The following is a 72,089-nucleotide window of genomic DNA, read 5'->3' on the forward strand; positions in this document are numbered from 1 at the left end:
ATAGTACAACACATTAAAGACAGAGATCTTACATGGGGAGTAAGTGCACATTGACTCCTGTTGTTGATTTAACAATTGACACTAGGCCGGCACTGCGGCTCAATAGGCTAATCCTCCACTTGCAGCGCCGGCACACCGGGTTCTAGTCCCGGTCGGGGCGCCGGATTCTGTCCCGGTTGCCCCTCTTCCAGGCCAGCTCTCTGCTGTGGCCAGGGAGTGCAGTGGAGGATGGCCCAAGTGCTTGGGCCCTGCACCCCATGGGAAACCAGGAGAAGCACCTGTCTCCTGCCATTGGATCAGTGAGGTGAGCCGGCCGCGGCACGCCAGCCGTGGCGGCCATTGGAGGGTGAACCAACGGCAAAGGAAGACCTTTCTCTCTGTCTCTCTCTCTCACTGTCCACTCTGCCTGTCAAAAAACAACAACAACAACAACAACAACAAGCAATTGACACTCATGCTTATGACGTCAGTAATCACCTGATTATAACCTTTTCTTAAAGGTCTTTAAAGTTCAATGTGTATTTTACAAATTTTATAGTATACCTTAATTCAGATTAGCCATATGTTATGGTTAGGATAATGGTCTGGGTGTCTCCTAAATGCCCGTGTGTTAAGGGCTCATTCCCCAGTCTTATGTTGATGAATTAAGGCTGCAACTAATTGAATTATGGTAGCTAAAGGTAAGGGCTTGGGAAGTGGTTAGATTGGATTGAATTCTTAGAGTGAAGCCTTCATGGTCAAATCATGGTGGCTTTATTGGGAGAGACCCATGGACACAGAAGAAGGATATGTTCTCTGTTTCTCTACTTCCTGGTCCATCATATGATTCTACTCCACCCTCATCTGATGCCAGAGCAATACAGCTGCCCAGTCTTGAACTGTGAACCTCTTGGACTGTGAAATTATGAGCAGAAATAAATCTTTTCCTTTATGACTTAGTTTCTCAGGTATTTTAGTTGTAGTAAAGAAAAGCTGAGAAATTCACCCTATTTTCAATGCTCAAACCAGTTGTAAGCCATGAGGCTTAAAGTCTCTGTGTATAGATAAGCATAATAAGGCTAAAGAAGTAAATTCCCATTGTTGAAAAGTTAATCAGATGCATAAAAGTCAAGTTGGTGGCCAGATTTGAATATAAAAACCAGTTACTAAGACTGAGCCACTGGTGATGTCTCAGCTGGCTTATTGTGTGAGAGATGGTTCTCAGGCACTCTTCTTGCATGGTTTTCCTCAGCAGCCTGTTTAATTTAGACTGAACTAACTAGAAGTCATTGTACTGTGTTTAGTTTCTCAAACTATGAAGACTAGGCCTACTACTTTCACTTTCTAGTGGAATACATGTTAAATGCTCTTTGCTTATTTATCTATTTTTTTGCAAAGTTGCATGAAGCATAAAGAAAAGGCCAAAAGGGTTCAAATCTCCATAGGATACATGATTGCAGAACTCTTACTCCTCATAGGTACTCTCTGTCTAAATGCAGATGGACTGAGGAAAGCACATCATCATAACGTGCTTCAGTTTGGGAAGAAGGATGAGATCCTATAGACTTCAGAAAGTGTTGTATTAGAGCCATTTCTTGATTTCCTTATAGATCCTCTGGCATTTTATAGATTTAAAACAGTCTTCCTGTTGAATACTGGAAAACCCAGAAAGATGCCTGCATTTTTACCCTAGATTCATTCAAACACTTAAAGTTGCCAGAGCCAGAAATGGTCTAACATGCACATAAAAAGCAGAAGTCTAGACTTGGAATTTATTTCTCTTAACGCTATGTTCATAATTATGCTGATATAATTTTTTTACAGGATTTGAATTGTTTTTTTCAGGACTTGAATTTTATAGCTAGGAAGGAGCATAAAGTTACCTAATGGTTCCTGAACTTTTTTTCTCCTTAAGGTAATGCTAAAGACTTTTGTTTTCAGAGGTGATCATACTTGAAACTCACATTTAAAACAGATTAACAATGGGGCTGCTGAGTCAAACGGGACTGAAGTTGAGGACTGAAGTCATAGTCTGTTGGTATTTTGTTGTTTGATTTGGCAACTGCCGAAGCCTTTTTGTAGAACCCATGTTTCTAATTAACACAGTTGAAAAACACCAACTTGGTCCACCTCTGCCCCCACATTTTTCCTTCTTGCCAGATAGATGAGAGTTAAAGGCTTTTATGATTCTAAAATGTTTGAGCCTATGAAAATGACCCAGGCATGAGAACCAGAGTTACAGAAGAGTCCATGAAAACCACAATGAGAAAGAATCAAGGTAGGTCAGGGTTATAGCCAGGGTATGAGTAGAACAAGTTCAAGCTTGGCAGGCTCGGAAATTGGTCACACACACACAAACATACACACACACACACACACACACACATACACACACATGGAAATCAGAAATGCAGTTTTGACAGGAAGATTAGAAGATTAATTTTAGCAAATGAACACAAGTTAAGAGGCAGTCATTTGCATAGCATCATATATAAGCACTAGTTGGTTTTAAACTTGGAGAGTCAAGGACAAGGACAGCCATATGGAAGTTGTCTGCTAATAATAGAAGCCTTAGGGTTGTATTATGAGAGACTAGTAGCGAGACAAATTTTTTAAGAAAAACAGTATGAGGGAGAAGAGATGGCCAAGGTAAAAGGCTTGAGGAGTGAATCAGAAGAGAAAGAGATGTCAGTTAAGAAGACGGCAGAGGAGCAGCAAAGTGCTAGAAGGAAAACAATCCACTCCTCCTTTGACCTTCCTCTTCAGTTCCTTTGACAAAGACAGCATCTTCTTTTCCTAAAACCATTGCATGAGTCTGATTTGGTCTCTAGTATCCTTGCCTCTCCAGAGCAGGATGGTGGCTTTAATTGCTACACCACAACGTTGGCTGTGATAATTATGCTTCTAAAACATTCAGCACAATATTTGCACATAATAAATGCTTGGTAAGTGTTAGGTACCATTATTATTATCACATACCCAGAAACAAAGCGTGTATATGTGTGTGTATGTGTGTCTGTTGGGGTAGTGAGGTCAAGGAGAACTGGCTGGGACAAAGTCCTGATTTATATGACACAGAAAGTTGTCTTAATCAATTTGGGCTGCTGGAACAGAATACTAAAGACTGAGTGGCTTAAACAATAGAAATTTATTTCTCACAGTTCTCTAGAGAGAAGTCCAAAACTGAAGCACCACCAGATTTGCTGTATGGTAAGGACCTTCTTCCTGGTTTGCAGAGGTATTCTTCTCCATGTGTCCTTGTATGGTGGAGAAGAGAGAGGGGTTCGCTTTTGAAAAGGGCATTAATCTCATTCATGAGGATTCATGACCTAATCCCAAAGGCCCCACCTCATAATTCCATCACATTAGGGGTTATAACATTATGAATTCTGAGGAGAAAACAAATAATCACTCCATTGCAAGGGCCAAAGATATGAGAAGGGCATAGAGCTCTGGGTAGGGCTTCCCAGAGCCCTGGGTGGAAGTGTAGAGGAGGAGAGCAGCCAAGCTCAGGCAGCACCTCTGTCTTGTATAGTAAGGGGAAGATGTAGTCATTTTTACTTGCACACCTTTTCTCTCTCCAGTCCACTTTTCTTCCTCCCAGGGCCTTCTAGATGGTAAATTAACTTGGGTAAACCATATCTTACTCAATAAATACTTAAATAAACTGATTTACTGGGTATGGGAGTTGAGGTATTGGAGAGAGGGAGAAAGTTTTAGACTTAGAGACTATGTGCAAGATAAATAAAGGATTATGCAACAGTTGGGATGATTTTCAACTGAAGTCAGCATAAATTTCAACTGGACAAAATGTTTCTTTTTTTTAAAATTCCTTTGATCACAAATAAAAGCAGAAGTGAAAATTCATTTTCTTTGTACAATTTTTCTGTCTACTAAAAGATCTTTAAAATGACTTTGGATTCTTTTTATTTGTTTTAAGGATTTATTTATTCATTTGCAAGTCAGAGTTACACAGAAAGGAGAGACAGCGAGAGATCTTCCATCCACTGGTTCCCTCCCTAGATGACTGCAGCTGCAGGGGCTAGGTCAGGCCGAAGCCAGGACCAAGAGCATCTTCTGGGTCTCCCATGTGGTTGGCAGGTGCTCAAGCACTTGGGCCATCTTCTGCTGCTTTTCCCAGGCCATTAGCAGGGAGCTGGATGGGAGTGGAGCAGCCAGGACAAGAAACTGTGCCCATATGGGATGCCCAGGTTGCATGCGCTGGCTTTACCTGCTATGCTATAGCACCAGCCCTGACTTTGGGTTCCTTCAAATAGAATAATTTCCTTTCTTCTGCTATCCTATTCTTTCTTCATTCATCCCTTGATTGGAATTTTGAGTCTTGTCATTTGAGTTCATGGAGATCCAAAGGGAGAGAGGAGCTTCTTCTCTAGAGTAGAAGTGCTGCTATTTACTTTAAAAAGCCATTGTAGCAACCATTGTATGCCAGCATTATGTAGAAAAATCAAGCACAAAAATGAGCTGGAGACAGCCATCTTAGTACAGAATCATGAAATGCTCTTTCCTTTTTTTTTTTTTTTTTTTGCTTTTATATGACAATGCTACTAATTTGAATTTTATTTTTATTCTTGGTTTTTTCAAGCTGCCAAAGCAGATTATATTTTCCCCTATTTTGTCACTTAGGTCATTTGGCATTTTTCTGTGGTCATAGTCTTTGAATCAGCATAGAAATGTTTAGTGAGTGCCTATAGTGTTAAAAGATTATCCTGGGGCCGGCGCCGCGGCTCACTAGGCTAATCCTCCACTTGCGGCGCCGGCACACCAGGTTCTAGTCCCAGTCGGGGCGCCGGATTCTGTCCCGGTTGCCCCTCTTCCAGGCCAGCTCTCTGCTGTGGCTAAGGGAGTGCAGTGGAGGATGGCCCAAGTGCTTGGGCCCTGCACCCCATGGGAGACCAGGATAAGCACCTGGCTCCTGCCATCAGATCGGCGCAGTACGCCGGCCGTGGCGGCCATTGGAGGGTGAACCAACAGCAAAAGAAGACCTTTCTCTCTGTCTCTCTCTCTCACTGTCCACTCTGCCTGTCAAAAAAAAAAAAAAAGACTTTAAAAAAAAAGTTTATCCTGGGTATCTAAGAATATTGCAAAAATATAAGTATTCTGCTATAGAGAATATTGCTATGGGACTGATACCATTAGTTTAATGAACTATAACCTTCTTTTAATCAGGGTATAATTGTCTATATATTTTAGGTGTATTGACTGCCCCTGCCTCTCCATCCCTACTTCTTATTCCCTTCCTGGTCCCAATCTCAGAAATCTAATTTGGGTGTTCCTTTTGGATGTCATTCCTTTTGGTTTAAGGTATAGGCTCCAAAGTCACAGTAGTATTTAGCAGAGGGAGCTGGAAAGACCTCTAGGCCTTCAAGAGCCAGAAAAGGCCAAATTAGTGATGGAACTGCAAGTACCATAAATGTACTGAGAAGTATATAGAACATAGGCATTTGGATTTTGGGTGGTTTCTGCTGGTTTTCCTTAAATCATGTCACCTATCAAGGAATGGTTTCTGTATTTTTTCAAGGCTGTGGCCCACTTCTGGGCAATCTGTTTGCCAAACCTTTCCTTCACTTTTTCTTTTAAATAAGATTTATTATTTATGTGAAAGTCAGAGTTACAGAGAGACAGAGGCAGAGAGATAGGTCTTCCTTCCTCTGGTTCACTCCCAGATGGCCACAATGGCTGGAGCTGTGCCAATCTGAAGCCAGGAGCCAGGTGATTCCTCTGGGTCTCCCACATGGATGCAGGGGCCCAAGGACTTGGGCCATCTTCCACTGCTTTCCCAGGCCACAGTAGAGAGCCAGATCAGAAGTGCAATAGCTGGGACTTAAACAGGTGCCCACATGGGATGCTGGCACTGCAGGTGGCAGCTCTACTTGCTACGCCACAGCACCTCCATCAAAGTGTAGTTCTTAAGTACACGACAGTGGAATAGGTATTTTGGGTGAACAATTTGTACTCCTTTATGTTTTCCTTGCAGGAAATGAGACCCACAGTAACTTGTGATTTTCCCAGTGCCCTAAAGCCCAAACATAGTATAGTCAGACTGAGACCCTTATCTCTGTGACTTCTAGTCAGTGCTCTCTTCATTACATCACATAGCTACAAACCTCTGCCATAGCAGCACTGAAGAGGCACTTCACTGTGGGTTTGGAGTTTATTATAGTGACAATGATAAGGTTAATAATATTTCTTGATAGCTCTCATTACTATTGATCAATAATAATAAAATGTGTAGGGATCACTGGGCTCATAATTCTTCATTTCAATTATGAAAATAAGAATAATTCTGAAAATGGGTATTCAAGAACATATGATGATACTTCTTGTACTTCATATGCAGACCTCTGTTGAAGGCTGCCTATTCCAAGGTGGCTCTTGTGCCATTTCTCTGACAAGGGATTTGTTATCTTCTCTTTCTAGATACAGACTTTTCTTCCCATATCTAGAATTCAGACTATCTTTTACAAATTGAGACTTGTAGCATTTCTGTAGAGTAGTATAAACTCACCTCAATTATATGCTGTGTTAGTGTGTTGGAAATCATAGTTATTTTTATATTGAGACAACAGACACTTTAGCAATGTATTTATGTGTGGATGTGTACCTGCTGAATTGAAAATTAATATCTAAACATCAGTTTCCAGGCTGCAATCACAGGCTCAATGGATAGGAATAAATTACACAATTGAGGAGATCTGCCTTTTTTGCTTATTATTTTTATTACATTATAGTGCTATCAGTAATGACAAGAGGTTAGAAACCACTGACATATCCAGCATTACTAAAGGAATGCTTTTTGAATAGTTAATAAATATATGGGATGGAATATTACTTGGTTAGAATATCCACAAAGCACATGCTAAGCAAAATCACTAGAAAACTAAGTGATATGGATAATCTAATGCAGTTTCTTTACATCTCTGCATGTGCAACTTTGAAAATACGTTTGCTGGCTGGCACCGCAGCTCAATAGGCTAATCCTCCACCTAGCGGCACCGGCACACTGGGTTCTAGTCCCGGTCGGGACGCCAGATTCTGTCCCAGTTGCCCCTCTTCCAGGCCAGCTCTCTGCTGTGGCCCGGGAAGGTAGTGGTGGATGGCCCAAGTGCTTGGGCCCTGCACCCCATGGGAGACCAGGAGAAGCACCTGGCTCCTGCCATCGGATCAGCGTGTTGCGCCGGCCGCAGCGCGCCAGCCGCAGCGACCATTGGAGGATGAACCAATGGCAAAAGGAAGACCTTTCTTTCTCTCTCACTATCCACTCTGCCTGTCCAAAAAAAAAAAAAAAAAAAATCTGTTTGCTGAGGCAGGTAAGGAATGGATTGTTTTATTATACCATATCATTATCTAATGTGTTGGTATACATTTTAATTAAAAAGTAACTCATTAATGTGGTTTGTAAGTTACAGAAAACTTTTATTTTTGTTACTTTGAAGTCATCTTTCATTTTATCAAACTGTGCAACTTAAAATCTTTAAGTAACTTAACCTCTCCAAGCCTAAGTACCTTCATCAACAGATAAAGCATGGAGCTTTCTTTCAATTGGGAAATCAGCTCACAAAGAAGTTGATGTTTTTATTTCTGGTCAGTCACCTAATTCACACTCATGACTCAGCCCTGAATGACTTCTGATTCATTCTAAAAATTCAGTGTTCAGAGATAACCTCTCATCACTGAGGGGGTATTTGAAGGTAAAGGCCTAGCCCAAATATGAATATCAAATATGCATTGAATAATTGTGTCATCAATAAAGCCCACATTTCCCTAAGAATATTATTTTATAGAAGCCCAAACATTTGGATAATTTATTTCAAAAATGACTTTTACTGTATCTTGTGCCTTCATTCATGCCAATACACTGAATTGACTTCCTCTTCAAAATCATAGCAACAACACAAAAGCACAGATCCAGTACAACAGCAAGGTAGAATCGTGGAGTAGCTACTTGACAGTCCATTCACCATGACTAAGATTGAAAGGTAGAAAGAGTCATCTTTGGAAATGCAGAAGGACTTTGGGCTCTAGGTATTCTTTCTTCTTTTTTAAATTCCTTTTTTGTCTAATACAGCTTCTTACCTGAATAAAATGTGGACTTTGACATCACCTGTGGTCTTGTGATTACTTCAAAAGGGAATGGTTTTCAATGGATGACACTTAGAATATGAATGTCAACTGCTTTCAGAATGTCAGAGGTTGGGGCTTGCTCTGTGGTAGAGTGGATTAATGCCTGGGCCCAAAGTGCTGGCATCCCATATGGGACTGGTTAGAGACCTGGCTGCTCCACTTCCGATCCAGCTCTCTGCTATGGCCTTGGAGAACAGTAGAAGATGGCTCAAGTCCTTGGGCTCCTGCACCCAAGTGGGAGACCTGGAAGAAGCTCCTGGCTCCTGGCTCCTGGCTTTGGATGGAAGACCTCTCTCACTGCCTATCCTTTCTCTGTGTAACTCTGACTTTCGAATAAATAAATAAATCCTTAAAAAAAATAAAGAATATCAGAGGTCGCACATCTGTGTATAAAAGGAAAACACCCTACTTACAGTGCTATTAAAAAGCAATATTAGTTTTAATATTATACCTCTGTCAACATGTAGACTCGTTAACTTAATGCCAAATTAATTCTTTAGGATTTTAGGATTCAGGATTTTTTATGTATTACATTTAATACCTACATAAAAAGTTACTGAAGCTTCTTCAGACTAGGTATATTAGTACCCCTTATGATAAAAGACAATTTTTTTCAAGAATCTTAAGATATAGGCAACCCACATAAGGCTGTCTGATAAAGGGGGGCTGGGGATAAGGGCTGGTGATGAGAAATGGGTAAGAACACAAACATTCATAAAATAAGGTTGAATGAACAATCTGAGGGATGGATACCATTAACTCCTTTCTGGAAAGGCTTCATACAGATGACATTTGTAAATACACAAAAGATGAGTCTGGAGGCATCACAAGGTATTTGATTTTGTTAATTCAGCTTACCTGTTCTTGCTGCAGTCTAATATGAGTGAGAGAATGAGAAGAGGGCAAAGGAGTACATTGTCTTGTGGTTCATCATTCAAAATGGGGAATCATTTCCAAATGATATGGTATACAGTGCACGAAATAGTATAAACAAATATTATATAATGTAAACTTTTAAAAATATATTTATTTGAGAGCTGAGAGACAAAGAGAAACTCCTATATGCTGAATTGCTCCCCAAATGCACAGAACCACAAGAGCTGGGCCAGAGCTGAAGTCGGGAACCTGGAATGCAATCCAAATCTCCCATATAGGTGGCAGGAACCCAATTACTTGAGTTATCACCTCCACCTCCTAGGGCCTGCATTAGCAGGAAACTGGATCAGGAGCCAGAGCACAGAATCAAATTTGGGTATTGACCAGCATCTTAACTGCCAGGCCAAATGCTTGCTCCAGTGCAAGGTTTTATAAATAGTGAATATAACTATTCAAATAAACTAACTAGACTATATGTTAATACTTTTAAAACTACAGTGAGGGCACAGCTAAGCTGAGATGATGTCACAAGTCAGTGTATCCTGGGCTGGGGTGTCCATTTGCTACACATATTGATTTTTTTTTATCACATATTGCTTCTTGAGTGAGAAACTTCTATATGCCAGGCATTATAATAGAAACTGGAGACACAGTGAATTAGAGACTTAGGGGAATCCTTCCCAGAGCTTAGAATCTTGAGATGGGGTGAGGATATCTGAGATAAAAATAAGTAAATAGGGATTCCTAAACAGTGTGCTAGGTACCTAATAGGAGATGTCAGGAATGACACGTGAGCATATAGTGGGGTATTTACTCCAGAAATGAAAATCAGGGAAAACAGGCTCAGGAAGTACTGATCTGAGAAGTTAGAAATCAGCTAGCTCCTCACGGCTGCTGACTGAAAATGGATAATTATAATATTTTTAACATATCAGACATTATTATTTTTGAAATGAGGAAAACCTTTTTAGGAAGCCACAACATCCTATCCTTTTCAGAGATTGCTGACATAATTTTATCCATGAAAAAGTTGTGGAGGTTAAATTATTGAGTGAAGGCCAACTGATTGAGAGTTGATAAACTTTTTTCTTTCTAAGAGTACTGGTGATGTCCTGAAAAGTGTTGACTGAACAAGTGAAAGCACATATCATCATCACAGGACTCATGAAATTGTTTTATATTGGTACTGGAATGTTCTAGTAATTTGTTATGGCAAAATGAAAGGGTTGTTCTGACAAATCATCTAAAATTGAACATGATATAGTTTCTTTCTTGGTGTTCACGTCTGCTCCTCAATTCTTTTGCTAAGTGATTTATGCACATTTACCCAGAACATAATTATCTTGATTAATAATGAGAAATATGGTATTTATAATCCAATGGTTAACAAAGTGCTACATGATTAGCCCTTTAAAAATAATTAGCCTTCTTGCATATAAAATTCCATAATTTCATTTCAGATTATGAAGTACCAACCAGTATTCTCAAAATTTTAATCATCCATATATAATGGATTCATTGGAAGTACTTGTGAGAGGAGTATTCTAGCTGTGACACTATAAATCATGAGAAGTTAAACCACATTTTAGTTTTTTGCATCAGTCACATATTTTTCTGGTCTTCTGCTTTATGCATTTAGTTGTTAGCTGCATAGAATTTAATCACAGGAAATATTTAGAGAAACAAAGTTACTAAAATGAGAAAAAATTTAAATATGCTGTTCTGGCAGCATTTATTGATTTGGCTCTGTTTTCACCTAAGACTGAAAATCATATCTGGGATTAAGACAGGAGCTTCCTCTTCACTCCCACAGGAAACAAAAATTAAACATTTTATGTCATTGATACTTTTACAACTTTTAATGAGATATTTGTCAGAGGGTGTTTTTCCTTCCTGGTAGAATTTGGACCAGATCTGTTATTTTCCTGAAAAGGCAAAATCAAATTCCTGAATGTCTTTAAATGATATGAGTAGTAACTGATAAACTTTTTTTTAAATGTCACTTAGGAAGGACCTTGGGTTGAATACATTAAAGTGTCCAATACTGAGATGATACAGATGTTAGAGTTATCTGACAAGGCTTTAAAGCTGCCATCAGAAAGGTGGTACTTCAACAACCAACCCCAAACATGCTTGAAACAAACAGTGTCAGAAAAGAAATGAAAGATACAAAGAACACTGAAATGAAATTTCTAAACTAAAACATACAACAGCAGATTCAATGAACTTGATGATAGAACTCTAGAAATAATCTAATCCAAACAGAGAAAAAGGAATGAAAAACAAATAGAGCTTTAGGTATACATGGGACTGTAACCCAAAGATCTAACATTGGATCACTATAATCATAGAAAGAAAATAGAAAGAAAGTGGGGCTAAAAAAGTATTTGAGGAAATAATGGTTAAAAACTTCCCAGTTTGGGAAAACACATAAACCTATAGATTAGAGGAACTGAGCAAATCCCAAGCAGGATAAACCCAAATATATCCATGTGAGGATACGTAACAGTTTAAATTCATAAAACTAAGGACACAGTCATGAAAGCAGTTGGCGTGAAGAGATGAACCAAAGGCACTGATTTCTGGCATTAGGTAGGAATAGGCTGGTTATCACAAACTGGAAAACAGAAATAGAAGTATTGGCAAGAAATTTATATTTTTTGTTGATTTCAACTATTAGTCTTTTACCCTTTTAACTGAAGCCAACTTAATTAATATACATAGAGCATTTTCTGGGTATCTACAAGTTGTGCTGGATACCTAGGGCACACCTGTCAATCCTACTGAGTCACAGCAGGTGTTACCTTTCAAAACAATTCAAGGAATTCTAGATTTGGAAAGAATCTTCACACACACACACACACACACACACACACATACAAATACAAATTTTTAACCTGAGAATGAACTTCAGCTGTGAACTTCCTTAAATTAATCTAAAAATGTCAATATGCATAGGCATTTGTTTCTAGGTAAAAGTGCAATAGTTTTCATAGATTCTTAAAAGTAGTTGGTGGCTTAAAAAAGGTTAGAAGCCCCCATAAGCATTTCTGTTTTCTCAAGTTAAATCATATACTCCAAGTTGGATGAGAAGTCATTCTAATTTTAATCTAATTCTTCAAAATTGCTGCATGCAGCCTCAGGAGAATGTTCTGCTTTTAAGGGGTGAACAGGAAAATAGAAGTTTTCTAATCCTCCTAGGCACTTTTGGAAACACAGATTTTCTAAAGAAGGTTTTGCCTGAAGACTTATTTTATACATTTTTAAAAATAGTATCCAGTGGTGACTAAATGACTACTGCACTGTGACTTACAGTGAATGTTGGGTTAATTTTTCCTGTCCCAATGGGAATGTTCAGATTTGCAAGAAACAGCAGCCTTTCTAAATTAGTACCAATCCACTGGTTTGTAAGACATATGGTTTCCTTTTTTTTTTTTTTTTTTTAAAGAACGATCAAGCTTTATTTATTACACAATGTGTAACTAACAATTCACCCAAATACAGAATGTTAATACTTTCTCTGGTGAAAAAACAAAAGTTATGACAAAACAGATCCATTCGGTTTCCATCTTTCTAATATGGGTGTCCCTCACTCCTTGTGCTTTCTACACAATGTCTGATGCAAGCCGGATCAGCTTACATCTGGGGAAATGCACTGTCTACAAGACTTTAGGTTGCAGCTGCCCATTTTTCTGATGGAAATTGCAGCTCCTAATGTCACCTGGAGAGCTAAAGATTGGATAAGGCAGTTTAGGAAAAAGCTGAACACCTACTTCTAGTGAGACCTGAAAGTAGTTTGATTTACTGTTTTATGCTGGCTCCATCTTGCAAACCAAATTAATCCTGAAGCCCCTTGGTAAGTATGAGTTTCAGGCTGCATGCATAACTATTCAACCAGGAGGGGGATTTGACAGTCTCAAAGTGATCAGTGCGTGGATTGATTCTGTGCAAACTGAAGCAGTAATCTTAAACCTATAATAGCACACAAACTCTTAGGCTCCTGACACATATGCATATTGTAATACAATTGATGTAGGTGGCCCTACTTTCTGCACTTCTTAAAAAAATTTTAAGAATTTTCATATTTTGTGAAAGCCAGAAAGTGGGGGAGAGAGAGAGAAATCTTCTACTTGTTGGTTCAGGGCATGAGAAAGCCAGGAGCCTGGAACTTTATCTGGGTCTCCCATGTGCAAGACAGGGACCCAAGTCCCTAGCCATAATCTGTTGACTTCCAGGTAATATATAAGCAGGAAGCTGGAATGGGCATGGAAGAGCCAGGATCTGAACCAGGCACTGATGTGGAATGTGGGTAACACAAGTGGGGTCTTAACCTTATTGCCACAGGCCCGCCCAAAACTGAACTCTGCATTTCTGACAGGCTCCCAGATGCTGGTTTGAGGACACATTAAGTAGCTAGTTCAAGAGGGAATGACTCATTTGGCTGGTGTGCAAATCAGTTTATAAGCCATTACATTTTCCTTCTCTCTATGGATTTTCTATCAATGGTCTCTCATACCTAGACGCTGCCCATTCTCATTTTTCAGACTGTCCTTTTAGGTAGTGTGATCAGTTAAGGTAAGTTATTCTGATGGTCTTCACTTATGTAAAAGTATACAGAGATAAAAATAGGCCAAAATAAACAAAAATGAACACCACACATTAACTTATAATGGATTTATATTTAACACAGTATTTCTCACATAAAGATGTTACTCAGTTAACAATGTGTTTTTTACATTAAATCTCTTCTCCATTTTGATATTAACATGAAGTTTTTCTTAACATTAAATCTTTTCTCCATTTCAACATTAGACACATTGAGTAAATTTTTTTCTAAGCTTTTTTTCCCCAGGGTAAAAGTTAATTTTTGGCTATCTGATATCTCAGTACAATATTAACTTGGGAAATAAAACACAAATCTAATAAAGATATGGAGAAAAGACTCCTCAACTATTAGGAGGCAGTGATCATAACTAAACAATGGCAACTTTCTAGGATTCTGGTCAAGAGCTTCCTTCTTCCTGCTTCATGTGCTATGAAATACCATTTATGCAAATTTTTGCCATATTACTTCTTTGACTCCCTTTCCAACCAGCAAATACAAATTATAGGCTGGATTTTCTTTTTTTCAGTGCATTACTTGCTGTAAAGAAAAGTTTCTTCCACTCTTACATACATCAGTCTGGTTCCCATTTTAAGGGAAACAACTAAGAATGTGAAACTATTCTATTTACTGTTTCTTGGAACTTTCCGACACCAAAGCTCAGGCTTAACTGCAATAGCACAAAGATTTTCAGGGCGAGGTTTGATTCAGGAGGCCCTTCAAAGTCACATCTGTCCATTTCTCTTTCGTGCATACACCCCCAAGCAAGCACAAATGCCTGTTATGCTGAGAACCACTCCTAACAAGAGTGCGATTGCATCTCCAGCTTCTACTGCTTCAACAACAGGCAATACCAAAAGCAGTGAAATTAGGACTAAGAGCAACTGTGTTGAAACTGAGGTCATGATGTTGGGATCTTGAAGGCAGAAGGGTTCTAGAAATTAAATATGGAAACAAAAAAAAGGAACCATTAAAAATGTGTATCTTTTCAAATGACAATATGAACATATGACAAATAACAGTCTACCCAATCTTTTAAATTAGAGACTTTAGAAATCATTTCCTCCTATCCAGCTTCTCACTTCACAAAAACACTAAGGAAAGTGAAAAACACTTAAGACAATCATGTGAGACTACTCTCATAAAACCCTAACCCCAGCAGTTTTTCCCACACAAATGCCAACATCATGTGCATCAACCAGAAACTGAAGAGTAGTTCATAACTAAGAACAAGCAGGCAAACACAAAAGGCACAAAACGTTCACGTGGAAACTTAAGATATCTATTAGTTAGTAAAAATCAGATTTTCTTAAGGTCTCTCTCCTATCCAGGAAATGCAGAAAGACCTCACAAAAGTCACACAAAATACAACTCTGATGTCGAGGGAAACTAATCAGACTTACCAAAGAAACGGTATATATATTTATTTAACTTGAAGTATTCCCTTCCTGGGGCTCCGGAGGCTGGGGCTAAGAGGTTCCACGGGAGAACGCCTGCTGGGGAGGAGTGGGAAACAAGGATTTAAAAATTACTTATTATTTTAAAGAGGAAGCTAGACTCAGTGCTCTAGAACAGTCTGGAGTAGAAGGGCGAGGAACACGTAATGAGTACCGAAAAGAGTTTGTCGAAGGAGGAACTATAGTTGGTTAGTTCTCCCACACAGCAAAAAGCTAACAAAAAACCGAACCGAGACAAGGTCATGCCGGCACTTTATAATAATATTGAAAAAGAATCCCTACTTTGGCACGGCGAAGTGGAAATGCGCCCCCTTTTACAAATCACGGGGGCAGCCTAACTATCCCTTGGAGACGAGTTCGTACATTACCTTCCAGGAAGCAGCCATTACAGGAATGGCGAGGAGGGCGGAGTCTTCAAACTACATTTCCCACAATGCTCGCTGCCGAAGACTCCCATGATGCACTGGCGCGCTCTCCAGTCACTGGCTCAGGGAGTGACGGTCACGCTCCCACGGAGACGTAGCGGAGTCCGCTCGCGGGGATTCCCCGCGCTGCGCTGCGTGTTACTGTTGGAGTGGGTGGTTTACTGTACTTGTCCGAAGGCTCACGTAAAAATAAGTTAAAGAAGTGACAGCAAGTGTGTGCTGCCCTGTTCAGGGTTTTAACACGCACAAGTAACTGAAATGAAGACGTAGCATCAGAGAGCAGAGCTATCTGAGGTGCCTTTAACCAGCGCCTTCCAGTATTGCTGAAGCGGGGAACCCCCGGGCACCATCTTCCAAGTGGGTTTTACGACTTTTTTTTTTTTTTTAACAAATGTTGGGGTTGAAGGGAAGCACGCCTAGTAAGACATAGTACAAAATAGACCGAGTTTAGGAAAAAATGGTTTAAACTCTTTAAGCAGAAAATGACTTACGACTCAGGTTCTGGAATTCAGTTTCTGTGTTCCAGTGGATTCAAGTGATTCCTTCCCATGCGTGTTTTTGTGAGACTCCTCGCACTACCCCAGTTGTCCCCAGTTTGTGAAAAGAGTAGAATTGTTACTTTTAAAACAGAAGAATTAATTATTTCCATATGTAAGTCTCTGCTAAAAGGCTCTCTTGAAGTCTTACCTGTGAAGTCCTTACTGATTCTTTCTAGTACAGTCTTCTGAACAGTGGTGTTTATTGATGTGACTCTTTATTTGGACTCTTCCATCACAAGTGGTTAATGACTCAGGTCAAAGGTGAATTCGCTCCCATATCTGAATGGCTCCCTGATCAGTCTCTCCTGTTCCGCAGGTGTCTTCAATTCAGTGTCCATGATGAGCCTGTATTCGGCTGGTGTTGATCATTTCTTTTTCTAGTCTCTCAAGGATGGCAGGGAAGATTTATATTGCTGGCTCCTAACACACACAGCAGGACTCAGTGATAATAGCTAACAATAATCACAGTCCGCACTTTGTATTTGTGGGTTCCACATCCTCAGATTAACTGAAACTTTAATAGAAAATATGCAGGAAAGAATTGTGTCTGTACTGAACATGCACAGACTTTTTTTTGGCCATTGCTCCCTAAACAATAGAGTGGAACTATTTACATACCATCTACATTGTAGTAGGTATTACAGGGCAGGCATTTGGCATAGTGTTTAAGACACACCTTGGGGCACCTGCATCCCATGTGGAGTGCCAGGTTTCAAGTCCTGGCTATTCCCCCAATTCCAGCAGCTTGCTAATGTTCACCCTGAGAGGCAGCGGATGATGGCTCAAGTAGTTGGATCATTGCTACCCATGGAAGACCCTGACTGGGTTCCTGGCACCTGACTTTGGCCTGGCCAGCGCTGGCTTTTGTGACCTTTAAGGAAGTGAGCCAGAAGGTGGGAGATAGCTGTCTGTTTCTCTTTCTCCCCCCACCTCTTCTTGTTCTCTTTCTGCTTTTCAAATAACTAAAAATTTGAACATCCACATATTTTGATACCCATGAGCTGAGGGCAGAATTTTAAAACCAATCCCCTAGGCATACTGAAGAATGACTGTCTGATTAGATAAACATTCCAACAAGATTTTATGAGAGACCAACAGGTGCCAAATAAACCAAACCAAGGTGTATGGCAAATTGGAAGTCTGAGGATAACTGTACAATTATCCTGTCAGTGTTGCTTCTCTAAACTTGATTATTCTGACAAGTGTTCGTTAATTGCCTCATTTGTCTTGAGCTACTTTTAGTTACACCTTTATAATACATTACAGGTGCTGGCATTGTGGCATAGTGGGGTTTAACTGCCGCCTGCAACACCAGCATCCTATATGGGCGCCAGTTCATGTTTTGGCCTCTCCACTTCTGTTACAGCTCCTTGCTAATGCATCTGGCAAAGCAGCGGAGGATGGCCCAAGGGCTTGGACCCTGCACACATGTGGGAGACCTGGATGAAGCTCTTGGCTCTTGGCTTTGGCCTGGCCCAGCTCTGGCCATTGTGGCCATTTAGAGAGTGGACCAGTGAATGCAATATCTGTCTCTCCCTCTCTCTCTTTGTAACTATGCCTTTCAAATAAATGAAATTAATCTTTAAAAAAGTTTCTTTAAAATATAATTATTTATATTTGGGATAGAAACTATACATTTTTTATTGAGAGAGAGAGAGAATTAAAACATATACAAGAGAGAGCTGCAGTTCAGTTCCCAAATGCTCATTACAGTAAAGTCTGGGAAGTCAGAAGCTAGGAACTCAAATTCAGGTCCCCCACATGGGTGCAGGAACCCAACCACTTGAGCCATCACCTGCTGCTTCTCAGGGTCCATATTAGCAGCAATCTGGAGTCAGAAGCCAGACCAGATATGGAACCTGGGCACTCTGAGATGGATCATAGGCTCTTAATTGCTAGGCCAAATACCTGCCCCTAGGAACAACTTTTATGGCTTCCAGAATATTATCTTGTGGGGCCAGTGCAGTGGTGTAGCGGGTAAAGCCACCGCCTGCAGTGCTGGCATCCCATATGGATGCCGGTTGGAGTCCTGGTTGTTCCACTTCCAATCCAGCTCTCTGCTATGGCCTGGGAAAGCAGTAGAAGATGGCCCAAGCCTTGGACCCCTGCACCTGCATGAGAGATGGCCATCCTCCTCTGCTTTGCCAGATGCATTAGCAAGGAGCTGTAACAGAAGTGGAGAGGCCAAAACATGAACTGGTGCCCATATAGGATGCTGGTGTTGCAGGTGGCAGTTAAACCCCACTATGCCACAATGCCAGCACCTGTAATGTATTATAAAGGTGTAACTAAAAGTAGCTCCTGGCTTCGGATGGGTGCAGCTCCGGCCGTTGCGGCTAGTTGGGGAGTGAACCATCTGATGGAAGACCTCTCTCTCTCTCCTTCTCTCCTCCTCTCTCTGTGTAACTCTTTCAAATAAATAAATAAAGCTTTTAAAAAATTATCTTGTACATGGGGTCTTCCAAATGTTCATGGAAAATGTATCTTATGAGAAAACAATGCATGGATTTTAAATCTTTTTTTTTGCATCAATATAAATTAACCTTTTAGTTCCATTTTCCTATCAACTTTGTTTAACACCTTGTAATAGATTTATTTATTTATTTGAAAGAGAGAGAGAGAGAGAGAGAGAGAGAGATAAGAGGCACAGAGAGAAAGAGACACCCCCATCTGGCAACAGCTAGGAGTGGGCCAGGCTGAAAACAGAAACCTGGAACTCCACCCGAGTTTCTTATATTGGTGGCAGGGGCCCAGATACTTGGGCCATCTTCCTGTTGCTTTCCCAGGCACATTAGCAGGGAGCTGTATTAGAATTGAAGTCAGGACTGGATCCGCTGCTCCAATAGTACTGGCTTAACCTGCTGTATCACAATGCTAGTTCCACCTATGAACTATTTTAATTACCTTTGTTTTCTAGTGTGAACACTTTGGGGATTTTATTTTTCCCTGATGTTTATTTAAGTTACCTAAAGTAAGCAGACTTAAATTAGTGTTATTACAAACTTATTTTTGGGTGTGTCAGTATTGAAGATAATGGTTTCATGTTAAGTTTGAAGGGTCTGTGAATGATAAGATACTTTTTATTATATTAAGGGATCAATTAATTACTTGAACTTTCTAGAAAAGACTGGCAGTAGTTTGTGCAGGGTTGCTTTTGGACCAAGTAGTTTCAAAGGAAAAGTGGTAAAGTTTTCCCAGTCAGCATCCATCCCAATCAGGCACTTTAACAAAGGTAGGGCTCTATATGTTTTTGGGTGTCTCATTACAGGCCCAATTTTCAAGTCAGGTGATTTTCTGGTGTTAATTTTCTCTTCTTCCCATACTAACTAGTCATTTGAAAAAAGTCAAAGTGTTTACTCCTTTGCTCAAACCCCTCCAATTCTATCAACTAAGGCAGAAACCCAAGTTCTTTATTAAGACCCAGAAATCCTTACACAGTCTGGCCGCTTTTTCTCTGATCCTGTATTTCTTTACTCACCAATGCATGTTCCTTTCCAATCATGCCCACTTTTTTGCTGCTTTTTACATATGTTGATTTGGTTTTCCCTACTGGCTTTACCATTGTTGTTTATCTCTGCAGTTACTACTTTCCCCACAGATGTCTGCATGGTTGTTTTTCTTGATGTGATTCAGTACTCAGTTCAAACTTCACCTTTGTTCTTGAGCACTTCATAAAATAATTTCTCCCATTTCTCTATTCACTCTGCTGTCTTATTTTTGATTTGTACAGCCCAGCACTAACTGAAATATATTATGGGGGCAGGCGTTGTTTTTTAGTGGGTTAAGCTACTGCTTAAGTTGCCTGTGTTCCATATCAAGAGTGTCTGGTTTGAGTCCCAGCTATTTTGCACTCCTGATCCACCTCCTGCTAAGGCACCAGAGAAGCAGGGGTGATGGCCCAAGCACCTGGGTTCCTGACAACCTTGTGGGAGTCCCAGATGAAGTTCCTGGCTCCTGGGTTTGATTTGTCCTTGCCCTGGCTGTTGCAGAGTGAATGAGTAGATAGAAGATATGTCTGTCTGTCTGTCTCTCCTTCCTTTTCTGTTTCTCTCTGGTTCTCCCTGTAACCCTGATTCTCAAGAAAACAAGCAAATAAATCTGAAAGATATATGTATGCATTTAAAAATATTTAATAGGTAAACAAATACACCAAAGTGAAAATTCCATGAGAATCCAGAAGTGTTCCTGTCATGTTCACTTTAGAGTTCTCAGCTACTGAAACAGCACCTAACGTGATAGATACTTAGTAGGTATTTTGTGAATGGATGAATGAAAAAGGTTATTTTAAGACTGGAATTTGTTTCATGTTTAGTCGCCGGTACACTGTTCATAGTAGAAACTAGAAGTAGGAAGTCTGTCTTTGCATTAACTTATGAAGATACTTGGAGAGGTTATTTTGAATTTTTATCCGAACTTGGGTTTCTTTTTTTTTCTATGACATTATTAATAAGATTTACTTATATATAAAATGCAGTAGTATTTAAATCAGGAATTTGCTTGGTTTCTTTTACTTCCTTTGCCCATTAAGGCACTGGGATCTTTTTTTTAACTTTTATTTAATGAATATAAGTTTCCAAAGTACAGTTTATGGATTACAATGGCTTTTTCCCCTCCATAACTTCCCTCCCACCCACAACCCTCCCCTCTCCCACTCCCTCTCCTCTTTCATTTACATCAAGATTCATTTTCAATTATCTTTATATACAGAAGATCAATTTAGCATATATTAAGTAAAGCTTTCAACAGTTTGCTCCCACACAGAAGCATGAAGTGTAAAATAGTGTTTGAGTACTAGTTATAGCATTAAATCACAATGTACAGCACATTTATGACAGAGATCCTACATGAGGAGTAAGTGCACAGTGACTCTTGTTGTTGACTTAACAAATTGACACTCTTGTTTATGGCATCAGTAATCACCCTAGGCTCTTGTCATGAGTTGCCAAGGCTATGGAGGCCTTTTGAGTTTGCTGACTCTGACTATATTTAGACAAGGTCATCGTCAAAGTGGAAGTTCTCTTCTCCCTTCAGAGAAAGGTACCTCCTTCTTTGATGGCCTGTTCTTTCCACTGGGATATAACTCACAGAGGTGTTTTTTTTTTTTTTTTTTTTTTTTTTTTTTTTTTTTTTTTTTTTTTTTTTGCCAGAGTGTCTTGGCTTTCCATGCTTGAAATACTCTCATGGGCTCTTCAGTCGGATCCAAATGCTTTAAGGGCTGATTCTGAGGCCAGAGTGCTATTTAGGACATCTGCCATTCTATGAGTCTGCTGTGTATCCTGCTTCCCATGTTGGATAGTTCTCTCCCTTCTTTATTCTATCAGTTAGTATTAGCAGACACTAGTCTTGTTTATGTGATCCCTTTGACCGTTAGACCTATCATTATGATCAATTGTGAACTGAAACTGATCACTTGGAATAGTGAGATGGCATTGGCACATGCCACCTTGATGGTACTGAATTGGAATCCCCTGGCACATTTCTAACTCTACCATTTGGGACAAGTCCGATTGAGCATTTCCCAAATTGTACATCTCTTCCCTCTCTTATTCCCACTCTTATATTTAAGAGGGATCACTTTTCAGTTAAGTTTCAACACTTAAGAATAATTGTGTATTAATTACAGAGTTCAACCAATAGTATTAAGTAGAACAAAAAAATACTAAAAGGGATAAAGTATTAAGTTGTTCATCAACAGTCAGGGCAAGGGCTGATCAAGTCACCATTTCTCATAGTGTCCATTTCACTTCAACAGGTTTCCTTTTTTGTAGTTGGTTAGTTGTCACCAATCAGGGAGAACATATGATATTTGTCCCTTTGTGACTGGTTTATTTCACTCAGCATGATGTGTTCCAGATTCCTCCATTTTGTTGCAAATGACTGGATTTTGTTGTTTCTTACTGCGGTATAGTATTCTATAGAGTACATATCCCATAATTTCTTTATCCAGTCTACTGTTGATGGGCATTTAGGTTGGTTCCAGGTCTTAGCTATTGTGAATTGAGCTGCAGTAAACATTAGGGTGCAGACCGCTTTTTTGTTTGCCAATTTAATTTCCTTTGGGTAAATTCCAAGGAGTGGGATGGCTGGGTTGAACGGTAGGGTTATCTTCAGGTTTCTGAGGAATCTCCAGACTGACTTCCATAGTGGCTTGACCAGTTTGCATTCCCACCAACAGTGGGTTAGTGTCCCTTTTCCCCCACATCCTTGCCAGCAGCTGTTGTTGGTAGATTTCTGTATGGATTTGACAGGTAGAGTTAGAGAGAGAGAGAGAGAGAGAGAGAGAGAGAAAGAAAGGTCTTCTTCCATTGGTTCACCCCACAAATAGCTGCTACGGCCAGAACTACATCATTCCGAAGCCAGGAGCCAGGTGCTTCCTCCTGGTCTTCCATGTGGGTGTAGGGGCCCAAGCACTTGGGCTATCCTCCACTGCCTTCCCAGGCCACAGCTGAGAGCTGGAATGGAAGAGGGGCAGCCAGGACTAGAACCGGTGACCATATGGGATGCTGGCACCGCAGGCGGAAGATTAACCAAGTTAGCTATGGCGCTGGCCCCGACACTGGGATCTTGAATACAAATGTTGATTGAATCCACCTGGATCATTATTTTAAGACTTAGGGTTATACAATCCAAAATGAAGTCTTTTAATTCCAGAAAACACAAGCTGATATCATCCTTCACTAAAATAGAGATTGCTGGTAGCCAGTGATACTAGGAGAAAACGAACAAAGCTTTAGTCACTTATTTGATCAGTGGAGGGAAAATTTCTTTCTTTTTTTTTTTTTTTTTTTTTTTTTTTTTTTTTTTTTTTTGACAGGCAGAGTGGATAGTGAGAGAGAGAGAGACAGAGAGAAAGGTCTTCCTTTTGCCATTGGTTCATCCTCCAATGGCCGCCAAGGCTGGCGAGCTGCGGCCGGCACACTGCGCTTATCTGAAGGCAGGAGCCAGTTGCTTCTCCTGGTCTCCCATGGGGTGCAGGGCCCAACACTTGGGCCATCCTCCACTACCTTCCCGGGCCACAGCAGAGAGCTGGCCTGGAAGAGGGGCAACCGGGACAGAATCTGGCGCCCCGACGGGGACTAGAACCCGGTGTGCTGGCGCCGCTAGGTGGAGGATTAGCCTATTGAGCCGCGGCGCCGGCCGAGGGAAAATTTCTTAAGTCAGTTATTATCAATTGATGGTTTCAAAGAAGAGAGGAGAAGTAGCTTCTGCTCACTTTAGAACTCTTAGTAGTAAGTCATTGCTAGACCCTCAAGGAAAGGACATCTGGGATCTAGGACAAAGGGGCAAGATAGGTTCCTGTCAGGATTTTGCTGTGACTGATATGTGTAAGGGAGTTCATAAAACACAGACTTCCTCATTAACAACAGAGCCAAGCCAAATGATTGGAAACGTTTTATTGGAGTTCCGCAGTTAAAAACGACAAACCCGAAGTGAGTCCGTATTTACCAACAATAATAGGGCATTTGTCATAGAGAACATTATGTTAGGGCTAACTACTCATTAGGCTAACAGAGCTATTCAGCTGCTGTTCCTGCTGCAAAAATAAGCCCCAAAATAAACAAAACACCTGCTGAGGCTAAATACCTCTTGTGCTAGAATGTTAAAAAGGTTAATGGAAGCTACATTTTTGTTCTGGTTTCAGGCATCATCTAGAACCCAATGAAGATGTCCTGGCTGTCACCAATGAACCTCAGTTATTGGTAAGAATATTACACACATAATATGTCTAGGAATCCCACTCAGAGGCCCAAAAGATCCGATTTATGCTTACATTACTGGGATTATGGGAATGCGTTAAGAATGCCTGTATGGGACAAATGTGTACTTTTGAAAAGTTGTGAGATTCTCTCTGTATTTTGTTATACTTTAATAATGATAATGGACTGATTATGACTTTAGCGATCAATGGTTGGTTCTAAATTCACCTGTCCCACTTATTAACTGTGAACTGTGCATATCATCTGACTTTTTGAAACTTGAGTGTTCTCATCTGTAATCAGGAAAGTATCAATCTTCACAGATTGCCAATGTGAATTAAATAAGGTGGCATAGTATATGTATAATTTTACTAAGGGCTATTATTATTAGCAACAAACTAGACTTTTCAAATATATTGTACAAGGAAATTTAAATTTTGAAATAGCTTACCTTATGGGGAGATGGAAAGAAAGATTTTCTTAGAAAACATGGTTTCTTACCACATGTAGTAAGATTCATTAATTGACATGTATATATACAAACAGTTAAAATTGTCACTAATATGTACTAGGAGATATTTCACACATTAACAAATTTACTCTTTAAAATTATCCTATGAAGTGGATGCTATTGGTATCCTCCATTTCAGATTAGAAAATTGAGGCATGGTGAAGTAATTTATATAGATCAAATAACTAGGGAGTGATAGGGTATGAGTCCAAGAAATCTGTCCTTGTCAAATGCAATTACATGGAAAATCAAACATCATTTTAAATTTCTTTGAATTAAGATGCTTTATTGTCAAACATGAAGACTAATCATGGTGACTTGTTAAGGAATTCTTGGTGTTTGAATACTTACCTTGAGGCCCTAGTTTGGTCAACGAGTGAATGCCAGTATTCACCTAATTTATCAATTTACTTGGGTTTAATAAATATGTATAAAAAGTGATTTTAGGAAATTAAAGTATATCTGACTGAAGCTCAGAAGTACATTTAATGGTGGGTACAGATGTTAATGTCAAAAAACCTAGATTGTAATATGTTGGCAGATCTCAGCTATCATAAAATCACTGAAATTTACATAATAGACAAAATTCAAAAAAGAATATCCAAAGGAGTCTTTCAAAATCTTTTCTAGAGGTTAAGAGGTTAAATCAATCACTGCAAAAATGTCGGGGGTTGTTAGCAATTTTGCATGTGCAGTTCACACGGAAATACTAATTCCTCAGTATAGACCAGGTGCTCATTATGATTAAGAGCTGGTAACCATGGAGACAGACAGCATGAAATTTATAAAATTAAAAACATAGCAGATAGGAAATGCAAATAGCATAGAAGAGTGAATCATACCCCAACTGGTTTTAGCTCCATTTCTCTTGAATTTAAAGATATTTGAAATTTATTTCTGGCCATTTTCTGAGCAAAATCACTCATTTTTGAGACTCTGAATTTCCACTTTGTACATCTTACTTCTTCATCTGATACTGCCTTTTATCTATTTTCAAGTTAGACAAGTTGGAATGTGATTAGGGCTACAATTTTTATAGGTAAGCAATATCTGAAAAGTGGTTAGTTTTAATTGATCATGGACACTTGGATGATTACCTGAACCTTTACAGAGACGTTTATTGTGAATTTTCAGTGGACATACTGTAAGTGATTGGTCACTTTTAGTTTCTGAATTTATTTCTTTTGCTGAATCATATAGGTAGGTGAGGTAGAGAACTTTATGGCATAAATTTCAGTTTCTGTGTCATGGAATGGTTTATTTATATAATGGTGAGCTGGAGGGCAGCAATAAAGTTTCTTTACTCTTGTCCCTTAATACTTTGATTGTCCATAAATCTGTTCTCTGAACCCATTATTGCAGCTGAGTACCTGTCTGTTGATCTTCTGAAAATGGTACTTATTGAGTTTAAAATCTTCATGAGTAAAAAAAAATGAATTATGACAAAAAGATTTTACTTTCTAGAAGAATAATTTTACTTAAGGGGGCTTTCATGTTTTTCATTTAAAGGAAAAATTTAAAATTATTGCATATGGTTCAATTGAGAAAAACATCCTGTATAATACTATTCACTGTTTAATTTGATTGCAATTTGGTCCCATTTTAGGGTATTTTAAGTTCTCATTTCTCAGGAGAGTCAAAATAAGTACTTGAACTCAGGCTGACAGAGAGAAGCAATACTTTTGTTAGCTTGCATGTCAACACTATTGAATACATGAAAGTTAATGTGGTGTGTTGTATAAGAACGGGAGCATAATACCTTTATCTACTCTATTTCAGTAAGACCTTTAATGTAATCCCTAATTATTGTCACCAAGTTTTCGAAAGGATCAATGGAGAGCATTGAGGACCCAAGGAAGAGTGACAGAGTTGATTCAAGTTATTCAGAGTAATCTTCAAAGATGGTTCTGGAAAGTGTGTCTGTGGTTCACTTGCTTCCCACTTTCAGGAGGGTTTATTTACAAATGCAAAACCCTCAAACAAGTTCTTCAGGTCATTCTTTGGTTCATCTGATCTTAGAACTTTTATCATTGGGGGAAGATGACTTGGTCTGATTATTTGGGAAGAGGAGATGGGAGTAATTAAGTAATTGTCTAAATTAGTTAACAACAGCATTTAATGAGACTCAGTTGAATTATTCCTTTTCCTTTTATGGATTAGTTATTGGTGAATTTAAATATTTCTTGCTATTTTTATACATATAAAATGGCATTCTCCCTCATTATTTATTATAACCTTAATTTTTGTCTTTATACTTAATTTTAAAAAAGGTTTATTTATTTATTTGTAAGGCGGAGTGACAGAGTAAGAGAGAGAGATATATATTCCATTGACTGGCTCACTTTACAAATGGCTGCAACGGACAGCCTTGGGCCAGGCGGAAGCCAGGAGCCAGGAATGCCATCCTGGCCTCCCACAGGAGTGATAGGGGCCCAAGTACCTGGGCCATTTTCTGCCACCTTCCCAGGCAATTAGCTGGAAGCTGGGTTGGAAGTGTAGTAGCCAGGGCTTGAACTTGCACTACATTGTGGAATGTTGGCATTGCAAGTGGTGGCTTAACCTGCTGTGCTACAACACCAGCCTCCAAACTTAATTTTTAAATGTATAAAACTATTATAATATTTCCATCATTAGAAATGTAGAAACATCTGATTCCCCAGGGAAAACAAAGCCTTCTAGCACGAAAAGGGACTCTAAATAATGAAATGGACAATATCCTCAGTTATAAAAAATAACAATGCAATCATGAATTTTGTATGGTTGACAAAATATGCCAGAAAGTAGGATAAAGTGTTAAATGCGATTTAATAAAAGTGATCAAAAAGGCATTGTGTTGTGGGTCCCCAATATATACCATCCTGCCTTCAACATTAACCAAGGATTGGATCTGTAAGGCCTTGGACCTATCTTTCCTAAACATTTTATTTGGAAGGAAACTAGATCACCTGGAGTGCTGGTATTCTAAATTGCTGGCAGAGGGCCCATCCATACGCTTGGGAACTGAAACCAGCAAGTATCTCTTAGATAGTAGATAGTTATTCTATTATGAAAATTGAGTTTCTCTAACAAGTGTTGTTGCCACAAAGCTATAGCTGGATAAAGCTGGGCTTGAGCCGAAGACTCTATATGTTTTTGGTATATCACACTGATTTCTCTTACTGTCCCTAATTTTATAATACCCATGTGGTGGTATTCCATGACTACTTATTGAGTAAATAAAAAAAATTTACCTTGAGATTTTAGTTTATGTAAAGCTCAGTCTGAATCAACATGTGTGTCATAGCCACCAAAATAGTGAGTGTGATCTTGGGCTGCAGGAATTGATGTACAGTGTCTAGAATTGGGGAAGCTTTTCCAGTTATGCCAGCAGTATGTTTTTCTTTTATAGATTGCAAATTATTTTAGAAGAAGCATCAACAAACTGGATATTTACCAGTATTAGGTGTTAGAATCATTAATTGAGGAACATAGTTGAAAGACTGTGGGATGTAAAGGAGAAGACTGGATGAGACTATTATTTTTTTAAAAAGATAAATTTATTTATTTGTAACGTGGAACAACAAAGATAGATAGATGGCTGGATAGGTAGATTGATGTATGTGTGGATAGATAGATGGTAGACAGACAGATAGATATATAGGTAAAGATAGAGATATCTTTCATCTGCTGGTTCATTTCCCGTAACAGCCAGATCTGGGATAGGCTGAAGCTAGGACCCAAGAACTCCATCTACATCTCCCACATGGGTAGCAGGAACTCAGATACTTGGTACATCTTCTGCTGCCTTTCCAGGTGCCTTAGCAGCAAGCTGGAGGGAAAATAGAGCTACTGGGACTTGAATCAGCTACTGATATGGGATGCTGGTGTTGGAAGTGGCAGCTTACGTACTGCACCATAAAGCTGGCCTCCATCTGTTGTTTTCAATGATTTATCCCATAATAGAGGCCCTAAAAGAAAGAGAACCAGCCTTGTTCTAGATAGCCAGTGTGTTAAAATAACTGGCATGCTTTAGCTCTGTATAAGAAGATTCTAATATTTCATAAGGGAATTGGCTGCCTGCTTTAGCAGTGAACTCTTGATCCAACAGAAGGTTGAGTTAATCAACATTTGGCTGGGATATTGCAGGAAGGATTCAGACTTCAAAAGGATGGTTGGACTAGATGTCCACAAAGGTTCCTTTTGAATCTGACATTCTGATTCTCTTCTCTTCCACCCAGCCACCCCAAATCTGATGTTATTTGTCTGATACTGCTTGTAAGGGCTTGTTTTGAGAGTCTCTAAGACCCTGTTATTTATCTTTCCAAGTTCTTTATGCTTAGTATTTAAGAATGTCTATTTTTGCTTCAAGCTGAGTGGGAAAAATGGATTTTTCTCTATTTCTGAAAATTTACTAATATTTTGTTAGTATTTACAAATATAGATACCCATATGTAAGTATATGACATTGTTAATACTGTTGCTCATATGTTACTATTAGCCTATGTCATTGATACTATTTTAAAAACTATTGTATAGGTTCATGAACAGGTGAAAAAATTATATATTTTATTTAGATGAGCAAATTCTTATTATCCGAGGATCAAGATATATGCCTGACCAAGCTTTTGGATGTGACATGTTCTGAAAATGAATTTCTTATGGAAAAACTAAAAAAAATTTTTTTGCCATGAGTCAGAATGATCTTAACTGATTTGTGGATATTAAGTCATTCTATCACACATTTCTGATTAGTTAAATATCAGATCAAAGTAAGTTTTTACATTTCTTTTTTTCCTAAGTTCAGAATTGTACTTTCCTGGGAAATTAGCAATTTTGATTTAATTTCTTAGTGAGAGTCCCTTAAACATTGAATATCAAATCATATTCGACATTTGAGTGTGTGCATACTAAAACAGGTGTAGTGTAAAGATCTAGAAGCATGTTGACATAGCTTATTACATGGTGCTTAGCTACTCAGAGAGGCAAAATCTGAAAAAAGACAGAGTCAAAGTTAAATGTATGATGATTGTTGAACTATATGAGATATCTATTTTGTAAGGGAAACAGCCAATTACCAGTACATAGAAAAGTTTGCAATGACTATGAAAGTTCACAAGAGAGTGGGCACTTACTTTCCCTCTCTTTGCACCAAACATTTGAGGCAGGTGTGCTATTTTTTTTTAAAGATTTATTTATTTATTTGAAAGATTTACACAGATAAAGGAGAGGGAGAGAGAGAGAGGTCTTCCATCTGATGGTTCAATCCCTAATTGGCCACAATGGCTGGAGCTGTGCCGATCTGAGGCCAGGAGCCAGAAGCTTCTTCCTGGTCTCCCACGTGGATGCAGGGGCCCAAGGACCTGGGCCATCTTCTACTGCTTTCCCAGGCCATAGCAGAGAGCTGGATTGGAAGTGGATCAGCCAGGTCTCAAACTGGTACCCTTATGGAATGCCAACGCTTCAGGCCAGGGTGTTAGTTAACCCACTTTGCCACAGTGCCATCCCCAAGGTGTGCTATTTTGACTCTTCATTTTGTTTAAAAATCTTATTTAAGTTATACAAGTTTTATATATTTCATTTAAATAGATTTAGGAACGTAGTGGGACTTCCCTCCAACCTTTCCTCCTGCCCACATTCCAACCCTTTTCCTCCTCCCTTTCAGATTCTCCTTCTTAATTGTTACAATAACCTATTTTCAATATACTTAGTGATTGTATGCTTAACCCTATTCTAAGTAAAAAGTTCAGCAAATAGTATGAAGAGAAAGAGAACAAAACAAAACAAAGCAAAACATTGTTCCTCAATGGAAGAGACTAGGGCCATAAACAATCATTTATTCTCAAAATGTCTATTTTAGTATAATACATTACATTTTAGGTATTCTATTAGTTACATAGGATCAGGGGAAATATATGATACCTGTCTTTTTGGGACTGGCTTATTTCACTAAGTATAATGGTTTCCAGTTGAGACCATCTTATTGCAAAACAGAGGATTTCATTTTTTTTTTTTATAGCTGAGTAGTACTCCATAGTGTATATAAACCATAGTTTCTTAATATAGTCAACAGTTGATGGACATTTAGGTTGACTCCATATCTTAGCTATTATAAATTGTGCTGCTATGAACATGGGGGTACAGACAATTCTTTCATATGCTGATTTCTTTTGCTCTGGGTAAATTCCCAGGAGTGGAATGGCTGGATCATATGGTAGGTCTATATTCAGATTTCTGAGGTATTTCCATGCTGTCTTACATAGTGGTCGCACCAGTTTACATTCCCACCAGCAGTGGACCAGGGTACCTTTTCCCCCACATCCTCACCAGCATTTGTCATTTGTTGATTTCTGTATACAAGGCATTCTAACTGGAGTGAGGTGAAACCTCACCATGGTTTTGATTTTCATTTCCCTGACGGCTAGTGATCCTGAACATTTTTGCAAGTGTCTGTGGCATTTCAGTTTCCTATTTTGAAAAATGCCTGTTGAAATCCTTTGCCCACTTCTTTACTGGATTGTTGTTTTGTTGTTGAGTTTCTTGAGCTCTTTATATATTCTAGATGTTAGCCCTTTATCATTTGTGTAATTGCAAATATTTTCTACCATTCTGTTGGTTGCCTTTTTTTTTTTTTTTTTTTTTTTTTGACAGGCAGAGTGGACAGTGAGAGAGAGAGACAGAGAGAAAGGTCTTCCTTTTGCCGTTGGTTCACCCTCCAATGGCCGCCGCGGCCGGCGCGCTGCGGCCGGCGCACCGCGCTGATCCGATGGCAGGAGCCAGGAGCCAGGTGCTTTTCCTGGTCTCCCATGGGGTGCAGGGCCCAAGCACCTGGGCCATCCTCCACTGCACTCCCTGGCCACAGCAGAGAGCTGGCCTGGAAGAGGGGCAACCGGGACAGAATCCAGTGCCCCGACCGGGACTAGAACCCTGTGTGCCGGCGCCGCTAGGCGGAGGATTAGCCTAGTGAGCCGCGGCGCCGGCCTGTTGGTTGCCTTTTAACTTTGCTGAGTGTTTCTTTTGCAGTGCAGAAGCTCCTCAGCTTGATGCAATCTCCTTTGTCGATTTTGGCTTTGATGGCCTGTGCTTCTTGGGTCTTTTCCAAGAAGTCCTTTCCTATGCCAGTGTCTTGTAGAGTTTTCTCCTTGTTCTCTAATGATTTGATGGTATTGGGTCATGGATTTAGGTATTTGATCAATTTTGAGTGGATTTTTGTGCAAGGTGTAAGGTAGGGGTCTAGTTTCCATACTTCTGCATGTGGAGATTCAGTTTCCCCAGGACCATTTGTAAAAGAGTCAGTCCTTGCTCTGTGGATTTATTTTTAGCTCTTTTTATCAAAGATAAGTTGCCTATAGATGCATGGTTTGATTTCTAGAGTTTATATTCTGTTCCATTGGTCTACAAGTCTGTTTTTGTGCCAGTACCAGGTTGTTTTGATTATGACTGTCCTATAATAGGTCTTGAAATCAGGTATTATGATGCCTCCAGTTTGTTGATGTTGTATAAGATTGCTTTAGCTATTTGAGGTCATTTGTGTTTCCATATTAGTTTCAGCATAGTTTTTCTAGGTCTGTGGAGAATGTCATTGGTATTTTGATTGTGATCACATTGAATCTATAAATTTGGTAGTATGGGTATTTTGATGATGTTGATTCTTCCAATTCCTGAACACGGAAGATTTTTCCATGTTTTAAAGTCTTCCTCTGTTTCTTTATTTAGCATTTTGTAATTTTCATCATAGAGGTTTTTGACATCCTTGGTTAAATTATTTCAAGGTATTTGATTATTTTTGGAGCTATTGTGAATGGGACTGATCTTAGAAGTTCTTTCTCAGCCATGAGACTGTGGGCACATCACTTTTTTTTTCTTTGCTTTTGAAAAATGATTTATTTAGTTTTTTTTTGGGTCATATGCTCTCGAAAGAAGTTTAGGTTTACATCGGTTGAGACAATAAGGACCACAGTTATGGGGATCAACTGATTTAATCTCTACTCTTAAAACTGCTACCACTAGGACCAACATTTGGCAAAACAGCTAAACCTTTTGTTAAGATGCTTGTGTTCTGCATCAGAGTACCTGGGTTGCTTCCAAGCTCTATCTCCTGGGAGGCAGCAAGCATCCGCATGAGACCTAGATTGTGTTTATGGCTTCTGTTTGGTCCAAAGCTGACCTTTGTGGACTTTTGGGGACTGGGAGCTCTGTCTCTCTTGCTTTGTCTCCCTCTCTTTCTCTCTCTTTCTGTCCCTCTCAAGTAATAAAATTTTTTTTGAAATTAATTAATGCTTTTATTTAGCCAAGTGTATCCAACATATTGCCATTTAAATGTGTAATATACAAAATTGTTGCAGGAGTTTTACTTTGTTATTTGGATTACAACTTCCAAATCTGGTGTTTTATTCTTTTATTTTTTTAAAATAAGTGCTACCAAAACAACTAAAACCGAAACAAAACCAAAATAAAAAAATTCCCAAAGCTAGAAAACTTTCAACCCTGGGGATTGATAAGTGGGTGGGATAAAATAATCAATTGATTTTGTGGCAAACTTCATTAATTTACAAAGGTGATTTTAAGAAATTGAGGAAATGAAAAATAGATTCTATTTTAATAATTATTTTTATATTGGTCAGGAAAGGCCTCAGTGTATCTTTGTAAGTAAAAAAATATTTCTCATACTTTAGTGAATATGGTGGCCTATCGTGGACAAATAACTTACTGTCTTTTCTTTCTGTGCATTTCATAAATTAGCATTTCATTTAAAATGTTGCCCCTCTTATAATTGAATGACAATAAAATTATCTAACATATTTTCCCCAGACACTCAAAATTATTTAGGATGAAAGGTAGAAATTAGATATATTTTAGTAATAATAAATTGCTTCCTAAATTTTATGGCAATTAAATGGAATGTTGCCAATTATTGATGGATTATGTTCTGAATCTTGTTTCTGCCTCAATAAATAAATTCACATCTCTAATAGAACACCAAGACTGATATTGTACTAAGACCAGTTACTGATGAAGTCAGCAGAAGTGCTGTGTGCTACTATATTTGCCTTACACAATTATTGACTTGGGTTATAGATTAGGTTGCCTGGAAATAGAACTCTGAGATAAAGAGTTGCATTTGAATGTTTTTTAATAAGTGTTCTACAGAAATACACCTGTAAGGAAGTGAGAAAAGAGGGATTGGGAAGAGGGAGAAGCTGTCTCATCATGTAACCAAGGCCTCAGAGGAGCTTAGAGGGAAGTGTGGAACTGGGATGTCCCTTGAAAATTGTTCCCAGTTGAAGCAAAGGAGACTTTGTTGCTCTCTGAGAGTTAGTTATTCACTGTGGCTCTCCTATGAGAAATGGCTAAAATGCTTTAAAAAGATTTATTTATTTGAAAGGCAGAGTTAGAGAGGGAGAGGGAAAGGCAGAGAGAAAAAGGGAGGGAGAGAGAGGTGGCTTCCATTTGCCAGTTCACTCCCCAAATGACTGCTAAGTCATTCCTTCTAAGAGCATTTCTCTGTGAGGGACACAAGTGTGAGATGGTAACAGATGGCATGCCCCAAAGGTAGGAGAAGGATGCTGTAACCACTGAGAGGGAATCTGGATGGAACATCACAGTACAAACCACACTTGGCAGGGTGGCACAGCATTCTTAAATCAACCATACAAGACACAAAATAGAATATTAGCAGGGAGATGAGCACTTGTGATTAAGACTTCTGCTACTGGAAATACTAATTAGAACCATGCTTGCCATAGCTGTTACCCCTGGACCATCAGGGAAAGCAGAGAATATTCCCACTTTACCCCATTTCCCACTGATCATGCACAGACCAGAAGTTTAGATATTATGTTTAAAAATTGACCTTAGGGGCTGGTGTTGTGGTGCAGTGGATTAAGTTGACGCCTGCTACATTGACATTCCATGTCAGAGCACTGATTTGATTCCTGGATGCTCTATTTCCCATCCAGCTCCCTGCTAACGCACCTGAGAAAGCAGTGAAAGATGACCTAAGCACTTGGGCCCCTGCCACTTACATGGGAAATGCAGATGGAGTTTCAGGCTCTTGGCTTCAGCCTGGCCCAGCCCTAGTTGTTGTGGTCATTTGAGAGAGTGAACCAGTGGGTGGAAGATCTTTCTCTGTCTCTTCCTCTGTATCACTCTGTCTTTCAAGTAAATGAAACAAATCTTTAAAAAACAAAGTTGAACTTTGATTTCTTATTCAAGATATTCTTAAAATTGGATAGATATGAGTTTATATTAATGTCAACTGGCTCTTAACAGAAATAAGCTTTAACATTATGAACTCCTAAGTTTTGAGTCACTTTAAATGAATTCTAAAATCATTTTGTAGTTCACTGATTTCCAGTTATTCATTGAGAAAACAGTCATGTTTCCTTTGATTAAATCACTGCCAGTATTACAGTTGTTTAGGTTGAGATAATGATATGCATGTTAGAGCTGTGTGATCAACCCTAAGTTGATCAGGCAGTCAGAGGATGAGAAGGAAGCAACTGATCAGCTTTCAGGTACTTATGTGTCACTGGGATAATCCAACAATAAAGTTTATTTTTATATTAGGAAAACTAGAGAGATTTGTTAGCAAATTTAAACCTTGGCTTCCTGGAAAAGGAAAACACTTGGTATTATTCCATTTGCTTTCTTTCCTTTCCTTTCTCTGTCTCTTTTTCTCTCTCTTTTGTACTGTTAAGCATGTTAGCCAAGTTTAATGAAGAGAAATACACCTGACAGACCAGACAAGTATCTCAGGAAAGAACCAAAATCCCAGTCTGTACTTAGCCTGGAGTTTCTATGGATATGGGTACAGACCCTCTGTATCTCCTCTCCTCTCCCTCTCTTGTGGTATTGTTGGGTGGAGGGTTATCTGGATGTGGTGTTCCTCAAATTCCTTCCAGAGCCTCATAATGGACCTAACAGCCCCATTGGTGTAGGGTGGGGGAAGATTCCCCTAAACTGCTCCCAGGAGAGGGTTGAGACCCACCTAACAAAGTTATCATACAAAAGCAATACTTTTAGATATGTGATTGCTGGTTGTGTTTGTTTCGACATTTCTTTTCTCAGTCAACCATATAATAGTTTCTATTTTTCTTCAGCCCCTCTCTCAAACACAGACTGATATCTGCCTAGCTACCTTAACAGTACATTTTCTGTTCCTATAATGAAATACCTTGGGCAGGCTATTTATGAAGAAAAGAGATTTATTTAGTTCACAGTTCTTGAGGTTCAAGGCCTCTTGGATCATCTCAGCTCTTATGAGGCTCTTTTGGCTGCATCACATCATAGTAAATCACATCATGGTGGGAATTCATGTAGGAGTGAAAGATCACATAGAAGAGGCTGAGGTCCCACAGTGTCTTCCAAGGTCAGACTCCCAAATGGCTTAATGACCTCCAATGAAACCTCACCTCTTATAGGTCTATCATCTCCTACTATCACCACATTGAAGACCAAACTTCCAACCATGAACCTCTGGGGGATAAACCATATTCAAACCATAGAACCTATTTTTCTACTTAGAGGACTTGATTTTGTTGATTACAGGGTTCCTATCAACCCTTGATTGCATACAATTAAAATGTCCTGGATATATGTATGCTGAAGTATTTAAAGATGGGGTGTGAAGCTGATTTGTTGTTATGAATTTTTACATACAAGTGCTATAGCCAAGCCAGTGTACAAAAAATACCAATTTGGACTTTCTGTTTTTCAACAAATACTTACACATGTGTTGGGGAAGCTAAAAATGAACACTGAATTGATGATAATCAATTTTCTATGGGGATATAAAGACAGGGTGGTAAGGTTCCTGCAAGAGTTAATATCTGAAATGAATCTGATAAATCAAGTAAGAATCAGTTATATTAAAGGCAGGTATATGGCAGCAAAGTTTTTCTAATAAAAGGGGGATGGGTTAATGACCTCAGAGCACAAGCCTATCTGTGACTCATGAAAATTAAGGCACAGACCTTTTTTTTTTTTTTTTTTTGATAGGCAGAGTTAGACAGTGAGAGAGAGAGAGAGACAGAGGGAAAGGTCTTCCTTCCATTGGTGCAACCCCCAAATGGCTGCTACAGCTGGTGCGCAGCGCTCATCTGAAGCCAGGAGCCAGGTACTTCCTCCTGGTCTCCCATGTGGGAAGCACAGACTTTTTTAATAAGTATGGAAAAGGGAGTCAAGATGTAAGTAAGGATTTGATTACAAAAACACTATTTTATTAGCATATAAGGCTTTGCCTTACAAACAGGAGGAGTTATTGAAGTATCTTCAGCAGCGAGATACCTTGACTAGATTGACATTTAGAGGGCAGTTAGATCAGCAGTTTTGAGGGGGAGACATCAAGACCAGTGAGGAGAAAATGAAGATATTGTGGGAGCTCAGATTAAGATGGAGACAGTGAGAACAGTGGAAAGTGAACACCTTGGAGAGAACTTTAGTTGGAATGTTAGGTCAATGGCAGGCAACTCATTGGATTCAGGGTGATGATAGCAAAGGTGACATTCACTGTTTATGCTTTTAACATAGGCACCTATAGGTAAGAACTAGGAAAGTTCTCACTCTGCATCCTGAATCCTGCAGTGACAGGTTTACTCTGTGTGAGTCCATTTGTCTTTGAAAACAGACTGAGCTAGGCGTTCAGGTACATATAGACCATCTATCCTACTCTTGGACAAAGGAAAAGACAAACTGGAGAAGTGGATACAGGGAAAGAGTGAATGAGAAAGAAAAGATGGAAGGAAGAAAAGGGTTCTGGGGAAGGGTTGGAATGTGGGCAGGAGGGAGGGGAAGCCCCACTTTGTTCCTAAATCTGTATATGTGAAATATATGAAACAAGTATAACTTAAATAAAATAAAATAAAATAAAAAACAATGAAAAAGGCCTAATTTTATTATAAATTAGTGAAGGTACTAAAATAGCATTAACTGATGCAAGTAGATGTTATCTTAGTATTTTCCTGGCTGTCAGCAGCAATGATCTTGCATGGTCCAGAGAGGGGGAATTCTACATACATCATGGTTTGAGAATATGTGAAAGCAACACTGACTCCTATTTCCTTTAGATTTTGTTGCTTGTGAAAATATTTCAATGTGGTGATGGAAGACTTGACTTGTAGGGTCTGCTGTTATATATTAAATACTGTAGCAGTGGAAATAATATTCCCTACTTGGGTTTATAGTCCATGATATATAGAAACTCTGATTTCTTTTTGTATGCTTAAAGAAATTTTTAGGGCAGTTAAACATTTTGAAAGCTACTTATTTTCATTTTATTTGGAAAAGATAAATAGATAATTAGATAGCCTTCCATCAACTGGTTTACTGCCCTAATGCCATGTTAGGGCCAACCTGAAAGCAGGAGCCTGGATTTTAATCTAAGTCTCCCAGGTGGGTGAGAGGGACCCAACCACTTGTGTTATCATCTGCTGCCATCCTGAGCATATAATAGCAGGAAGCTGGAATCTGAAATGGGCTCAAACCCAAGAATCCCAAGCAGTATTTTCACTGCTATACCAAATGTCTACCTTTACAAATAAAATTTTAAAGGTAGTAAAACTAGCACACTCAAAGAATTGTGGTAAAATTTACTGTCAGAAAGTTTCTTTCCTTTGTGGATGAGAAAGCAGCATTTTTGCCTTGAAACATTTATGGGATCCTTTAATTTTCCTTCAAGTTTCTTTTCCATTAATTTGTATTTTCCTAAGTCTGAAGCAGGCCAGTTTATACTAAATACATATTCTTTAATGTTTTCTTTTTTAAAGTTATAAAATTATTAAAATTATTTAGCAGACAAAAAAATTTTGCATATTTATGGGAACTATGTGATGTTACATCTATACATTGTATAATACCCAGTCCAAGTAAATATATTTATCCTTTCAAGAATTTGTTTGTTTATAGTGAAAGCATCTGAAAAATCCTATATTTTGGTTTCTTTTTTTAGTAGAAATACACAAAACATCAATATCATCTGTAGTCATCCTACTGTGCTATTTAGAACCCTGGAACTTCTTACTCCTATTTAGTACCTCTATCAACCATTACCTATGTCTGTTTCCTCACATCCCTCAACAGCTTCCAGTTAACAGCATTATGGTTTTTTTTTAATTTTTTTTAAATTTTTTATTTTTTTGACAGGCAGAGTGGACAGTGAGAGAGAGAGACAGAGAGAAAGGTCTTCCTTTGCCGTTGGTTCACCCTCCAATGGCCACCGCGGCCGGCGCGCTGTGGCCAGCGCACCGCGCTGATCCGATGGCAGGAGCCAGGTACCTATCCTGGTCTCCCATGGGGTGCAGGGCCCAAGCACTTGGGCCATCCTCCACTGCACTCCCAGGCCACAGCAGAGAGCTGGCCTGGAAGAGGGGCAACCGGGACAGAATCTGGCACCCCGACCGGGACTAGAACCCGGTGTGCTGGCGCCGCAAGGTGGAGGATTAGCCTAGTGAGCCGCGGCGCCGGCCACCATTATGGTTTTGACTTCTATGAGATCACCTATTTTTAGACTCTCTATATAAGTGAGATTATGTGATATTTTTCTTTCTGTGCTTTGCTTATTTCACTTTAACATAATGACCTCCAGTTCCACCTATGTTGTTGTAAATGACAAGATTTCATTGTTTTCTACAGCTGAGTAATAGTCCATGGTGTGTATTTCTTTATCCATTCATCAGTGGATGGGCACTTAGGTTATTTTCATGTATTGGTTATTGTGTTGAAATAAACACGGAAATGCAAATGTCCCTTTGACAGATGGATTTCATTTTTCTTGTGTATATACCTAGAGTGGGATTGCTGAATTATATGATAGTTCCATTTTTCATGTTTTGAGAAACTTCCGTACTGTTTTCCATAAGGGCTACACTAATTTACATTTTCACCAACAGTGTGCAAAAGTTCCCTTTCCTCCACATCCTCACCAGCACTTATTACCTGTTGTCTTTTTGATAATAGCCAATCTTACTGGAGTGTGGTTTTGATTTGCATTTCCCTGATGATCAGTGATGTTGAGTGTTTTTTTCATGTACTTGTTGGCCATTTATGTCTTCCTTTTAGAAATGTCTTATTGGATCTAATGCTCATTTTTTATTGGGTTATGCAGTTTTCTTACTATTGACTAACTTGAGTTCCATATATATATATATATCTCGATATTAACTCCTTAGCATATGTATTGCTTGCAAGTATTTTCTCCCATTCTGTGGGTTTCCTGCTTACTCTGTTGACTATTTCCTTTGCTGTGCAAAAGCTCTTTAATTTGATAAAGTCCATTTTTCCTATTTTTACTTTTATTTCCTTTACTTTTGGGGACTGATCTAAAAATTCCTTGCCAATTCCAATGTCCTGAAGTGTTTTTCCAATGTTTTATTCTGGTAGGTTCATTGTTACAGAGCTTACAGTTAGGTCTTTTATTTTGAGTTGATTTTTTGTATATGGTGAAGGATAAGGGCCTAGTTTCATACTTATATGTGTGCATATTCAGTTTTCCAAGCACCATTATTAAAAGACTGTCTTTTTCACAATGTATGTCCTTAGGACTTTCGTCAAAGATCAATTGCCAAAGATGTTTGGGTTTACTTGTAGGGTGTCTCTTCTATTCCTTTGTTCCTTTAGTTGGTCTGTGGACCTGTTTTTATGGTAATACCATGCTGTTTTAATTACTGTAACTTTGTAATATATTTTTAAAGTCAGCGTAATGCCTCCTCTTTAAGTGTTTTTTTTTTTTTTTTTTTTTTCTCAAGATAGCTTTGGACATTCAGGGTCTTTAATGGATCCCTACAAATTTTAGTAGTGTTTTTTTCTAGTTTGCTTAAAAATGTCATTGGGATTTTAACAGGGATTGCATTGAATCTTCAAATCACTTTGTATAGTATGCACATTTCAATGATATTGATTCTTTCAATTCATGAACACTGGATCTCTGTATTTCTTTGTATTGTCTTAGGTTTCTTTCATCAGTAACTTACAGTTTTCATTGTAACACTTTCATTCTTTGGCTAAATGTATTGCTTATTTTTCTTTTTTTTGACAGATATTGGAAATGGAAATTGCTTTCTTGATTTCTTTTCAGATGATCCATTGTTGGCATATAACATTCTGTGTACACTGACTTGATACCCTGCAATTTTATTCAATTTGTTTATTAGTTCTAACAAGTTTTTGATGAAGTATTTGGGATTTTGTATATATAAGATCATGCCATCTACAAAGTACATTTTCATTACTTGCAAAATGTAGGACTTTTGAATAAATATTTATGGTGTGCATATTGTTATTTAAGATATATGATGCTAGAACCACCTATTATCCATTTTATCTAATCCTTTTGCCTCATTTCATTATATCCAATGCTGGGCACACAGGATATAAGTAAAAAAAATCACAGGATTTTTCAGTCTTCATAAACAGTTCATAAACTGTTCAAAAATGTTAAGGGTGAATAACCTTTCCTGGTTGAAATTTTAAGGATTGTATTTTCCTTCTGGATACCTGCAGAAGTAGAATGGGATTAATAAACACACTGAGAAGGCTGCATTCATCTTAGCCCTTACTGTACTGTTTTCTATGTCATAACTGCAGTGTATTTTGAATATTGAATATACGAAAGCCTCGTAACCCTATACTTTCAATTTGGCATGAGATCAGAGGTTCTGATACTTCTGGATGTGAAGGTTGGATGGGGGGAGGTGGTGAAAAGTAAACTACAAAGAGCTTTTGGTTCTCAGTTTCAACTTAAGTCACCTTCGTATAGTAAGCACAATCTTATAGAGCAAAAAAGAGTAAGTTTTATCCTGGGAGCCCAAATATTTACTAAATCTTGCTACAGTTACCACAAATAACACTGACCTTTGTACATTCTCTGACCATTCTTACTACAAGTTTCATCATGATAAATGGAGAAATTTCACAATAATTATTCTGTACAGTTTCATGATTGATATGTAAATTTAATTAAAATGACTTAAAACTAAATAAATAATTCTATTTTTCTTAAGCAACAATATGGTTAAACCTCCTCATACAGAATATTGAGGTTACTCCAAAATCACCAAATAAGTTTATAACATATTGTTCTGTTGAAGATAATGCATTTAATAACCCAGTCATCTAGTAAGTCTGTGAACAGTTTCAGTAGCTGATTTTCTTATTTGTTAGAGATAGCAATAAAAATTTGAATTTGGAGGTGAATAAATAGCTTGAGATTTAGAAATTGTTTGCATATATATTTTTACCAAAAAGTTAGAGTTCTTTTTCAAGTCTGAGACTTTATATTCCTAAATCTGTTGTCCTTTTATGTATTGCACATTGCACTTAGAAAACATAATGTCTGTGTGAATACACTTATAATAAAAGGTACTTTTGTTCACAAAGATCAGTGTGACTGAAACAGTGAGATTTCTAAACATAAGTTATGATGAGGTAATTAAAATTCTTTTGAAATTAGATGCATTGACCTCTTATGGGGAATTATAAGAAATGCTATGGTTTAGGGTAGAACTAATAGACTAACATTTTCTCAAGCATGCTATGTACCAGTTTTGCCTCAAGATTGGATTGGATGGAGTGTAATATTGTGGTCAGAAAGTGCCTTCAAACCATGGTACTTCTGATGGCTTTATTCCTGATCAGTATCTTGTTTCCCACCTTCAACCCTCTGTGACCCCAGTTTTATTCCCTCTTGTGCTTAGATCTTGTAGTAGAGGAGCCAGTAGCTTACAAATTCCTGCTCTATTTTTGATGCCTTCAGAGATCTTCACATCTATCCCTTGCTCCCTTTGCATAATTCATTAAAACTATTTATTTGGCTATGTTCCTGCCACTCTTCACTGGAGAACCATTAACTTAAGTGATTCATGATTCCTTGGAAAATACCTGCTTATTTTTCAAATTTAATTTGGATCATCTTCTCCCTAAACTCTTTTATGATTTCTTCTGGGTACAGCTAACAATTTCTGCCCTAGACCCCCAGTGCCTGTTGTTGTACCTGTTTGTTTCATCACTGTGTACTATAGTTTGAATATGATTTGGCTCCCAAACTTATGCAGACATTTCAACCACAAAGCCACAAGTTGACGGTGTTGACAAAATAGGACCTTAATTCGGCTGTGGTATTAGAAGGCGGGCCTCTTGGGAGGTCTATGTCATTTAGGATATGCCTGACAAAGGTGACTCTTCCGAGAGGGTTGGTTATAAAACCTATATTTGGGCTAAGTATATCTCTGCTTCCTGGCTTGCCGAATGTTCATTCATCTGTATGGGCTTGCCATTGCCATTTGCCACTATTAACCAGACACCAAATAACAGGGCCACTAAGAAGGTTTAACCTCTGAAACTCTGAGCTAAACAATCTTTTTCTTTTTTTAAAAGATTTATTTTATTTATTTGAAAGACAGAGTTACATAGGGAGGCAGAGAAAGAGAGAGAGGTCTTCCATCCGCTGGTTCACTGCCCGGATGGCCGCAATAGCCGGAGCTGCGCTGATCTGAAGCCAGGAGTCAGGAGCTTCTTCCAGGTCTCCCATGTGGGTACACGGGCCCAAGGACTTGGACCATCTTCCACTGCTATCCCAGGCCATAGCAGAGAGCTGGGTGGGAAGGGGAGCAGCTCGGACTAAAACCTGCGCCTATATGGGATGCCGGCGCCTCAGGCCAGGGCTTTAACCCGCTATGCCATAGTGCCGGCCCCTAAACAATATTCTTCTTTGCATAAAGTTAGTTGCCTCAGATACTTCATTCTAGTAATGAAAAACTGATAAATACATGCTGTTGGTTTCACTTTCCCTTGTTCTCCATTCTCACTCTAGACTGTCCTTCTAGGGAAAGAATTGTCTTACTCATTCTTAGTTTTCCTGTGCTTAGCTACTTCCAAAATGGTGAATACAAATGGTTATACTTTCCTTTGTTCCTGAATGAATTATGTAAACAGGAAATTCTAATGGGCAAGGTGGTAGGTGTTACATCTAGTACACTATCAGATTCTGCCTATTTTGTCATTTAGACATGTTTTTTTTTTTTTGCCCCCAAGTTTCCACTTCACTCTCTCTACCTGAATTCCATTTCATCTTTACTCTTCACACTATTAAAATGACCTCCTAATGCATTCTATTCCCTCTAGCCTTAACTGTCATGTTCATCTCCCAGATAGGTGGCATAATAATTTATTAATGTGCAAATCTGAAATGTATGCCCATAGTTTATGAGACAAATTCTAAGATCCTTAAATATGGTACACAAAACCTTTCATGATCTTACCCTTAGTTATCCAATTTTATATATGGTTATTTTCTGCTGTAGCCAAGTCAAACTTCTTTTATGATCTCATATTGTACAGTTTCTGATCTTATGCCTTGGTGCAGATTTTCCAGTTCAAAATATGCCCCTCTCCAGTTCATTTTTGCTGGCATACTGTTATTCATTGTAGCATACTGAAGAAATTAAGAGAAAACATGCTCACTCCTGGTTCTGTTATTTCTTTTTTTTTAAAGATACTTTTTTTTTTAAAGATTTATTTATTTCTTTGAAATCCAGAGTTAAACAGAGAGAGGAGAGGCAGAGAGAGAGAGAGGTCTTTCATTTGATGGTTCACTCCCCAATTGGCTGCAATGGCCGGAGCTGCGCCAATCCGAAGACAGGAGCCAGGAGCTTCCTTTGGATCTTCTGTGTGGGTGCAGGGGCCCAAGGACTTGGGCCATCCTCTATTGCTTTTCCAGGCCACAGCAGAGAGCTGGATCAGAAGTGGAGCAGCTGGGTCTCAAACTGGCGCCCATATGGGATGCTAGCACTTTAGGCCAGGGCATTAACCCGCTTCACCACAGTGCCAGCCCTCTAACTGTTATTTCTAAGATATTTAAACCTCTCTGCATGAATTTTATCATCTTTAAATCAGTGCTAATAATAGTATCTGGATAGTAAGTACATATTTATTATTGTTTATTTTATTCCTTAAGACTTTACAAGGAATTGTCCTTTCTCAGGAAACCTTTCAGAATTTCCCAGGATGAATTAGCTTTCCCTACTATGTAGGGAACTGTTTTGTTGCAGAGCTTAATTCTTGGGCTCACCAAATTTTGTGGAAATTGTTTCCTTATGAAATTGCCTCTTTACCAGTCTAGGAACTACAGGATTGAAGAAATAATGTTTATTTAATTTTGTATCTTAGGCACAATGCTTGTTCATAGTAAATACTCAATAAATACTTGATGAATAGATGAATTGTATAACTGGATGAATTCATGCTTTAGAATCACACAGATTTGAGTCCAAACTGAATAATTTCCAGCTCTCCATCCACAGGAAAACAAGTTGATTTCTCCAAGATAATTTCTTTATCCATAAATAAACAAAATGCTGCGATTATTATCTCAAAAATGTATGATAATTTTATCTAAAATTTAGGACTCATAGACAGATGTATTCCCCCCCCCCCCGAAAAAAACAATTTAACTCGCCGGCGCCGCGGCTCACTAGGCTAATCCTCCACCTTGCAGCGTCGGCACACCGGGTTCTAGTCCCGGTCGGGGCGCCGGATTCTGTCCCAGTTGCCCCTCTTCCAGGCCAGCTCTCTGCTATGGCCAGGGAGTGCAGTGGAGGATGGCCCAAGTGCTTGGGCCCTGCACCCCATGGGAGACCAGGAGAAGCACCTGGCTCCTGCCATCGGATCAGCGTGGTGCGCCGGCCGCTGCGCGCCGGCCGCTGCGCGCTGGCCAGGGCGGCCATTGGAGGGTGAACCAATGGCAAAGGAAGACCTTCTCTCTGTCTCTCTCTCTCACTGTCCACTCTGCCTGTCAAAAACAAACAAACAAACAATTTAACTCTAGAGGAAATATAGTTTAGTGTTTGTGTTTTTCTAAATCTAATCTCTTACCGAATTTCCTTTGAAGTAACTAGAGTTTTCTGAACTACTGCATTGCCTGTAATACACACCCAACAAAGTGTTTTTGTCCTTGTAGTTTTACTGATTTCTTCATGTTTGTTTTGTCTGTTCAAATAGATTGTATTTTGATTATATTAATCACATGTTATATACCTTTTTATCTTCTCCCTGACATCTGCATCCATTGTCCTTCTTCCTAATAGAGATTTCTGCATGAACAAACAGATCAATAAATAAAGGTGGACAGATGGCGATGGGTGGGGCCCAAGAGCAGGCAGTTGCAACTGAAATGCGTCCTATCTGGGAGAGTTCATGTCATTTTAAGTAGAATTACCCAGCCAAGAGTTAATGCAAAGACTGCCCTGGACACAAAGAAGATCATAAAATAAGTATAAGAAATAATTCCTTCTTGGCAGGAGCTGACAATCTATTTGGCAAGATAAAGCATGCCTGTATGAAACTGTTAAGAAGCAGTATTGGAAAGAATGTGATTAAGTCTGCACAGTGTTCAGTGGAAATCAGATATTTATGCAGGTGAGACTGAAGTCAGGAGATTTTTAGGGTATTCAAAAGGAAAAAAACATAGAACTGGATAGATTTTTTAACACTTATGATCTGCCAGGCATTATGTTAAGTAATGGACATGTGGTCTTGTATGTAGGTAAGTGTGTGTGTGTGTGTGTGTGTGTGTAAATGCATGATAGGAACTTTGCTTTCATTCCCTCAATAAACATTTAAAATAATCGTGATAGAAAACATAACATGAAATTTACCATCTTAACCATTTTTAAATATACAGTGCAGGAGTGTTGAATATATTCACGTTGGTTATATTCAGCAGTGTTAAGTGTATACTAGAGCTTTTTAACCTTGCAAAACTGAAACTTCAAACTGAAGTTTAAACAAAACTGAAACTGAAAATCAAACAACAACTTTCCATTTCTCTCTTACCTTGAACTTGTACTCTTTTATCTGATGCCTATAACATACCTGTGGAAGAGTATTAGAAGTGCCATTTTACAAGGGATTAAATGAGGCTTAGAGGTGAAGAAAATCTCTGAAAGGTTTATAATCAATAAAGACAGAACCAATGAGCCATGGAGCAGAAAGGGAATGAGCTGCCGAAACACATCATTTCAGGCAGGATAGCAGAAGAGCTACATTTTGCTGTTTGGTAGGAATTGCTTTCTGTGGGCCATTCATGGACATGGTAGCTCTCACTACACAGCACCTGATAGTGTTTTACTTTCAGTACTTCTCCTTCATAGAACTAAGGTCTCTGCTGCCTGAAATGAAGCTGAGGGAAATTGCCTGCTAGATTAAGAACATCAGGAAAATGCTGGTGGGTTTCTAGGTCCAGTTTTGGGGTCCTCCTAGGCCATAAGGTATCAAAGACTATTATTTAGAGAGAGGGAATGTTGAATCAAGTTTTCAATATACTTTTTAAAGATTTATTTATTTAAAAGGCAAAGTGGGGGAGAGAGAGAGAGAGAGAGATTGATTGATTGATTGATTTTCACATGCTGGTTTGTTCCCCAAATGGCTACAGCAGCTGGGGCTAGGCTAGGCTGAAGGCAAGAGTCAGGAACTAAATCTGGGTCTCCTACACAGGTGGCATGGACCCAAGTACTTGAGCCATCTTCTACTGCCCTGCCAGGTGCATTAGCAGGAAGCTGGATCAGAAGCAGAGTAGCCAGGATTTGAATTGGTGCTCTGATATGGAATGCCAGCATGACAAGGGGAAGCTTAATGTGCTGTACCACAACACTAGCAACTCAAGTTTGAAATCTTGCTAGAAGTTTTTACGAGGAGGACAGAAGGAACTTTAATGTTTCCTTGGACCAGAAATGCTGGGCTATCATGTTGATGGTGGCAAGGGCAAAGAAGGATATGGGTGATATATTTTTGTCTTATTTTCAGAATGACAGGGAGGAATGGAAATGAAAATACAAGATCCAAATATGGCCCCCAACCTGGAAAATTTCCCTGTTGCCCTGTTGGCTGAGGCTTTATAAACAGGTTGGTTTTTTTTTTTTTTTCTGCTGAGATATGTTCTGACACTAGATTAGGCCACACACAGAGTTCTACAGAGTAATTTTTATTTTTTAATTTTATTTAGGGTCTAGAACAGTTGTTTAAGGAAGGTGCTGGGGGTGGCTAATGTACTTAGATGAATCAAGAGTAGAAACCATGAATTGTCGTGAAATAATGTATTTTATTTGTCAAGAACTATGTGAGGTGCTTTAGGTACATTGCCTAATTCTCAAAGTACATTTTGTGGTAGTCATTTTTGCCCTTATTTTTAAAAAGAGGTCTCAGAAAGGTAATTTACACTAGATTACTGGGTTGGTAATTCAGTTGTCATCTTTCAGCTTCAAAGTCACTCATCTATGTTTTGGTTTCTTATATTGGAACTGGACATTTGAAAATAATGTTACTACTTTGTCAGTTGGTGAAGCTGTCAGAAAGGGGTCCTAAGGGAGGTTATGACCCGGAGTAGGTTTTGGTGGAACGTGCTCCTCACCTTCTTGCCACTAGTTCTGCTTTTCTTCTTGTTCACTTTCTGCTGGCTTTCATTTCCCACGAGCTCACCCCAGCAGTGCCTTTTCTACCTGCCACAGCAGTTGGTTCCAGTAACAATAGCGTACTTCAGTTTATAACTTTCTCAATATGGCTAGAGTGTCTGGGAGCACTCCTGATGCTTGGGGGGCCATCACTAAGTGATGCTTCCTCCTTCTGAGCTCAAGGACCCAGTCCCATCTGAGGATTGGCTCCAACTCTGTTGACTCTGTACTTCAGGCTTCTAACTCTTAATAATTCCAACTTCTTCCCATTTTTCCTTCTGACATAAGGTGGCACCTATTTCTTACATTTGCCACCACTCTAGCCAGTGTGATCTGTGTCTCTTAACTGAATTCTGAAATAATAACATAGCTATACTGCTATATATAGCTATAGCATCATTATCATGGCTTCCATTTATTATTTAGGATGTGCTTATGAGGTGGTAGAACCACACTGATCATGGTATGGAACCTGCATCTACTACGTTCTTCCCTGGCTGGCAGTCTTTCTGCCTGTGCACTGGAGTGGGATTTTCCAGAGGCACAGGCAGCTCATTTTTGTTGGCATTGGTAGCTTCCAGAAGCTACATCTTGATAAAGTTTTTAACCTATATATATTCCATAGTAACCAAGTCTCAAAGCAATTTCAGGGATATGGATCATATTTATTTTTTTACCATCAAACTTATAGGGTCAGTAACAGTGTTTAGTAATGCCCAGTAGATATTTAATATGTATTTGTTGAACAGCGAATTAGATGGATGAATGAATGAATGAATGAATGAGCAAGGTTCCAGAATATAAGGAACTTATTCTTTTCAGTAGATAGTTTCTGGAAACTGACTTTCTGGACCTCTCACCTTATCCTGAGTTTTCTTCCCCTGTGGGACTCAAGTCTTGGTGTGAAATGGAATATTTTTGACAGAGGACTGATAGTTATGCCAGAACTTCGAGTCTCATAGTTTTAGTCCCTTTCACTCTCTGCACCCTATGAGATCTTGTCTAGGCATGCACTTCCAACCAGATGTACTACCATGGTCTCTGTCTGCCCTGTGAGTCTTTGTGGAAGCAGCATCTCTCTTAGAACTTGAGTCTTCCTTGTCTTCAGTATCTGCATGGCAGTCAACCTCTTATGCTCTATACTTTGAGCTGGGTGAGCTTCTATCTTCTCGTCCCCAACCATAGCTCTCTTAGCCCTACTGGGAATTCTGGGCCATGCTCTTCTGTATGTCATTCTTTGGAATTCCTTCCTACTTGTCTCCTGGTTAAGTCTACATGGTAGGATACTTGTACATCAGGTATTTTTCATTGGTGCGCATTGTATGCAGCCAAGCCAAACAGAATTTCTCTTTGACCTTACCTTGAAGTGAAATAAAAATCATTGATGTGTTTAAGTAAACTTTTCCTGATTACTGTTATGCATAAATAATCTTTCCCTGTGAATATGACTATTGAAAAAGATATTTTAATACTTATATCTAAATTTTTTTAATTAATGAAGCTTAATGTCATTACTCCCTAAATTTAAGTGAAACATGATTTTGTTCAAGATTTAAAGATTAAGCTCATGTTTAGTTCAAACTTGTTCTTGTCTTTACTGCTTTTTTTCCACTTTTTCACATGCGGAGAAGAACCATTCATGAATAACATCATCAGATTGACATCTTTCTGATTTTGTTCTATCTAAAGTATCAGAGAGCACTTACATATGCACTGATTGCACCCAGAGCCCAGTGTATCACACAACTATTTCCCTCTGTCTTCCATGATTGTTGTTCCTTTAAAAGGAATAAGTAGAAACTTGATTTTATAATAAGTAGATAGTTTATTTTATGACCTGAACCCAACAAGGAGACCCCAAAGAACAGAGGTAATTATAATATAAAGATGTCGTGAAACCAGAGGTTCTGCTCACAAGGGCAGAGAAGGATATCAGAACTGGCCCAATGAAATTTCAACAAATTGAATATAATTTTGCTGGGAAGCATGTAGCAATGGTATGGGCAGAAGAGAGGGGTTTGCAGTATATACAGTGTTCCCTAAGGAAATTGTGGAAGTCAGGCAAGGGGTGAGTGATGGGCTTACCTAGGAAGAGAGGGATAATGCTGTAATTGGAAGTTTCTGTGACCCTTTGACTCTACGTGATTCATGGACTTGACAGGTTCATATCTTCCTCACAGTCTTTAGGTGCTTTTTGTATATTTAACACATAGAATCACAGATGTGAAAAAGAATTGTGAGGGGCCAAGTATGTAGCTGAATTTGTCTTACCACATGCCTCCCGTTTTTGTAAGTAATGTTTTAACAGAACCCAGAAATGCTTCTTCATGTATATATTGTCTATGGTGGCTTTTATTATTAAAATGGCAGAATTGAGTAGTTGTGACAGAGACAAATGATCTGTGAGCCTAAAATACTAATTATTTGTCCATTTATGGAAAACATTTGTTGATCTCAATCTAACCCAACATTTTTTTTTATTCCGGATGAAGAAATTAAAACCTCGTGAGATTAATTGACTAAAGTCATGCTGTGAACAGAATTGAGATAAAAGCATGGTTAACACATGTCTTATGGGATGAGGATGCAGAATATCAGACTTCTCACAAGTGTATTCTAACAGCAAAATGAGGGGAAAATAAAGACTTTATAAATTGATGTACCCAGAGACCAAAAAACAGGTTCAGGTGGTTTGCTTCTCCCACTGTATGGATCAGTGTTCTTATGGCCTGCAGAAGTAGCTGAAATAAGCCTTCAGTGAAGTGATAGCACAATTTTATGCAGTTTGATCCTTTTTTTCCAAGGATTAGCAGAATATTTATTAGTCAGCCTCTTGTGCCTTAGTATTATATTCCTCAAAAGTTAAATTATTGATGGTAAGTTAGGGAAGGCATTTTGGTAATTGTTGAAATCTTGAATGTATTGAGACTGACTAACTGTCCCCATCTTCTGCTGTGGCACCAGCTGACAGTGATGAAATCTATAGAAGTAGGGCACATTTCCATAACATGAATATTCAGTGTTGGTGATGCAAGAATTATTATTAAACCTCTGGGAAGGAACACGTTCTCCTTATTATTTGATTGAACACTAAATGCTGCCTTTTAAAAATAATTCAGTATGAATATTTTTATAATAAGAAAAGAGAAATGCTTGGAAAAAATGTCATACATTTTCCTCTGTAACATAATAAGGAAGTTAAATTACATTTAAAATATATAGCATGATTAGAGGAACTATTTTAGAATCATTAGTATATTTCATCTAAAACTCTTATATATATTGTAGTATAATGTAATAGAAGTCCAGATAGAGTTTGACATAGATGATTTATAGAAACATAGACTATGTAGGGAAGTATGTCCAAGCATAAATAAAAGCCCCTGAAAATAAATAAAACATATATTACAAATAATATTTTTTTAAAAAAGCTCAAAACAAGACTTGCTAGGCATTGGACATTTTTGCAGAGGTTCAGAGTGAAGGTATTTCCATTTCTATAAATGACATTTTATGCTTTTTTGTTTTGACAGGCAGAGTGGACAGTGAGAGAGAGAGAGACAGAAAAACAGGTCTTCCTTTGCCGTTGGTTCACCCTCCAATGGCCGCCGCGGCCGGCGCGTTGCGGCCGGCGCGCTGCGGCCAGCGCACCACGCTGATCCGATGGCAGGAGCCAGGTACTTCTCCTGGTCTCCCATGGGGTGCAGGGCCCAAGGACTTGAGCCATCCTCCACTGCACTCCCTGGCCACAGCAGAGAGCTGGCCTGGAAGAGGGGCAACTGGGACAGAATCCAGCGCCCCGACCGGGACTAGAACCCGGTGTGCCGGCGCCGCAAGGCGGAGGATTAGCCTAGTGAGCCGCAGCGCCGTCTGACATTTTATGCTTTTCAAGGGCTCGCAGACCTTTAGGAATCCTAAGCACACAATGGAAGTGCCAGCACATATGATAGCATTCAGTTCCTCATAGCAAAGATTTTCTGTTTAGGAACAAGAAGGTAAAGGAAACTGATTTTGTTTATTCAGCCATGAAAACATACATTGAACCTCTCTTGTATGCCAGACAGTGCACTGGGCTCTGGTCCTACATAAATAAAATAGATGCAGAATCCTTGTCCTCTAAACACTCATTATCTAAAGGAGGTTGTAAACGAGTAAACACTTTCAAAGAGACAGGCAGGTGTTTCATGGTAGAGATAAACTTAGGGTGCAGTTGCAGACAATTTCTGTTTTCTTTTATTAGCTTCCCATCATTTGTTCTAGTTGCTCTCCCTGATAAGTTTAGGTAGGAGGTTGTCCCATAGATCAATATTGGGTTTGATTCCCTACTGATTTCCTTTTCCCACTTCCTCCTCCTAACTTGAGGTGTCGCTTTCACCCTTGACTTGCTCATTGGTTGCACTTGTCTTTGGACTATCCTTTCTGTGCTGACCACCATTGCCAGTGTCTTTGGCTTTAAACTGTTCACTTCCTCCTCCTCCTCTGTCTCTTCCTCCTCATCAGAACAAGCCCATGCAATGCTTTATTTTTCAAGGTTCACTCTGTCAGCTAGTAAAGCAAACAAGAATTCAGTTAGTCTACTTATTAGGTGATGTTATCTGCTATTGGCAATTGCATCTAGGTATTTGTGTAACCATTTCATTGTAAGTAGGATTTCTCAGGGACTACAAATCCTTATCATAAAGGATTGCAGGGAACAAGGTTAAGCTTTCAGGCACTGTCACTGAAAGGTAAAAGAGACATTTTCAGTTTCAGATCACACTATATAGGTAAAAGATAAAATAGCAAGAGACTTGATGAGGTAAGGTTAGTGAGAGATTGGGGCAGCCATAGAGAAGTCACAGAGAATAATTTTTAGCACAGCATTCATTCATCCCATAGTTTTTTCTTCCTGTATTTCTTAAAAGGACAGCAGCTCTCTACATGGCAGCATGATGTATTGGGAGGAATCTGGATATTTGAAATCACACAGTGCTTGAAATACAGATGTCATTTTCGCAAAAATAAAAATGTGTGTGCAAACACTTAACATGGTGCTTGGCTTCAGGTCTGTGATCAATACATTTGTTAATTTTTTTCTTTATTTCTCCCCTTCCTTCCTTCACTAAGAAGGATCATAAGCAGTAGTAATTTACACATGTCTGAGAAAAGCAGCTTTGTGTAGAGAGACCAAAAAGTGTTTCTAGAACTAACCTCCACAGGGCATATTCAGAAACTGGCAGGTCTACAATATTTATTCAGAAAGAGCACCGTGTGTGTCATAATCATGCTCCCAGATGCATGTGGTGCATGAATGACAGCTGAACACTGCAGTCACTATGAATTGGCAACCTGTAGTGTTTCTGAGGGGAGGAGTAGAGACTGCCTCCAACTATTGCACAGAAGTAAAGGAAAAGGCAGCATTGCTGGGGAAGCACCTGTGGGAGAGATGGCAGGAAGAGAGGAACTATTATGGGATGCTCTCTCTTAGGTGGGTCGACAATGTGTATATGCTTGAAGATGTCAGTTGCTGGGAACTCTCTCTAAAGAGCCATGTTGGGAATTAGTTTTAATTATTTAGAAATTTAAATAGCAATACCCTGACACAGTTTTGTTTATTTGTTTTGCTTTGCTTTAGTTACTTACAATATTACAATATGGTTTAAGTGAGTTTAGAAAATTTTAGAGAAATGGAAAGTCATTGATGTAAGCCAAGTTCAAAAGGAAATATAAGTCTGACACTAATTTTACTGGCAGGACTCTTGATTTAAGTGGTTAAGCCTTATTTTTGCAGAAGGAGGAGGGCAATGCCAAGAGGCATTGTGTGGTCATGGCTGAGATCGTGTGGCAAGAGCGTGCTCCGGTGAAGTGCTTCCCTTGACTGAGTCAAGTGCCAGGGATACAAACTGAAAGAGACAAATATAGTCAATCATCTGAAATCACCCCCTTTTCCCTCTTTGCTGTACCAAGGAAGAGCTGGTGTGAGAGTGGTAGTGGGTCATGGTGATGAAAAACTGCTGCCTAAGATACCATGGTGAGGAGGCTGGGATAATGAAAACATTGAGGATGACTTTGGAGTCAAGTAGACCTATTGCAAGAGGTTGAAAACTACCTGAGCTAATTATGAAACACAGTGGACAATCTCCTGGGAACAGAAAGTCTAAAAATTTGCTTGGAAATGGGCTAGAGAATGGAAAACTCAGTGATGGAGTTGGGTGACCAACATTAGAAGACAAATAGAAAGGAGGGGTGGGTAAGGCAGCAGATGTTGGGACTGGAGGCAATTCTAAGATGAGTTCCCAAAGGGTAGAGAGATGTGCCAACAATAGCATGATGATAAATTTTCTATTAGGAAAACTCTGTGCTTTCTTTGGTAACCCACCCTAGAGTTGTTGTTCCATTCAAAACTGTTGCTCCTTTGGTCCAGGAGTTTCCTGAGTCTATCCAGGGAGGAAGTCATGCTTTCTGTGTGAAAGGAGATTTCACTAGGGCCAGATGGGAATTAACTCTAAAGAGTCACCATAACTGTCAATCACATTCCTTATTTCTGGTCTTCATGTTGACAGCATTTAGATTGGGACCCTTTTTCTATCTAGTCACAGGGTAGAAATCATAATTGCACATTTCATTTCTTATTATAAATGATAATAAACTCATTGCCAGTCTCCCAAAGGATTTAACAACCGGTTTGTCAGAGCATTTGATTCTTGTTGTTCAATGTAGCCAACCTTATTAAATTCATAGAGTTACTCTGTTTTGTAGCATAATTAAAATCATATTCTGCCTTTTGTAGAAACTTATAAAAATACAAAATTGTCATGTTTTTCATACAAATACAGTGACAGAATATATAGGAATTTGTAATAACTTACTATTTTTTTAAATGATAGAATTAAATATTTGTTTCTGAATTGAAGTTGTGCTAAGTCTAGTATAGAAAAACTAGTTCATCAATCCAGACTTGGAAGGAATCAGTGAGACAGATAAGGGCACTTCTCTACCACTGCATTATGTATCAGTGCAGAGCCTATGCAGTCAGTGGAAACATGAAAAAGCCTCATAAGAAGGTATACCCAGAGTTGATAAGACAGTATACCAGGAGAGGAATGGAGTAGGTTGCAGACAGAGACCAAGCACTTTTATTATTCCTGTTACTGAGGAAGTACAGAATTTTCTCTACTGGAAAAAACTATTAATTTATTTGAGAAGGAGAAAGGGAGTGGGGAAGACAGAGAGCAAGCTAGAGCTTCCATTCACTGCTTTACTCCTCAAATGTTCCGAAAAGCTGGAACTGGGCTAGGGACAAATTTGGAAGCTAGGAACACAACATGTGGTGGCAGAAACCAAACGACTTGAGCCATCATTTCTACCTCCAAGGGTCTGTATTAGCAGGAAGCTGGAATCAGGAGCTGCAACTAGGAATAGAAGCCAGGCACTCAGGTGTGAGATGTGGGTGTCTTAACTTGGGTCTTAAATATTTTAGGCTGAATTCACATTTCAGAAATACTGTATTTAAAAAGACTTCTTAAGGAGATGAATGTCTGGTTAACCCATGGTTAACATCATTTAAAACCTGCTCATGTTCTATTTCTGGGTCCTGTTTGGATTCCTTTGAAATGTTAATTCAGGGGTATCAACATTCTACCTAGAAAACTGGTCTTAATGGAAGAAGTGACTGTTAGGAAGGATGTGGATGTTATTTAGAGAGAAAACACACCTACTATGGCCTTCAGTACATTCCTGCCCATTGGTAATGGTTGCTCCTCCTATTGATCCTTGGAATTTCATAAAAGAGAACTAACATCCCAAGTGAGTAGAATTATTGACACCAACGACTTCTTCAGTTTCACTTCTTAGGTTAGTTTTTTAGGGCTGCCATAACAAAATACCGTGTCTGGGTGGCTTAAGAAAATAGAAGTTTAATTTCTCACAAATCTGGGGCTGGAAGTCAAGATCAAGGTGTCCAGCAGTTTGGTTTCTCTTGAGGCCTTTCTTCTCCATCTGCAGATGGCCAACTTCTCATTGCATCCTCAGATGGCTTTTTCTCTGCACTTGATCACTCCTGGTATCTTTTCTTCTTCATTTAAGGATAGTGGTCCTCTTGGATCAGGACCCCACCCTTATGATCTCATTTAACTTTGATTACCATTTTAAAAGCCCTATATCTAAATATGATCATATTTCTTCACCATCTGAATTTTTAAGAGTGTGTTTCAGGCCGGTGCCTTGGCTCACTAGGCTAATCTTCCGCCTTGTGGCGCCGTCGCACCAGCTTCTAGTCCCGGTCAGGAAGCTGGATTCTGTCCCGGATGCCCCTCTTCCAGACCAGCTCTCTGCTGTGGCCAGGGAGTACAGTGGAGGATGGCCCAAGTGCTTGGGCCCTGCACCCCATGGGAGACCAGGATAAGTACCTGGCTCCTGCCATCGGATCAGCGTGGTGCGCTGGCCGCAGCGCCCCGGCCGCGGTGGCCATTGGAGGGTGAACCAACGGCAAAAAGGAAGACCTTTCTCTTTGTCTCTCTCTCTCTCACTATCCACTCTGCCTGTCAAAAAAAAAAAAAAAAAAAAAAAAAAAAAAAAAAAGAGTGTGTTTCAGTCCATAGTACTTCTCATGCTATTATGTTTGGTGGGAAACATTGATTGAAATGTAGGAATACTAGATATCTCAGAAAAATGCTTGAAAGTGATGACACTTGGGTGAAATGTACCAGGTGGAAGTGCAACCATATTTAAAAGCTATGTATTTTGAACCCACTGTGTTATACTCTAGAGATACTGTGAGTAAATATCTCCTCACACCACACACATAAAACACAAAGAATGAGAGACATTTAGCAAAGAAAACAAATAGATTAGTATTTATTTTGTGTATTATCAAATTATATAAGGATTGCTTTCAATTTTAACTTCAAAAAGGATTGATTTCTTATAGATGAGGTCAGGGATATTTTAAAAATTAGGTGCTAATTACTATTTTAGTCCTTTTTGTGATGCTGCAACAGAATATCACACACTAGGTAATTTATAAACAGTAGAAGCTTATTTTTGTTTGTGATTTTGGAGGCTGGGAAGTCCAATGAGACACATGTGGTGGGGACCTTCTTGCTGTGTAACATGGAGGAAGGCTTTGCATTGTAAGGGAGCATGTGACAGGTGGCAAGAGAGGGCCAATTTCACTTTCATCAATGTCCACACTTGAGATAATGGACTCACTCCTGTGGTGATAACTTTAGTCCATTTATGAGGGCAGAGCCCTCATGATCTAATCACCTCTTAAAGGTCTGCCTCCATTGCATTGGAATTAAGTTTCCAATGCATTATTTTTGGGAAGCATATTCAAATCATTGAGGTTAAGATGTGGATCCAGGAAAATGATAAAAGGGCAATGTCCCAGGCATGGCTGGGGGGGAAAGTTTATAGATCTGTGGTAGGAAACCGAGGGAATTTGATGGTATGTTCATAATTAGTGTTATTCAGTTATTTCTTGTGTATGATCCATTTTTTTTTGGATCATACTTCCCTGTCCACAGTGAGTGACCATGAGACTTGCTTTGGTCATTAAATTGTAGTCAACATCTTTTAAGATGAAATCCCTAGTGTCAGTGGATGATTTGCCACCCTTACCTTTTTTCTTTGACAAAGTGATTCAGAATGTTCCAAAGAGTGACATATTGGGCCGGCGCCGCGGCTCACTAGGCTAATCCTCCGCCTAGCGGCGCCGGCACACCGGGTTCTAGTCCCGGTCGGGGCGCCGGATTCTGTCCCGGTTGCCCCTCTTCCAGGCCAGCTCTCTGCTGTGGCCTGGGAGTGCAGTGGAGGATGGCCCAGGTGCTTGGGCCCTGCACCCCATGGGAGACCAGGAAAAGCACCTGGCTCCTGGCTCCTGCCATCGGATCAGCACGGTGCGCCTGCCACAGCGCGCCGGCCGCGGCGGCCACTGGAGGGTGAACCAACGGCAAAGGAAGACCTTTCTCTCTGTCTCTCTCTCTCACTGTCCACTCTGCCTGTCAAAAAAAAAAAAAAAAAAAAAGAGTGACATATTAGCAAGGAAGTTGAGTGAGAATGGTATGGAGCTGACCCAGGTGATCCACAATCAACAGGTAGCATGCACCAAAAACAAGAAGGTAATAGCATTGATTGTTAATGCTTCATAATCTATTCTATCCCAACTATAATTTTGGTCTCTGTTTTCTCTAAAACGTCAGAAGGGAAATTTTTCTAAACTGAACTCTAAAATGAAATTATTATTTATTTTAAAGTCAATCTAGCTTATCAATCATAGTCACCAAGTTTATACAATTGGTTGAAAAGAGAAGAAATGACTGACATGTTCATGTCAGGATTTTGATTTTTTTTTTTTTTCACATCGAAGCAGTAATGACTCAGTTGTAACAGTACAAAATAGCTTTCTTGAAATATGCATAATAGATATGCTATGTTGAGTAGTTTCAAAAATATAAAGTTGACAAAGGAAACCTCATTTACTAAAAATCTAATTTAGAATGTTACCTTTATAGATTTCCATATAATAAAAAGATAAAATCACAATATGGAAATATACACAAAGCCAGAGGCAAGATTTAATGGACTCCTAAAGACATCAAGAATGCCTCTTATACTCAAGCATCAAGCCATACACAGGAATTTAAGAACCAAGAGGAAGAAGGCTGAAGATCGGATTTTGATTCATGATAAAAATATGTGAAGGTTAGTGGTTTTGTTTAATCATTTAATCTGAAAACTAGTGTCTGCTTGGGAAAAAATATATAGACTGTTGTATGCATATGTATACATGAGGGTACTTCAAAAAGTTCAGGGAAAATAGAATTAAAAGACAGTCTAGGAGCTGGCGCTGTGTCACACTAGGTTAATCCTCCGCCTGCAGCGCCAGCATCCCATATGACCGCCAGTTCTAGTCCTGGTTGCTCCTCTTCCAGTCCAGCTCTCTGCTGTGGCCTGGGAAGGCAGTGGAGGATGGCCCAAGTGCTTGGGCCCCTGCACCCATATGGGAGACTTTGAAGAAGCACCTGACTTCTGGCTTCGGATCGGCGTAGCTCTGGGCATAGCGGCCATTTGGGGAGTGAACCATCAGAAGGAAGACTTTTCTCCCTGTCTCTCTCTCTCTCACTGTCTGTAACTCTGCCTGTCAAATAAATAAATAAATAAATAAAATCTTTTTTTTTTTAAAAAAAGACAGTCTATTTTGGTATAAACAATTTTGAAATCAGTGCTTTTGAAGGTTAATGAAATTGCAAAAAATATGAAAAACAATGCATTTCAATTTTTTTGCACTAAAATGAAATTATCTTTTAATTCCATTTCCATGAACTTTAAGTACCTTCCTTTCTCTCTCTCTCTCTCTCTTTTGATCTCTCTTACACAGACACACACACACACACACACACATATTTTTTAAAAGCCTACATAGTCATGCATATAAAATTTAGAACATGATTTGCTACTAAGAGACTTTTTAATCTTGTTTTATTCTAGTTTAAAACATTCTTTAAAAAATTATTTTTTATAAAGACTTTTAAAAAAGGCAAGAAAAATTTGGTTTCATCTTAAACTCAGTCATCATCCAGAATCACACCTTCATGTGTTTACTTGGATTTTTTAAATAAATAACAAAAATAATGCAACTTCTTTCACACTTCTAATTTCTGACCTCAGATTAAATTGTCAGTAATGGTATTGCTACATCCTAGATCCTGAGTGCTATTTTTGAACGGATTAAGGTAAATTCAGAGCCCCTTATTGAAGCTTCAGTTCGTAACAATATTTGCACAATATAGGGATAGATAAGCAAGTATGTCTGTCTAAAAAGAAATATATTTTGGGGCTGATGTTGTGGCACAGTAGACCTGTGATGCCAGCATCTAATATGAAGCGCTAGTTTGAATACAGCTTCCAGTTAATACACCTGGGAATGCAGAAGAATATTGCTCACGTGGTCACTCATGTGGGAGACCTAGATGGAGTTTCATGTTCCTGGCTTCATTTTTTTGAACAGGGACTGGAAGGTCTCTTGTTCGCTTGCTTGCTCTCTTTCTTATTTTCTGTAACTGTCTTGAAACTGGTAAAAGATTGATATCCAGGATCTATGAAGAGCTGAGGAAACTTAACACCAGCAAAACAAACAAATGGGCAAAGGACATGAATAGGCATTTTTCAAGAGAGGAAATTCAAATGGCCAACAGACACATGAGAAAATGCTCAGGATCATTAGCTATCAGGGAAATTCAAATCAAAGCTGCAATGAGGTTTCATTTCAACTGAATTAGAATGGCTGTCATAGAGAAGTGAACAAACAATAAATGCTGGTGAGGATGTGGGGAAAAAGGTACCCTAATCCAGTGTTGGTGGGAATGTTAACTGGTGTGCCTGTTGTGGAATACAGTATGGAGATACCTCAGAAATCTGAAAATAGATCTATCATATGACCCAGACATTCCACACCTGAGAATTTAACCAAACCAAAATAAATCAGCATCTGAAGAGTTATTTGTACCCCCATGTTTATTGAGGTCAATTCACAATAACTAAGATATTGAATCAACCCAGGTGTCCATTAACTGAAGACTGGATAAGAAAATTCTGGTATATATACACTATGGAATACTACTCAGTGACAAAAAAAAAAAAAAAAAGAAATCCTGTCTTTTGCAACAAGAGGGGTGCACGACCTTTATACTTAGTGAAATAAGCCAGTTCCAAAAGGACAGATACCATGTTTTCCCTGATCTTCAGTAACTAATAGAATATCTAAAATGTAAAGTATTGGAGTGAAATGAACATTTTGAGATTCGATGATTATTTATAAACCTTGTCTCTTCTGTTGAGGAAGAGTGTTTTTTATTTCTTATACTATTTGCTGAACTCTTTATTAGTGTAGGGTTAATCTTATGAGTATAAAGTAAACTGAAATGATCTTTGTAAAAATTAAGAGTGGGAATAGGTGAGGGAGGAGCAACAAGGGCGTAGGTGAGAGGTTAAGTAGGGTGGAAAGTATCATTACGTTCCTAAATCTGCAGATATGAAATATATGAAATTTATATACCTTAAATATAATTTAAAAACAAAGCAAAACAAAAACCAAAAACCAAATAAACAAAGGTTTTTCTAAAAAAAGAATTATATTTTATTCTAATTTAGAAATCTCAAAGATAGCTACAAAATTATGGAAAATGATGATGAACCTCAATAGAGAATGCAAATGCCAGGTGTCCTGCTTGTGTTTCAATGAAGCCATTTGTATTCAGCTCATTCAACTTCTATTTGGTGGAGAGCCAAAGTTATTAAAAATAGGAATCAAACAAACAAAGCCAAATAAATGAATCAGCAAGGAACAGAAAATCCAGCTCAAGGTATCCTAAAAAATGTGGAAAATTGTTGGTTCCCATTTCTCTTAAGTGTTGAGGTATCATGGACCTCAGAGCTTCTTCAACATGTATCCTCTTCATTCTGTAGGGAACGAGGGTCTCTGAGTCAGGGTTGGAAAAAAACAGTGGACCTTGGGCAAATTCCAGGAATTTACCACCCCTCTGGGGAATCCAATTACAGAACCCTTCCAAATTTGTGGATAGAGGCTGGAAGCCAATCCAAATACGACCCCCTTTGCATGCATTAGGTGATGGGCAAGTATGTAGCAGATAAAGGGCAGAGAGAAAAATAACACAAAAGAGACCAGCTCTGCTTGGGCGATGTACTCCCAGCTCTGGGGCCCCTCCTCTAGTTTCTTCTCAGACATAGGGAGCTTTTGTTACTTATCACAGATAAACTCTCTTTTGCTTTTGCATTCTCTTTTTTATTTTTATATTGAGCAACAATCTCAAAGACCAGAAGGAGCTGCTCACCCACTGCCTACCCAGGACACAATAATTCTAGAGTTTATGTTTGGTTCTTCTTCAGATTGTAAACAAGATGGTAGCCACTATTCTGGCTTTACTCAGGAATGCATTCCAAGGAAGAAGAAGAAATGCTTATGCACCTTGATCATGCAGCACACTGAAAGAATAATAGAAGTCAGGAAAATGAAATGGTCTGTTTGGTTTAAGCCAGACAGAGCCCTCCTGGGACTGAGTCACACAGACTGTGGAAGGGCTACTTAACGGAAAGGAGGAAGTAGTGAATGAAAGGGAGTTGCCACCTGGCAATAGTAGCACCTATGTATGATTAGCACATCTGTTGCTACTTTTTCTGCCAACTGTATGTTTTACCATAAGGAATTTAGGGTATTATTCTGCGGACTGAATCCTGATAGTTAAGTCAGTGATTTAATTGGGGTACCTACAGAGACTCATGTATAAAACTGTGCTGAATTTCACTGTAAAGGAACACATTCCTCAATCTTGCCCTTTTATCCAAAGAAGGTTACAAAGTTATTTTTTGCAAAGGTAGCTTTCATAAGTAGTTAATGAAGCTTCAGAGACTGCACTGCACAGTATTTGATTGTTAGAAGACCTTCACATTAATCCAGAAGTCGTTTTCAGCTCTCTATCTCTATCATTTTTTTGAAAAGATTTATTTATTTTTTATTTGAAAGCCAGAGTTAGAGAGAGGCAAGAGAGAGCGAGAATGAGAGCAAGAGAGGTCTTCCATCCACTGGTTCTCTCCCCATATGGCCACAACAGCCAGAGCTGGGCGGAACTGAATCCAGGAGCCAGGAGCTTCTTCTGGGTCTCCCACACAGGTGCAGGGGCCTAAGGATTTGGGCCATCTTCCACTGCTTTTCCAGGCCATAGCAGAGAGCTGGATCAGAAGTGGAGCAGCTGGGTCTTTAACCAGTGCTTATATGGGATGCTGGCACTGCAAGTGGCAGCTCTACCTGCTACACCACAACACCAGCCCCTTAGCTCTATCATGAAAGACATCTCCTCATTGATCAATTTATCTCCACTGATAGTGATCTTGTTCCATCCAGTTATGGACCTGGGAATGTCTCATAGACAGGGAAGCATGTAGAGAATACAAAATCTCTAACTGTTTCCCCAAAACACATAAAGCTGTTTTTCTTATATAGATCAGTAAATTCAAAAGATTTAAAATCAAATGGGATATTTTAATTTGAGATGTAATTGTTATTTTTTCATTATTTTCAGTAAGGTTACCATTTTTGCATCCACCAGGACTTTAATTTTATACTTTATAGGCAGTATGTTATTCCTGGCATTTGTGAGAAGTCCATGTGGACTGGACAGGTTTTTATCTTTGCTTCACATCTCAGGCTGACCACCTCTGATTCCAGCCACTGGATGGGAAGCAGCTCTAGGCAGATTTGCATTTTCATAAGGCCATAGCCTTGTCTAAAGTACAAGCTAGAAATCTCTTGCTCCCTCTTTTGGGGTTCCTTTTAGTCTGTGTATTGGACCCCTGAGAGAACTACTTGGCACCCATGCATACAGGGGTGAATTAATGCCCCAGGAAGTAGTTTTAAAATTCATTCTAAAAACACCTTGAAAGTCCTGATAGAATTGAATACCTGTTGCCCATACTATTGGCCAACTCAATAAAGTGTCCTTTCAAAGAAAGATTTAGAAAAGTTGAGGCATAATTTACAGAAAACTTCACAAATTTTACATGTTCTTCATTTTTTACATAGGTATACATCCATGTCACTATCATATAAATCAACATAGAATATTCTGAGTGTCTCAGAAGTCTACCTTGTTGATTCTTGTTTTTTAATGTTATATAAATAGATTCATACTGTGTATTTTACTTGGGCCCGATTTCTTGCCCTCAATCTAATGCCAAAGTCTTCCTTTGGTGTTGCAGATTACTGGCTGCTTCTTTTTTACTGTTGTATGGTATCCCACACTTAACCATGGATTTCCATCCTTTCCTGTGTTACGTGTCCTGTTCCTCATTGCTCTTCACTGAGATCACATCCCAAATAAACTACCTATGTGCATTGCTTCTTCTCTCCCCACATCCCTCTATAAAGGATCCCAGTGCTCCAGGGTTTTATTGTGTGATGGCAGAGAGGAGATCTCATTTTAATTTTGGCCTTAACTTGATATTTGACCTCAGGAAAGACACTTCCTCATAGAGAGGTTCAAGTTTCCTCATCTGTGAAGTGTGAGAATCCAATGTGTTTTGGTCTCAAATTTATGCAAGTCTGCAATTTGAAAGACTTCTTCTAGGGACAGTGATGCTCCACAAACAAGAAAAATGCCAGAATTTCATTCAGCAAGGACTATGGGTAAGAAGTAATGTATTTATATAGAGTGCTCTATGTTTATTCATAATTGTTTATATTGGTGCTCTGAAATATCACCACATGAATGTTTGTATCCTTGTGGCTTTTCCTGAGAGGAGATAGACTCATCTCCTGCCAAGGAGTCACAGAATAGAAAATCTTCAGTGGAAGGGGCAGCTGGAGGAATGCAGGGTTCTGTAATGGAGGAGCAGTGTCTAGATTATGGATTGCTTACTTCATTTCTCCTCTTGCCTCAGGATAACTGAAGCTGTGAAATATTTCTGAAATTATTTCTGTGGCAAAATATCAAAAAAATGAATAAATTTTATGAGGGTGGCTGATGATAAAATTGACCTGAGAATGTAGTAGGAAAAAACTCTGATGGGTGACTGACCACACTCATCTCCTCGTTTTGTGATAGTTATTTCACATTAGATCAGCTAAGCCCTTTCTAAAGTAACTACTATAAATTGCACACCCATTATAGTAATTGATTTCATATTTCACTTGTGGCTGTCACCAAGATTTACCTTTACTCGATGACAGTGTTTCCATGGCAACTAATGCATTTGAAATGATAAAGAAATGTGAAGAGCAAGAAAGATCAATTAGTAACATAGAACTCAAATTAATATATAAATGTTCGAATTTATACATGTGAAGTACAATTTTTCAACATGAACAGAATAATCCTACAATTGTGGTTAGACCTTGGTGAATGGTTCAAAATATTGGTGTTAAATAAAACTGTGTTCCATTGCACAGAACATTTGGCTTTGAAGAATATTTGGCTTTTTAGTGAGCAAATGTGAGAGAGCTCATCATGCCATCAGTCCTTACTTAATTGTGTATTGTCAAAATCCTTCCTGCCTACCTCTCTTGTTTTTTCTGCCATTTTGATTCTCTATTGGCATTTCTATCAGAAGTGGTAGAAGAGATGGTAAAATTAAAATGATTTATTTTGCTCCTCTACAGGTCTGTTTGGGAGCACTCATTAACTACTTCACTCATTTATCAAGAGTTTATTGAGCACATTTCAAAAACTAATGTTTTTTGCTGTTCCTCAACTCGGCAGTGCACTTTCCTGCTAAGAACTTGTGTGCTCAATGTTCCTATTATCTGCAAGTCTCTGCCTTGGATATCTACAGGGATCACTTACCATTTTCTTTGTGTCTTTGCTCAATTATCATCTTCTTATATCTTCTCTCTCCTTTATAAAAGCAACCTTCACTGCCACTCTACACATCCTCTGTCCTATCTACATTATATTCCGCATTTCTTATCATTTCCTAGCAGTCTGCTTTACTAATTTATTTGTTTATTCATTCTGTATCTGTCTGCTGATAGAAGATCAATGAGGCCTCACTTCAGAAAATTTGCCTGTTTTCTTCTCACTGCCATCTCCCCCATTTTATGATCATAGTACCTGGTATTTAGTAGGATCACAGTAACTATTTTTTTAAATTTTTTAAAGATTTTTTAATTTATTTGAAATTCAGAGTTAAACAGAGAGAGGAGAGGCAGAGAGAGAGGTCTTCCATCCGATGGTTCACTCCCCAAATGGCTACAATAGCTGGAGCTGAGCTGATCTGAAGCCAGGAGCCAGGAGCCTCCTCCAGGTCTCCCATGCAGGTGCAGTGGCCCAAGGACTTGGGCCATCTTCCACTGCTATCCCAGGCCATAGCTGAGAGCTGGATTGGAAGCGGAGCAGCTGGGACTAGACCGGCGCCCATATGGGATGCCGGCACTTCAGGCCAAGGCTTTAACCTGCTGCACCACAGCGCCAGCCAACAGTAACTATTTTTTAATTGATTGAGTGGATATAAGGGTAAAAGACGTAGACTATGTTCTTGCTTTTAGGACTTTTATACTTGGATGCTGATTGTTAATACACAAGTTTATAAATAAGATGATTCCAGTCCAGCTCTCTGCTGTGGCCCGGGAGTGCAGTGGAGGATGGCCCAAGTGCTTGGGCCCTGTACCCACATGGGAGATCAGGAGAAGCACCTGGCTCCTGGCTTCGGATCAGCGTGGTGCACTGGCCACAGCATGCCGGCTGCAGCAGCCATTGGGGGGTGAACCGACGGAAAAGGAAGACCTTTCTCTCTGTCTCTCTCTCACTGTCCACTCTGCCTGTCCAAAAAAAAAAAAAAAAAAAAAAAAGAAGATTATAACAAAAATGTGTCAAAGAAACCTGTTCTAAGTTATAATTTAAAGTGCACCAGATCATAGTCATCTAATCCCATCCTCTGGTGGTCAGGGATGACTGGTTGGGAGATTAACATTAAACTGGGGCCAGTGTGAAAGTAGGAGCAGTGATAGGGTCCTCAAAAAAAATGCAATGAATGGGCAAGAATGGACTGGCCAGGCAGCACATCACCATGCTAGTTTGTTTAAAGCAGAATATGTCTTCGGTCATAACATATGTACTGATCACAGTGTTTAAACAATTGAATTTGCATTTTCTTTTTTTTAAGTATTTATTTGAAAGACAGAGTTACAGAAAAGAGAGAGAGAGAGAGAGAATCTTTTATCCCCTGGTTTACTCTCCAGATAACCACCTGGCCAGAGCTGAGGTGATCAGGAACCAGGAGCTTTTTCCCACACGGGTGCAGGGGCCCAAAGACTTCGGCCATCTTCCACTGCTTTCTCAGGCCATAGCAGAGAGTTGGATCAGAAGAGGAGCATCCAGGACTCAAACAGGTGCCCATATGGGATGGCAGCACTGCAGTCTGGGGCTTTAACCTGCTGTGCCACAGTGCTGGCTCCAAATTTGCATTTTTGAGGTGGCATGTTCTCAGTCCAGTTAGCTCCAGGTTTCCCCACTCCTCGTTTTATTATACTCCACAGGGTTTTATTAATCTTAGCTACCTGGCACATGAGTCAGAAGTTCCATGGAATGCTGGAAAGGATGCACACTGAGCCTGAGTTCCTGGAAGCAATAGTGTGATTCAGACTGATTACTCTTTTTTTTTTTTTTTTTTTTTTTTTGACAGGCAGAGTGGACAGTGAGAGAGAGAGACGGAGAGAAAGGTCTTCCTTTGCCGTTGGTTCACCCTCCAATGGCCGCCGCGGCTGGCGCGCTGTGGCTGGCGCACCGCGCTGATCCGATGGCAGGAGCCAGGAGCCAGGTGCTTTTCCTGGTCTCCCATGGGGTGCAGGGCCCAAGCACCTGGGCCATCCTCCACTGCACTCCCAGGCCACAGCAGAGAGCTGGCCTGGAAGAGGGGCAACCGGGACAGAATCCGGCGCCCCGACCGGGACTAGAACCCGGTGTGCCAGTGCCGCTAGGCGGAGGATTAGCCTATTGAGCCGCGGCGCCGGCCAGACTGATTACTCTTAAACAGTAGTGTTATAGTTTTAAGATATATTATATAAAGTGTCATATCTTGGAGTTTTATACAACTCAGAGTAATTTTTTGTTCAGTGAATGCATATCTTTTGGTAGATAGAAATATGTATTTAATGAAAAAATAGATACCCCTTAAAATGTGAATTTTTATTTGTTTATTTTAATAAGATTTATTTATTTATTTGGAATGCAGATGCACACATAGACACATAGAGATTGTCCATCTTCTAGTTCACTCCCCAAAAAACCCACCACAGCTGGATATAGGCCAGGTTGAAGCCAGGAATGGGTCTCTGAACTGCACTCTCCCACATGGGTGGTAGAGACCCAAGTTCAAGTGCCATCACCTGCTGCTTCCCAGGGTGTGCATTAGAAGCATATGGAGCTGGACTCAAATACTGAAGTTCAGGCACTTGGATATGCAATTCTATCATTCCAACCATTGCACTAAACATCTGTATCAAGAAACTGTGACTTTTTAAATGGGCATATTTGGGGGATGGCGCCATGGCACAGTATGTTAATCCTCTGCCTGCAGCATCGGTATCCCATATGGGTGCCGGTTCTATTCCTGGCTGCTCCTTTTCCAGTCCAGCTCTCTGCTATGGCCTGGGAAAGCAGTAGAAGATGGCCCAGGTCCTTGGGCCCGTGCACGCATGTGGGAGAAGAAGCACCTGGCTCACTGGATCAGTGCAGCTCCAGCCATTACAGCCATTTGGAGAGTGAACTAATGGACGGGAGACTTTTCTTTCTGTCTCTCCCTCTCACTATCTGTAACTCTACATTCCAAATAAATAAATAAAATATTTAAAAAATTATTAAAAATGGGCATATTTGTCATAAGATTTTATTTCATCTCATAGGCTTTTATTTCTGATTTGTGGACAGCTAGACAATATGGCCTAGAAGTCAGGAGTGCAGACACTGTAGCCAGACTCTTGGGGTTTGTATTTACTTTCCCCAATTACAAGTTGTCTGTCTTTGGTAAGTTACTAAGACTCTCTGTGACTTACTTTTCTCCTCTGTGAAATGGGATAACAATAAGTCAACTTGGTAGGCTTGTTATGAGGTTTAAATAACTTAATTTATGTAAAGCACTTAGATTAGTATTTTGGTATTCAGTAATAAACACTGTAACTATTATCATTATAACTATTACAGATTATAACTTTCTTGACAAGAGACATATTCTTTTTTTAGAAAGCTTTTATTTAATAAATATAAATTTTATAGGTACAGCTTTTGGATTATAATGTTTCTTCCCCCCATACCTTCCCTCCCATCCCCACTCCTGTCCCAGCTCCTACTCCCTCTCCCATCCCATTCTTCATTAGGATTCATTTTTAATTATCTTTATATATAACAGATCAACTCTATACTAAGTAAATATTTCAATAATTTGCACCCACACAGACACACAAAGTATAAAGTGGTATTTGAAAAATAGTTTTACAGTTAATTCTCATAGTACAACTCATTAAGGACAGAGGTCCTTCATGGGGAGCAAGTGCATAGTGACTCCTGTTGTAGATGTAACCAATGACACTCTTATTTGTGATGTCAGTGATCACCCAAGGCTCTTGTCATGAGCTGCCAAGGCTATGGAAGCCTTTTGTGTCCACAAACTCTGAAATTATTTATACAGAGCCATAATCAAGGTGGAAGTTCTCCTTTCAGAGAAAGGTACCTCCTTCTTTGATGGCTCCTTATTTCCACTGGGATCTCACTCACAGAGGTCTTTCATCTGGGTCATTTTTTTGCCACAGTGTCTTGACTTTCTATGCCTGAAATACTCTCATGGGCTTTTTAGCCAGATATGAATGCCTTAAGTGCTGATTCTGAGGCCGGAGAGATGTTTAGGGCATCTGTCATTCTATGAGTCTGTTGTGTGTCCTGCTTCCCATGTTGGATCATTCTCTCCTTTTTAATTCTATTTATTGTTATTAGCAGACACTTGGTCTTATTGTGATCCATTTGACACTTATTCCTATCTTTATGATCAGTTATGCACTTAAACTGATCACTTTAACTAGTAAGATGGCATTGGTATCTGCAAACTTAATGGGTTTTGGAGTCCCATGGCAAGTTTTTAGTTTTACTCTTAGCAGTAAGTCTGAGGGAACGTGTGCCAAACTGTACATCTCCTCCTTCTCATATTCCCACTTTTATTTTTAACAAGGATCAATTTAGAATTGGATTTGAACACCTAAGAATGATTCTGTGTTAAGAGTTCAACTAATGGTATTAAGTAGAAAAAGAAAATACTAAAAATCACAAAATAGTAAGCTCTTCCTCTACAGTCAGGACAAGGGCTGATCAAGTCATTGCTTGTCATAGTGTCAATTTCACTTCTTCATGTTTCCTTTTAGGTGCTCAGTTAGTTGTCACAGATCAAGGAGAACGTATGATATCTGTGCCTTTTGGACTGACTTATTTCACTTAGTCTGATGTTTTCCACTTTCATCCATTTTGTTGCAAATGACTGGATTTCATTTTTTTTTACTGCTGTGTAGTATTCCATAGAGTACATATCCCATAGTTTATTTATCCCTTCTTCCATTGACAGGCATTTAGGTTGATTCTATGTCTTAGCCATTGTGAATTGAACTGCAATAAACATGGAGGTGCAGATAGCTCTATTATTTGCCAATTTCATTTCCCTGGGTAAATTCCAAGGAGTGGGATGGCTGGGTCATATGGTAGGGCTATATTCAGATTTCTGAGGTATCTCCATAATGTCCTACATAGTGGCTTTATCAGTTTACATTCTAACCAACAGTATATTAATGTGCCTTTCCCCCCACATCCTCACCAGAATCTGTTGTTTGTTGATTTCTGTATGAATGCCATTCTAATGTTGGTGAGGTAAAACCTCATTGTGGTTTTGATTTGCATTTCCTTGATAGCTAGTGATCCTGAAAATTTTTTATGTGTCTGTTGGCCATTTGGATTTCCTCTTTTTAAATATGTCTTTATAATTCCTTGGCCTATCTCTTAAGAAGGTTGTTTGTTTTGTTGTTGTGGAGTTTTTTGATCTCTTTGTAGATTCTGGTTATTAATCCTTTATAAGTTGAATAGTTTGCAAATAATTTCTCCCATTCTGTCAGTTCCTCTTCACTTTCTTGACTGTTTCTTTTGCAGTACAGAAACTTCTCAATTTGATGTAAACCCAGTTATCAATTTTGGCTTTGGCTGCCTGTGCCCCCAGAGTCTTTTCCAAGAAGTCTTTGTGCCAGTATCTTGCAGGGTTTCTCCGATGTTCTGTAATAATTTGATGATGCCGAGTCGTAGATTTAGTTCTCCAGAATTAAGGACGTCCCTAAGGTGACATACCCAGTGAATCTTCTCTCTCTCTTTTTTTTTAATAAGAAGGAAGGTATATCCTGCTCAGCTGAGCTCTTCTCCTCCATGGAGACCAGTGCCTGAGCGCTAACCCCAGTGGATACTAGTCTGCTCTGTCCCAAGGACCACATAAAGGACCTGTGCAACTTCAGTGTAACTTCAGTTTCCCCAGCAATGTCTCTTACCAGGTAACCAGGAACCCCTGAGCTTGTGGCGTTTCCCACTGAGACTGCTCAAAGTCCCAGCCACAGCATGATTCCTCCCATACACCCTCAATTTTTTTTTCACAGTCCTGGTTCAGAAGTTTCACACAGCCACAAGCTCCTGGCCCCCTGTTATTTCTCCCCACCAGAGTCATGATTCTCCACTCAGCTGATTTCTGGGTGGAGACACAACTGGTGCAGCAGTTAACATATGTCCAAAATGGCGCCTGCCCTATCTACTTGTCACAGTTTACCTTTGTAAAGTGAACGGAGGAGAAACTTGTCTGTCCCGTCCTTTTTTTTTTCTTCTCTAATCTGGCTGGTTCACTTTCCCTCACGGGGCTTCAAACCTCGTTCTTTCTGTGTTCTTCCTGCTGCTTTTTTGCCAGTGTCTTGGGCTGATGCGGTCTGGTCTCACCTCACTTTCCAGCACTGGTGCATAGGTTCTTGGCTGCTGGAGTCCTGAGCCATGGATGCCCACGCCCTCCCTGTAGGTCCACTGTGTCCCTCTAATTTCAGTAGAATTTCCTCTGCCATATTTTCCCTAACTCTTCCCTGAGACTACACTATCTCTACTTTTTAAAACTATCTTCTCTTGGGCTAGAGCGGTAAGCTGCCTCCCTACTCCGCCATCTTGTAACCTTCCAAGAGACATATTCTGATCATTTATGTTACTCTCAGGAAGAGGGTGAATATGGAAGAATAGGTTCATTACTGACTAATAAGAATGTTAATAAGGCTGCTAATTTATAGAATTTGATAAGAGAAGCATGCAACTTTTTAAAAAGATAAAGAATTTTTGCAGAATTTGCCTAACTTAAGATTGTATAAGTTTAAATACTTTTAGAGAAAAAAATATTTAGCATTCTACTTTACTGAGGTGATTTTGCTAAGATATTAATAGGTGAATCCAAAAGTATACAAATATTTTTGTGCTCAGAGACCTCAAATATGCTTTGTAAGGATGAGTTTGTAGGGATCTTGGCTATTCTACTTCCTGAGCCTCCCATTTGAAAATTCTGACAAAAGGTTTTTGAAATCTGTTAGTAGAGGAAGAGAAAATAGTAGTAAAACAGTTTTTTAAAAAATGTATTTATTAAAAATTAAACAATACAGATATCTGTCATTCCTCCACTCTCATCCCATAGTGTCATTTTTCAGAAGGAGACAATATTAATTACAAACATCCTTTTAGACTTTGCCAAGCTGTAAAAAATATATAAACATACTGGCTTGTTGGTTTCTTTTAATTGCAAAGAATGGAATCTCAGTGTATATTTGCAACTTGTTTTCCATTATCTTAAAGTTACATATTGAATATCATTCTATCAACAAGTATAGTTTAACAATATTCTTCTTAATTGCTACAATA

General features: G+C 39.1%; 2 long non-coding RNA genes across 3 annotated transcripts; one reads left to right on the forward strand and one right to left on the reverse strand.

Annotated features, from left to right (window-relative positions):
* Positions 1-13,656: 13,656 nt before the first annotated feature.
* SMIM30 (small integral membrane protein 30) lies at positions 13,657-15,530 on the reverse strand. 2 transcript variants are annotated; one of them, XR_516981.4, is made up of 3 exons: positions 15,426-15,530; positions 15,004-15,093; positions 13,657-14,534 (listed from the first exon to the last, which is right to left on the reverse strand). It is a non-coding gene; the product is annotated as a small integral membrane protein 30 (long non-coding RNA). The 2 variants fall into 2 exon arrangements; XR_001793522.3 differs by having other exon boundaries at positions 15,004-15,096; positions 15,426-15,469.
* Positions 15,531-15,568: 38 nt separating this feature from the next.
* LOC127491656 (uncharacterized) lies at positions 15,569-58,326 on the forward strand. Its single transcript, XR_007920506.2, has 3 exons — positions 15,569-15,839; positions 23,664-23,721; positions 58,137-58,326. It is a non-coding gene; the product is annotated as an uncharacterized lncRNA (long non-coding RNA).
* The last annotated feature ends 13,763 nt before the right edge of the window (positions 58,327-72,089 follow it).

The sequence above is a fragment of the Oryctolagus cuniculus genome, chromosome 3 (genome assembly GCF_964237555.1).
Source record: "Oryctolagus cuniculus chromosome 3, mOryCun1.1, whole genome shotgun sequence".
Lineage (NCBI taxonomy): Eukaryota > Metazoa > Chordata > Mammalia > Lagomorpha > Leporidae > Oryctolagus > Oryctolagus cuniculus.